The 72,089-nt window shown below is 34.7% G+C and overlaps 1 protein-coding gene across 1 annotated transcript; it reads right to left on the bottom strand.

Moving 5' to 3' along the window:
- Nucleotides 1-52,499: 52,499 nt before the first annotated feature.
- Nucleotides 52,500-61,722, bottom strand: LOC131168290 (probable envelope ADP,ATP carrier protein, chloroplastic). Its single transcript, XM_058127614.1, has 10 exons — nucleotides 61,306-61,722; nucleotides 58,415-58,468; nucleotides 55,518-55,580; nucleotides 55,335-55,391; nucleotides 55,172-55,255; nucleotides 54,853-54,921; nucleotides 54,615-54,727; nucleotides 54,340-54,509; nucleotides 53,494-53,572; nucleotides 52,500-52,864 (listed from the first exon to the last, which is right to left on the bottom strand). Exons 1-10 carry the CDS (start codon nucleotides 61,648-61,650, stop codon nucleotides 52,756-52,758), a joined length of 1,143 nt encoding a protein of 380 aa, XP_057983597.1. The 5' UTR covers nucleotides 61,651-61,722; the 3' UTR covers nucleotides 52,500-52,755.
- Nucleotides 61,723-72,089: the final 10,367 nt, after the last annotated feature.

Here is a 72,089-nt window from a genome sequence, read left to right as displayed (position 1 = left end):
ATTCGTCGCCCAAGTAAAAAATGTTCGTGAATGAGGCGTTTAAAATCTCGAATTTTCCCTACTCTCGGTAATTCCTCATTGACGAAACGCGTGTGCTTGTCGACGAAACCCAGAAGAATGTTTGTCAACGAGGAGAACTAATTCGTCGACGAGTCCCTGCCTTCTTCCCCCTTTTCTTATAAAAAAAAAAAAATCTCTTTTCTCTTTTTTTATTTTATTTTCCCTATTCCATTTACTATCTTCCTTATTATTATTATTTTAATAGTTATAATTTTTTGGATCGTTAGAGTTTTAATCTAAAAGAAGGTTAAAATGTTTAAGAAACCTATGCACAAGTAGTCTAGATGGAAGGCCATTCGCACTAGTGCCCTTCACATGCTGCAAAAATGTGAAAATAGGCTTAATTCTCTAAATGAATATCGATTGTGACCTTTTGGTTCCTTAAGCCTATACATTTAAGGTTAAATATAAAATTATTGAAAATTGAGGGCATAGGATAATAAAGAGTTGGTTGCATTATTGAGGGGGAGTAGCAGCAATTTTGAAATTCATCGGATAAACACTATAAGACATTGTGCTTATTTTGGGAATATCTTTATGCTTTATGCTTTTGTGAGATGAATTATTATTGAGATATTTTGAATTGCATATTGTAGAGATAATTAGGGTACTTGCATGCTTGAGCAGAATGCCATCTGCATGGCTAATGTAGATGCTTGTGAATTGCATGCTGGTAGTTAACTAGGATCTTACATGTGGTCTTGAATGATCATATGCAGTCATACATGCCAACTAGTTGACCGAGGATGTAACTCCATAAGACTGATTTAAAATACAAAATTATTTTACAAGTCTTATATAGTATCATATAGTGACCATGTTGAACTTAGCATTTTTAAACTTAAGAGGTCACTTAGTCTATTACATGCATTGTGTCATTATTAAATAATTACAACTGATGCATAATAAAAAGATTATTTGCATGCTGACTTAATGGTCATTGTAAGCCTTTGCATATAGAATGATCATGATTTAAAATTTAGTGCATGCTGATTGGATTTTAGAAATATCTTCAATAGCATGCTAATTAATCTAATTGAATGGTACATGTTAACACTTGTATGCTATGTGCTAAATTGAAAGACATGTACACTTTTCATGAATTCTCTTAGGATGCTCTAAATTACGCATATTCTATGTTCCTAGGATAGTCTAAGATCACAAACACCATTTTGTCCAAATCTTTGGGTTATGAATTTCATGTAAGACCCAAATGGTTAATCAGGTTGTTTTAAATTCAAAATCATATGCCTTGATTAAAGTCTATAAACTTGGAGAAATTGCATGACATTGGGGTAGCTTTTATTTGTCACATGCTCATTGGGTTTTTTGAGTTGCGTCACCTTCTTGAACCCCAACTGCACAATTATTGCATAATATTTGTGTATAGCCTTGATTGTCTATTAAGTGCTGATTGAAATGCAATACGTCATGCATATGTGCTGAATGATTAATATTTGCTGCATGTTGAAATCTTTTTATATGATGAATGCGTGAAAAATAAACATCATCCTTGAACTAAAAATGCAAGCATGCATGTATATAGGTATACGGGTGAATTAAGCCCCATCATTAGAAAAAAAATAGAGCTTTATTGAGCATTCTTGTGGATTCATATGCATTATTTTTTTTTTTTTTTTGAGTCCTAACCTTTTATGGAAACCATGAACATCATATCCTGCTTTTATGGGTCTATAATTTGATATGGATTGTTCTTGGGTTATATGAACACCATTATAGGACTTAATTTCAATTTTTTGATGCATGTGTATTCTATAGGGATTTTACTGATTGGATGAAATGCCAAAACAATATTGTGATACCCCATGGATGAAAAGACTTAAAAAGACTAGATGTTACTACCCATATCAACAAGGTGCACCTTTCTTTTCGGGAGCTTTCCCATAAAAACTCCATAGTTAAGCGTGCTTGGTTTGGAGCGATCTTGGGATGGGTGACCACTTGGGAAGTTTTCTCAGAAAGTGTGTGAGCGAGGACAAAACACACTGAAAAGAACACGTATTGGTTTGTGGGGCCAGTCATTAGTCTGATAAAGTCCGCCCCCCTGTTGTCTGGTCCAGGTGGAGGAGGAGAGATGTAGTGCTCCTTGGCAGACCCAGGTTAGGGCATTACAAATATCTAGTAAATTTTTAAAACTGGTTGCTTATACTGTTGAAATGAAGTTCTCACAATCAGTATCAGTATAAATAGTTGAAAACATCTAAGCACATACTCAAATTGAAAGGGGAAGCTCTTAATATTAAATTTCTATCTTGTTATGCTCACCAACATTATACCTCAGATTAGAAATCTTTTGTGGCATGTGCATTAGAGTATGATGATTTTATTGAAAATCTTACATTAAAATATGTTGTTTTGCCACAGCCTTCCTTTCTAGCCATATGATCTAGGATTAAATTGTCTGAATTACCTTTTTGGATCTATATGGTTGAAGTTCTTTGGTTAATTTATGAAATGTCCATGCTTAAACGACTACCAGAAAAATTTTGCTTGCTTGAACTTTAGTGATTAAAATTATTATATTGCAAGCATTGTCCCTATTACTTATTGTTAATATGAAGGGGGAATTTTTTATGAAAAGAACCGGTTTTATAAAATATATATCTTATCTCTTGCCCTGAGCTTAAAAGCGTTCATGACATATATTTTGTAATCTTCTTCAATTCGTTTTGTCATGATATTTCTAAAATTCAAAGGCAAAGGGGGAGTAAGTTTACATGTTTCTTTTTCAAAATAATATTTTTTACCCTTTTGCTGATGACAAAAGGGGGAGAAGATCTATGAGCAAAATTAAAATTCATTTATTCTCCTGTTTTTGTTAATTACAAAATGGAAAATGATAAATGTGCTTAATTGAATATTTTTTAAATCAACTTCAACATAAACTGCACATTAAACTAAACTAATATGAAATGCTCAACTTAGAAATTTCTAAAGTCTTCATGTGTGAATATGAACTTTATTGAATATCATTTTAAACTATGCATTTTGTAAGGGGGAGCCTTGTCAGACAATCCCAATTTTGCTCCTGTGTTTGTCATCATCAAAAAGGAGGAGATTGTTGATTTTTTGAATCCGATTCCTATTTTTATTATGACAAGCCATAGCATCTCATTTGTGTGTTTAGTCTTTGAACAGATTTGTGATGCAGAAGGCACAAATAAGAGATGCAAAATGGAAGTCAAGGAGTACCTAATCGAGCACAAATTTTTGCGTATTCCATGGAGTATTAAGAAGCAGAAGCATGAAGATTTAATTTATTCTTTAAGTTGTAATAGTAATTAGGTTTCAATTTGTGCATGCATAATCATATTATTTGAATTGGAGCTTTCAAAAAATGACCATGACCTTAGATTGACCTTAGGGGCATAAACTTCTCATGAGAACATTTTTCCAAAACAAGTTTTTTTTCAAAAAAAAAACCCCTTCATGTTTCTTCCGTTGTATTGATGGGCATATTTCTCTATCCATAACTCCTTATCTTGAAAAGTGTTCAACATAAAAGATATGGGATTTTCTCTCTATTGATACCAAGCACGTTCAATTTTGAGTTGTATGGAAAATGTTATGTTCAAAATACTGAAGAGTGTTCGTAGCAGAAAAATTCCTTTCATGTTTCTTTCGTTTCATTGATGAATAATTTTCTCTATTGAAAACTCCTTATCTAAAAAAGTGTTCAACATGAAAGTTGTGATATTTTCTCTTATATTTCTGTTAATGCCAATAACGTCTAATTTGGAGTTGTATAAAAAAAGTTATGTCTAAAAAATAGAAGGGTGTTCATGTAGAAAGTGCCCTAACAATCGAAAAATGGCTAGTTTTCAAATTAAATTATATTTTAATACTCCAATGGCCATAAAACAGCTAGTAATGGGTTTTCCCTATAAATACAAGTCTAAACCACTTGAAAAATGTTATAAAAACCATTTGGGAGCATTCTTGCATATTCTCTCTTTCCCAAACATATTTTATACTTTATTTTTGAAGATCAAAGCTTGTTTCTCCTAGTCCTCTTCCTGAAAATCTTTTTGGGGAAATTATTTTTAGGGTTTACAAGTATGGTTTGAGCTTGAGCATATATTTATACCAATATATATTGCTTGAAAGCCTTCTTGCCATTTGATACTTTTCAAAGGTCAATCTTGAAAAATTTACTCTCCTACTCTTTCTTTGAAGTATCATTTTTGGAGAAAATTCTTGTTGAGTACTACAAAAAGCCTTGAGCATATTTTAACTCATATATTAATTTCTTGAGAGGCTTCTTAATTTATTAAATGTCATTTGAACAGAAAATCATTTTCCATTCTCTCAATTAATTGTAAAATATTTTTGAGAGATTTTATCATACTCTACCGAGCTTCATTTGAAAATCATTTGAGAGTGTACTAAGAAATTATTTGTACAAATTAGCTTATTTGAGAAGCATTTTACTTATGCGCAAAATTTCATATCATTTGTATTTACGGTTCTGGATGTGAACCGGGAAGAGGTAGCTACGCCTCGTGTAAGCAGCAAATTGTAAAGAGATAGCTACGCCTTGTGTAAGCAACAGATTGTAAAGGGAAGCTTTGCCTTGGTAAGAAGCGGATTATAACGGGAAGCTTCGTCCTAGTTTTAAGGAGCGGATAGTGGAATCCTTGGGTGGTTTTCCCAAGGCGAGGATGTAGGCGAGAGTTGCCGAACCTCGTTAAAAACTTTGTGTTTGTGCTCCCTCTTCCCTACTCTATTTAATTTCCGCACTTTACTTTCTACACTTGTATGCTTATGTTCAATTTGTGCTGAATGTTATAGTTATTTTAAATATTTGCATGCATTATTATTTGTGGGATTCATGCTTGTTTAGAAAGACCTTAGGTTGTGTTATACTGATTGCGGAATTAAAATAGGGATAAATTGACTTAGGAAGAATTTTTTAAATACCCAATTCATCCCCCTCTTGGGAATACACCATAACTCTCAATTGGTATCAGAGCCTTATTACAAAAAGCTTAAACGCATTTGTTAAAGATCGCGATGGCTCACGTTGGTGTATCCCTATTTTGTGAGGGAGAATCTTGTTATAGGCCTCCAATTTTTTGTGGTGAAAATTTTACTATTTGGAAATTAAAAATGAGTGTTTTTATCAAATCTATGGATTGGAGGGCTTGGAGAATAATAACTCAAGGGAATTTAGTGCCTATGAAAATATTTGATAATATTGAAATTCCCAAATTAGTGAATGAGTTAAATGAGCATGATATGAATTTGTTGCACATTAATTCAAGTGCTTTGAACATGATTTATTATGCTTTAGATGCTAACATCTTTAAGGAAATCATGACATGCTCAAGTGCAAAGGAGATATGGGATGAACTCAATAGGAGATATAGAGAGACCAAGGAGAATGTAACTACCACTCCGGATGCTTTAAACTCAAAAGATCAAGAAGGAGAAAATGCTTGTTTTATTGCTCTAACCGACAAAGAGGTACATTCCTCTCTTTCTATTTCTTTAAATAATTCATGCACTGATTTTTGCGATTTATCTTGTGAAAATTCTAGTGAATCATGTGATGAATCTGGTAGTGATGATAGCATGTCATCTTATAAGGAATTACAAAAGGGATTTATTAAAGCTCATAAGATTCTAATAAAGTTGTCTAAAAATAAAACATATTTGAAAAAATGAAAATAAAATTTTAGCAAAACAAATGGTCGATTTAAAAGAATCTTATACTATCCTAGAGAAGGAATGATTGATTAAGCACTATTAATCATAAATTCTTTATTCTACTAGTGCTTATCATATGACATCATTCCGTAATCAAAATTAGAAGACATCCACCAAGGGATTCAAGTTTTATTATTAAAAAAAAAAATATTCCCTTTGAGCTTTAAAATATAAAAAAAATCCTTTATTTTGGTTCACCTTCTCCTTCAAAGGAATTCTTCACCAACCACGATCACATTCGATAAAGTTTCATCCTATTCCTTGGTTCGTATCCCTGCTCTAAATTTTAATCATACCTAAAGGATACCCTCCAACTGTGATAGATCTAAAGTCACCAAAGGGCAGTATTCTAAGAAGTTTACATTCTCCTAAACGCTCTTTGCCCAGGCCTGGACATGATTACTAGCACGAAAATATCTTAAATAATTACCTGCCTCTCTTGAATACTCTTCTGAACTTAATAGTGTTTTAACCTTTAAGAGTACTTATCTTTTCTCCTCTCATAAGCTCTCATTTTCAAATCAACTCATTTAGAGCTTTATATCCTTAAGTTGAAGTTAAATGGAAAAAATGATTGCACTAGGTTTCAATTTAGAAGAAGACATAAAGTTTAGAGAAACCTATGCAGCACTTGAAGTTAAATGGAAAGCCATTCTAACTTGAGTCTCTTACACGCATTGAGATTTATATGGAAAAGAGGCAAAGTAGGCTTAGTACATCTAAAGAAAAATTCATTATAACTTTTTGGTCCTCTAAGTCTAAGCATTCAAAACCAAGTTTAAATCATTGAGAATCTTAGGGCACATGGCTAAGGAACTTGAAAATTGAAAAGAAAAATAAGGCATAAGATGGTAGAGTGCATAACTGAGGGGGAGCATGTCTCTTTATGTTTTCATGGTTCTAAATTGATTGCTCTCATGATTATATTTTTATGCTCGTATGCCTTGATGAGAACAACATTGTAGCATACTATTCATAAATTGCTGATTGTTTAAATTCATTTGATGGATAGTTAGTTTTAATCACCTTACTGAACTTTTACTATCCACTCTTGCTTAGTGCTTATACTGTTTGATGGATAGTTAATTTTGTTTAAATGCTTTTGTTTACTGGACTGCATGCTTAAACTGGAACTCTAACTGCATGGCCGATGCAGTATTGTGAATTGCATGCTAGTAGTGAATTTAGATTGTTGCATGTTTAAAATAACTTATTTGTTGAAAACAACCAAATTTTAGAACATGTCTATTTGGGAAATGTTCTATTTACAGACGACATGCTACCAAAATTTTGTTAGATCTTTTCCAAAATTATCAAAATTCATAGACCATGTGCTTAAACAATTATGATTTGGTGCATGCGTGAGTAAACTACATGATTATTGCATAATTATTTGAGCATAGCCTTGTTAGCTATCTAGTGCTAAATAGAATGCAATATACAGTAACCATGTGCCGAACGGGCATAATATATTGCATGCTGAACTTTATTATGAAGGGTGATTGTATATTAAATGGATATCTGATCTTCATCCTTATCTGAAAATGCATGCATATTTACGGAGTTGAGCTTCATTCTTAGAGCACAAAGGACTCATATGCATCACTTTTGCTTTTTGAATAATGAGGCTCTTCTAAAAACCCTGAACATCATATCCAGTTCTTAAAAGCTCTATGAATATATATGGATTGTTCTTGGTTTATGAGCATTATATCATGCCTTAATATCTTTCTCTTGATGCATTTTTGCTTCATAGGGACAACTATACTAATCAGATAACAAACATAGTTGATAAATATTTAGTATAGTTGGTTTAAGGAATTCAAAAATGATGGCTTATACTACTTGGAAAAATTACCTCTGATTAGTATAAGCAATTCATTGCATCTAAGCTTGAATTCAAATTAAAAGGGAGGGCATCTAAAATTAAGTTTCCATCTTGTTATACTCATCAATATTTCTTTAGCTTAAATCTGCTATGAATTCACTGTGGCATGTGCTAAAATGTATTGAGTTCATTAAAAATCCTAAGTTGAAATATGTCGTTTAGCCATAGTCATCTGTGTAGTCATATGATCTTGATTTAAATTACTACATTCTTAGTGTAACAATACCAAGTGGTATCGAGGATACCTGTTCACAAAACATACCACCTATGCAACGGGAAAACTTAAAAATATATTAACCTTACTTACAATACCAGAGTTTCAGTATTTCCTAAAATATACATATACCTCTCCCAGAAGAAACACAATGTCCTAGGGGCATACCCAAAAATACAATTCCCAACTCAAAAACTTACCCTATAGTTAGGGCAGTACTAAAGTCCGCTCAATCTCAGAGCTCACTCCGTAAGTCTATCTAGATCACCTGAAATGTTTGGAATTTTGGGGTGAAACACCTCTCAGTAAGATGGAATAAGTTACAACCAGTGTGTGGCAAATGAGTTTTACTTGAATAACATAATTATTAAATCATTTATAATTCTAATAGCATTTTAATGTAAAACATATCATAACTCACACCTATGCCTTTTAAAATAAGCTTTCTATTTGAACATACTTTTAGCTATAATAGGTAGTTCCTGTTCTCTGTAGAACTATATATATTTATCTATATAACTGTGCAAGCTTCCCTGGATGGATAACTGTATGCATGAATTAACCCCACATGCTCGGGTTGTGCGGCCTGTGGGCGGAACTTAACTCTGGTTGGCCTACTAGGTTAAGTCAAACTATAACCTCTGTAATACGATTGGCCACCTCAATCTAGATCCGACTGTCAGAGAGCCTTTATCTCTCTTTTAGGCACAATTGATTGTCAATTCCACACTCTATTTGGGAAGTGTGGTTGCACTATCTATATTGTATAGCAACGGTACCGTGCTTTGTAATTTGTTCTGGTCCATCAGGATTTGATACTATATAATGTTATGTATGCATATTACCGTTTTACCATGATTCTGTATAAACTGAAATAACCATGATTCTGTATAATAACTGTAAATCATAGCTATGTAATAACTGTAAATCATAGCTCTGTAATAATTGTATATCATGGTTCTATAATAACTATAAATCATGGTTCTGTAAAAGCTGTATATAATCATGGTTCTGTAAAAGCTGTATAAAACTCTGTATTAAATCTCTGTACTATATATGATATTTCTTTTAATGAAATTCTTATACTATTATCGGTACAGGAAAATCTGTATTTTTCTGCTATATATAAAAATAATATATATCATTTGTAAAACTTTCCTATAACCCAAATTTCTGAATTTTCACAAATATATAACAGATGTAAAATTCAAATTTCATACTCTAAATTTAGATTCTATAATATTCAATAAATCATAGGCTAAAATCCCATAAACACATGTTGTACTTTAATTAATTTACTTGAAAAATGTTAGATTGTTGGAATGAGACGACGCTCAGTAAATGGAAATATGCTATTACTAGTGTGTGGCGACCGAGTTGCATAAATACTATAATGACAATATCTGAAACAGTATAAGCTGGCAAATCAATATAAGATATAACTTACATTCATCATAGTTTAAACATAACTGTAGTATTTTAGTTTTCTACTTTTCATACTTCTAATATCATACTATATTTGCTGAAAATTCTATAAATCTGTATACATATACATAGCTGAGATTTTTCCCTAAAAAACTATATGTCATGATTTAACCTGTAGAGACCCGAAGAAATTATAATGATTAAATAGTATAGAGGGAGGAGTTAAAATAAATTATGATTGAAATTCAACAGGGGTCTCGTCGACGAACGCGCAAGTCACTTAGTGGGGTCGTCGACGGGGGTGCGTCTCATCGATGAGAAGATACCGAGAGACTATTTTTTCAACTCTGAATTTCATCGATGAGGAGTAGCCATTCGTTGACGAACTTCCTTTTTGACCTTGTCGACGAGTGTAGGTGTATAAATAGCCTAAACTCGATTTTTCTATCGCAAATCTCACGAAATCTCTCTCTCTCTCTCTCTCTCTCTCTCTCTCTCTCTCTCTCTCTCTCTCTCTCTCTCTCTCTCTCTCTCTCTCTCTCTCTCTCTCTCTTTCTCCTGTTCATCCCTTCCTCCTTCTTTCTAAGATTTCAGGTCGGATTCTTGCCGATTCGACGATTTGAGGCCACCATGACGACGCTCCTGGCAAAGTTCTCTTCAAGTCTACTGAAGTGGATTGTTGGTGGGACTGGCTAGAACTCCATCCCAAATTCAAGGTAAGGTCTTTTATTTAATATTTGGCTTTCCTCTAATTGTAGAAAAATGTAGTACTTGAAGAAATACTGAAGTTTTGTTCATGGAAATATTGCTTTTAGGGAATTGAGCGGGGAACCCTGCAGATGTAGGACTAGTGGTTTTTGGGGCTTTCCAGTAGTCAAGTAAGAGAATAAACTTAAGCAGTAATTTTCCATGAAAATTGTCATTATTTACTAAGTAGATTTATGTTCAGAAAATATGTATTATATATAAGCATATTTATAGAAATGTATATTAGGGAAAATACTACTGTTATACAAGAATAAGTATTTTTAGTATGAAACGTCAGAAAATGTGATTTCGAAACAGAATTCATGATTTTATTCAATATTGTGTGGCATGAATATTATTTTACTCATATTGTATTATGTTAAGCCAATTTTACAGAATAAACATGTTTTAGCCATTTTCAGGAATAACATGATAATACAGTAAACTATGATTTCAGAATATATGATAAACAATACATTTATTCAGATCAGTATGTATGATATGTTCGGCGCAAGGCCGTGAATTATGCATGTTTTCAGTGCAAGGCCGCATTTATGAATATATATATATATATATATATATTCGGCGCAAGGTCGTAATTATTTATGTTATTACAGAAATCAGAAAATGCTATCAATCTATTTATGTTAAACAATATATTATCATGTATTATGTGTTATCAGAACTCAAATGATGGTTCATATCAGTTTTAGGAGCACGGTACCGTAGCTATACAGCTCAGTTTAGTTCAGACTTGTGCTAACTGCCCCTGCTAGTAGAGGGAGTGGGAGATGGATAGTCGATGTGGCTTTCAGTGTAGAGTTGTAGACGTCCACCTGGCAGCTCAGACCATGGTGTGGTGGGCCTATCATACTTACATACATTTTTGACTCAGCAGTGGTCGGCCAGCCATTTTTGGGTCCTTCCTTCGGGCTACACAACTCGTCATGGGGGGTAATACATGACATCAGCTAGTTATACATCTTGGGTAAATTTCAAAATTACTAGTTATATCAGATGATTTTATGAACAGTGATATGTAGTATGAATTAGTATATTTATGAAATGATATGTTTAATCAGTTATGATATTATCAGTTTCCAAATATGTGAAATGTACTATATGTTTATAATAGTACCTAAATTTTCTTGTTGTCACATAACTGTATTTAGTTTATTTCCCTTATTGAGAGGTGTCTCACCCCAACTTAAACTATTTCAGGGAACCCACAAAGACAGGCAGACCGAGCCGCCGTTGAGGCAGTACTACTACCCCGCTAGGATTGTGAGTTTTTGAACTAGGGTCAGGAGGTTTTTGATGTAAGACCCTAGATATAATTTTTGATGTTTTGGGGATTGTATAATTAAATAGTATATGGTGGAATATAGGTAACTCTGGTATATTGTATCTTATGGTTTGGTAAATGAAATTTATATTTACTACTGCTTAGGTTTCCGCTGTGTATGACAGGTGTGTCCCTGTTACTCATGGGTTTCAAGTTGACTCTGTTATGTTTTAAGTTAATAATGTTTAATATGGTTGATTATGTGGTAAGTTGAGCAGGTCGTTACAGTTGGGTACTAGAGCCTAGGATATTAGGTTCTGTAGACTCTAGAATGTAGCAATAATAATACCAGAGTATAGGATAAGGGAATTTGAAGTCTGGTTTTGTAGTCTAGATGCAGGACTTCCATGATGGTTTGTGTCTCTTCTTGGGGTGACGATTTAAAAAAAGTCATGGTAAACTATTGTTAGGTTGGGTATCTAGGTTGCAGGATTGAACCTTAAAGTAAGATTAGGGGTGAGGAATTAGTTTAAGATATAATATACTAATTAGATGATATGTTACAATAATAGGGTCCTAAGCTAAGTTTGTTGTCTTTTCAGGATGGACCCTGGATGTAGTAGCGCACATGCCAATGATAATGAGGGTGTTGGGCCCTCAGGCGCTGCGAGTGGGGATTCAGATACAGTCCTACACAGCGTGGCTCAGCAAGTCATGGCTGAAATTGCTAGGAACTCTAGAGAGCTGGGTGGTTCGTCTACAGGCCACGACAGCTCGATTGAGAAGTTTATTAGGATGAATCCTCTGGCTTTCTCAAAAGGAATTGATCATGCGGTCGCTGAAAACTGGGCGCAAGAGATTGAAAAAGTATTTGCAGTGCTACAATGTACTGAGGAGCAGAGGGTGCTTTTTGCTACATATAAACTGACTGGAGAAGCCGATAGATGGTGGACGACAGTGAAACTCCTAGAGCACCAGAGGATAGAGTCTATAGAGATGATATGAGAGCGATTTAAGGAGATATTTTTCAAAAGATATTTTCCACCCTTGTCCAGGGAAGCCAAGATTGATGAGTTCCTAAATTTGAAGCAGGGACAACAGACAGTACAGAAGTATGTGGTGAGGTTCATTGAGCTATCTAGCTTCACCAAATACATTATTCCAGATGAAACGAAGAAAGTACGAAATTTTGAAAGGGGTTGGAAGAGAGAATTATATAAGCAAATGTTGATACTGAAATTGCAAGATTTTGCCAAGCTGGTAGACAGGGCAACTATGGAAGAGGCCGGAGAGCGGTTGGAGGCTGAGGAGTAGAGACAGAGGAAGAGATCCACACCGTCTGGTTCCCAGTAGGGGTCTAGTCGGGGTTTGTGGAAAAGAGGTGGCTACTGCAAGGATCGGAGGGAGGAGTCAGGGACTCGTGGTTTTTAGGGTATGCAGCCTTTTCTAGCTTTCCTGACTTGTGGAAAGAGATATCCGGGCGAGTTTCGTGCCGGGCGAGCGAGGAAATCCGTGAAGATTTCACACTTCCCACTATACAGATAATGCCTTTAGATCTTAAGAGCGTACACCATTGCAACTAACTCCAAATCATGCACAGGATAATTCTTTTCATATTCTTTAAGCTGTCTAGAAGCATACATAATGATCTTGTCGTGCTGCATCAGTACGCACTCGAGTCCCTTTAGGGACGCATCACTGTATATCACAAATCTGTCCTCCTCTAATGGGATAGCCAAAACTGGGGCAATTACCAACCTCTGTTTTAATTCTTGAAAGCTCTGCTCACAATCATCAATCCGTTCAAACCTTACATTTTTCCTTGTGAGTCATGTCAATGGACCTGATAAATTGGAGAAACTGTCCACAAAGCGCCGATAATAGCCTGTTAAACCCAGAAAACTCCTAACCTCTTGAACATTTCCAGGACTTACCTAATTCACTACTGCCTCTATTTTACTCGAGTCAACTGATACACCTGCCTCAGAGATCATATAACCGAGAAAAGAAACTTGCCTCAACCAGAATTCACATTTCTTGAACTTCGCATATAACTTTCTCTCTTTCAAAGTTTGCAACACCAGGCTCAAATGATGTTCGTGCTCCTCAAAACTCCTCAAGTAGACCAATATATCATCAATAAAGACAACCACAAACTGGTCCAAATACTAATGGAATACTCAGTTCATTAAATCCATGAATACCGCTGGTGCATTAGTCAACCCAAATGGCATCACTAAGAACTCGTAATGCCCATATCTTGTTCGAAGCGCCGTCTTTGAGACATCTTTTGCCCTCATTTTCACCTGATGATAACCTGACTGTAGGTCAATTTTAGAATAGACCTGGGTCCCCTGGAGCTGATCAAACAAGTCGTCTATCCTGGGAAGAGGATATTTATTCTTAACTGTTAGTTTATTTATCTCTTTGTAATCTATACACATCCTCATGGTCCTATCTTTCTTTTTCACAAATAAAACTGGTGCTCCCCAGGGCGACACGCTGGGCCTGATAAATCCTTTATCTAGCAATACCTGCAATTGATCTATCAATTCTTTTAACTCGGTTGGGGCCATTTGGTAAGGTACTTTAGACATTGGTGCTGACCCCGGTAGAAGATTCACAGTAAACTCAACTTCACGGTCTAGTGGCAAGCCAGGTAATTCTTCTGGAAATATGTTTGAAAATTCTCTAACCACAGGGATGTTAGCTTGTTTCAATTCTTCTTTTGGCAATTCTTTAATGTAGGCAACAAATCCCTAGCAGCCTTCTTGAATCAATTTCCTTACCTGAATAGCTGAGGCAAGCTGTGGCGAAGAACGTACCTGCGAACCAAGAAATCTGTATTCTTGCTCACCTGAAGATCTGAAAATCACTTCTTTTAAATGACAGTCAATACTAGTATGATTAACTGCCAACCAATCCATACCCAGAATTATATCAAACCCCTGTATATCTAATATCACCAAATCAGTTGATGATATCTTTCCCTAAATAATTACTGGAAAGCCCCTGAGTACCCTCCTACGTCTCACCACTAATCCAGTCGGCGTAACTACAACCATCCCAATATACCATAACTGTGCCTCATACCCCGTTAATTTAGCATATACCGATGAAATAAAAGAGTGGGTGGCATTTGTATCAAATAAAACAACAGCTGTGTATGAGAAAGTAGTAAGAGCACCCATTACTATATCTCCAGCTGCATCGGCATCACCCGTCGTCAACGCGTACACTCTTGCTAGTGCAGTATTCCTCTGTTGTCCTCCAGAGGGCACCTAATAACCACCCCGAAATGGTCTAGGAGTTGGTGCCTGAGCTGGCAATCCCTGACATGACCAAGATCTATGCTCGAGTCTCTCGCATCGGTAGCAGACGTCCTCTCCCATCCTACATTCACTTGGATGTCTACGTCCACATCTTGGACAGGTAGAAACAACTCGTCCACTCTAAGGACCACTACGACCCGTCATCCATCCCTAACTACCTCCATATCGATCTCCTCTCCATGGCCCTCGGCTAGAACTCACCTGTAGATCTTGAGTCGTGGACCTCTTCCTCTGACTTTAAGCTACAGCACCTCTTTGCATACCATTCTTAATAATAGCAGCTTTATACACCACCTCCACAAACGTTTGAGCCCGAAAGCTAATGACTTGCTCAAATAAATTCTGCCTTAGGCCTTCTTCAAACTTCCTTACTTTCTTTTCTTCATCTGGTGCTAGATGTGGGGCGAAACGGGACAACTCAATAAATCATGCAGCGTACTGAGACACCGTCATCTGCCCCTAAGCGAAATGCAGGAATTCTGCTGCCTTCACACTCCGAACGATAACAGGGAAATATCGCTTGAAGAATAATTCCTTGAACCAACTCCTTGATACTGGAACTGGAACTGGCCTCTCCTCATCAAGCAACCGTGTTGATCTCCACCAGCACTTTGCCTCTCCTATGAGTTTAAACGACGCAAATGCCACTTTCTACTCATCTGTATATGCCAGCACTACCAAAATCTCCTGTACATCCTGAACCCAGTTTTTAGCTACAATCGGGTTAGGTGCTCCAACAAAAGAGGGAGGCTTCATTTGTGTAAACTGCTCGATCGTGCAGCCACACTCTCCTCCAGTCCGAGCCATCTCAACCATCACCTGTTGGGTGACGCTGCATAATGTTGTATCCGCATCTCCACCCTCCATACTAGAGGGTCCTAGTCTATCACCTCCCACATCTGTACCACTACTCCTCGGATCCATCTTGAAAATACACAAAACACCGTTTCAAAATCCTTTCTCCTGCACAAATCTAATCTATTCACTCAACTAAAACTTCAGTTTCTCTATTAACAACTCCTCTGTTCCTAACCCAAAATCCAATCTTGCAACCCAAACACATGACTCGTCGATAGTTTATTATGGTTTTCTTGAAATCGTCACCCTAGGAAAAATACAGAAACCACCACGAAAATCCTGTATCTAAATCACAGAAAAAAACCTCAAATTCTTTTTCCTATATTATGGTATTGTATTCACTGCATTTAAAGTCTATAGAACCTAGCAATCTAGACTCTACTACCAAACTATAATGACCTGCTACTTCTTTAACATATATTTTTTTTCCATCTATATGCATATAACATAAATATCATCTATCTGAAATACTACTGATAATACCCTAGGCTCAAAGGAGCACTGAGGAAACTCTGTACATTGTACATATCTAAACAGCGGTATACAAAAAATGGGAACTGCAATGTACAATACTAGAAAACTATAATATTCTGATGTAGATTTACAACACAAAATACCCAGTGACAACATCAAAAACCTGGGATCTACCCTAACTCACTGGCACCAAAATACACCTACCCTCTTAGCAAGGGCAACACCAACGCAACCTCTACCCGCGAGCTTGATCTGTTTGCCTAGCTGGATTTCCTAAAAAATAATAAGTCACTGGGAAGAGACGACGCTCAGTAAGAGGAAATATGCTATCACTAGTGTGTGGCGGCTGAGTTGTACATATAATAACTGAAATAACATTGATATTGTAAAATGAATAAGCTGATATACTGTACAAAACACATGTAATATAACTTAAAATTTAACTGTGTATTTGAGCTTGCTATTTGTACATGCTGCTAATATAATAATATAATTGCTTCTGTGTGATATGTCTGTACATAGGAACTTATGCTATACCCTGGGATCTATATATCATGATATAACCCCTCATAATAGGCTTGTACGGCCTGTAGACTAGACTTACTCTGGTTGGCCTATCAGGCAACTCAATCTATATCTGTAACATCCGCCAATCTAGCCCACTGCAATCTCTCCAGGCAATCTCCAAACTCTAACATCGTCTAACTGGCCACCTCAACACAGCTTGCTGGGGAGACTGCAATCTTTTCTGGCATAGTTAGACGGAATCCACATACTATCTGAGTTATGTGGTTGCACTCTATTATGTAAATAGCAACGGAACTGTGCTCTACTGTATATATTTGTTTGTAATTTCCATAGGGATCTAATATCATGTAATACTATATACATATATAAATATATATTTATCTTGCTACTTTTAACATGATTTCAAAGTAACCATAATACTATAAATCAGAGTTGTAATATCTGAAATATCTATCTGAAATATCTGTAATATATGTAATATCTTTCTGAAATATATGTCTGTAATATCTGTAACATCTGTCAATATCCATAATTTCTTTCTGTCTGTCTGTAATTTTTGTCTAAGTGTTATGGTTTAAGAATCATGTTATTCTGAAAAATGCTATAAATCTTACTTTCTTCTAATAAACTTGTATAACTGAATATTTGTAAAATTTCATAATCAACATATTAAACTATAATAAACTTAGGCCACACAATTGTGTAATCAAAACCTCATGCTTCATTTCTATAATTCTACTGTAAAAATATTATTCATGATATTCTGGAAAAATAATCTGATCTGCATGCTTGTAAATACACATTCAAAATATTCTGATATACATATTAAAAATCTCTAGCATATTTCCCTTACCTAAATTCTGAAAAGTCCCTACTATATCTTGGCTTTATACCCACAAGGTTCTCTGCTCAACACCCTGGAAACAACATCCCCCCAAAACAACATATCAATATTTCTTTGTATACAAAATTTTTTATAACTATGGGAAAGACAAATACTGACTAAAATACCTAACCCCGAGATTGGGATGAAATTCAAATCAGCCCCACCAACGATTCGCTCCGGCAGACTTGTAGAGAACTTTCCCAAGAGCGTCCTGGTGGCTTCATATCATCGATCCGGCAAGAAACGGAGTTGGGATCGAAGAGCGAAGGGGAGGGGAATGTTTTAGAGATAGAGAGTGAGAGAGAGAGAGAGAGAGAGAGAGAGAGAGAGAGAGAGAGAGAGAGAGAGAGAGAGAGAGAGAGAGAGATACTTTTGCGCTGAATTTCAGTCAAAAATTTGGGTTTCAGTTACTTATAGCCCTAAATTCGTCGACGAGACATGTCATCTCATCGACTAGTCCTGAAGAAAGTTCGTCGACAAACTTGCACCCTTCGTCGACGAGTTTCAAACTGCCACAAGCCCCCTTTCAATATCTTCTTGTCGACGAGGTCCTTATGAACCTTCGTCGATGAAACCCCTGATTAATTTCTTGGATTATTACAATTATAAATTTTTTTTATATGCCCAAATTTTATATCAGAAAGGGGGAGTTCTCTTAAGTTAAGTCTATTTTAAATGATGAAAATAGTTTTTTATACTTAGCCTAATCCTTTTGCTAATGCCAAAAGGGGGAGAAGTTTATGAGAAAAATGATAAAAATAATAAAAAGGGAAAATTTTTAAATAGAGCAAATTATTTTAATGGGGTAAATTTATGAGGGTAAATTTCTGAGCTTTAATGTGCTTCATTGCAAAATCTAAATGCATGATTAATTTAAAATGTCTTATGTCTTTTGATATGCCTGAGCTATACTGCTTATTTTTAGTTATGCATATTGTTAGGTGCCTTTTCAGGCTAAACCCATTTTGCTCATGTGTATTTGTCATCATCAAAAAGGGAGATATTGTTGACTTTTTGAGTCCGATCCCATTTTGACTATGACAAACTACTCGTATCGTATGTGTGCATTTAGTATATGAATAGGTTTACATTTCAACATAGACAAAAGATACTGGAAATTGGAAGCTATAAAGCGTAGAAAGCTCATATCATACATCTGGTGTGTTGACTTTGGTGTATTCCCAAGAGGGGGGTGAATTGAAAATTTAAAAATTTATCTCCTAGGTTAAACTATCCACTAACAGTATATACAAAACTTAGGGTTTGTCTATGCAATTTCAAATGCCCAGATAAATATAATGTGTGGAAAATAAATCATGCGCAGCATTCATAGACAATTGAGAATAACATACATATGCAGTAAATATAAAGTGCTGAAATGTAAAGTGCACACATGATATGTTATCGAGGTTCAGCCAATATTGCCCACGTCCTTGCCTCGAGCTCACAAGCAAGAGGGTTTCCACTACGATTCACTTAACGGGTGGAGCAGCACTGTTTATAACCAAGGCAATTAACAGGGCTGACTTGAACCAAAAACTACACCTTATCAAGATGGTGCACCTAACTTTCCTAACCAGGTCAAAGCCTATCTGGGACTTTTATCAGGGCAAGTCTTGCTCTTTAAGCCCATGCCTGGAATACAATCAATTACAATACAAGATGTGTACCAAATATATGCTTCTCAACCAAGCATATTTGTACCAGTATTAATCAACGCACACCAATAATGTAAGAACTATAAGCTCAATGGTGTATATGTGCACTCAACACTTAAAGTAATGACTATCTCAATTCAAGCACAAGAGTGTATCAACATGCTAATCTTTGAAACCATGTATAAATGTAAATCTCAATCACAGTTTAGGATTTTGAATATTTCTACAAAGAGTATTCATAATATCTCAAAAATGTTTTTTCAATATTCAAGCACAAAGAGATATTCAAAAACAAAGCTTGTGAAAATATTTTTGCACACTCAAAAATACAAGCTCAATGAGTCTTGCAATGATAATGCAAAGACTCACTAGCCACTATATTTTCCCACACACTGATTTATCAAATAAAATTGAGGAAAAAATCCTATGCTCAACTCTCAATTCAAAAATCAAAAACACAATACAATGAGAGTTTTCTAGCAAATGAGGATAATGTATAACTACTCAAATAACTCTTACAAGGTTTGGTTTAGCAAAAGAATGAGTGTATGAGAAGGTATAGGCTTTGTATGAAAAATAGGTTTTGAAAAATTTTTAGAGGATTTTCACTTAATCAAAATGCTAATCCCTCATTAATTCGAGCAAATGAATCCCTGTATATAGAGGAGGCCTAAATTATAACCTTTTAGGGATACATCAGGAATTATTAAAATTATTTTAAATGAGCTTAAGAAAATTAACCCTGTTTAACCTCAATTAACTACGGTAAAATTTAAGCCAACCCGAGAGTTTCGGTAGATCGAGCCAAGGTTCGGTCGCCCGAATAGACACAACAAAAAAAGTCAAATTTGAACTTCGGGTGCCTTAATAAGGGTTCGATTTGCTGACCAAAGCGATTTTCCATTCTGTCTGAGGTTCGGTCGCCTAGTCTCAAGTTCAGTCTGCCGAACTTGAATATTCGGTCACCCTAGGTTATTTTGAACATAAAGTTCGGGCGCCCGAGTTGGTGGAAAAGGTAAGGATATACGTTCGGTTGACTGAGGATGGTGAAGTCCTTTTTGGTTCGGTCGTCTGAAGTCAGGTCAACTATTTGACCTTTCAATGGTTTGGTCAATCGAGGTGTTTTGAACACCAAGGTTCGGTTGCCCGAAACCCTATTCATTTAGCACTTTAAGTCCTGATTCAATTCAATTGATTCCCGAGATAGTATATGTGATTTTGGGAACTATCTTATGTGTAAGTGCAAGGACCAAGGGTCATTCCAAGGTCTTTGAAAGTATGCTTAAAAACCAGGCATCGGTTGACTGAAGGGTGATCCCTAAGGTCACTCTATGGTTTTGAGCTTATAGGTTCCTACATGCATGATATGCAGTAAATATTACAGACTTTTCCTATATTACTATTACAAACTCGAATTAAACTTAATATAAAATACAATAAATGACTAGTTTGGGTCTTTATTCTTCAAGTCACCTCGTGCCATCATAAGATCTTGCTAATGTGAACCTGCACACAAACTTGATTGACATTAAATACCAGAGTATTTGTCATAATCAAAAACCGGGTATGACCTATAAGGTCAACATGGTGTACTCCATGGAATAGTGAAGAGTGAAAAGAAGAAGAAGATGTTTGTTTTCAATTATAATTGCATTTAGATTGATTTGTAATAATGCATGTCATGCATGATATGAATGTCAAGCTCAAACACAGGACCATAGACTGACCATAAGGAACCAACACCATCATGAAAAACCTTTTTCTAAAATTTCTAATCATACAAAGGTTTTTAAAACATTTTCAAATCAAAATTTGGGCTAAATCTTGAATTTTCAAAGGGCTCAGTCGACCGACCATTGTTAAGCTTAAAAGATTCAGTTGACCAACCTATCTTATATGGTCAACCGACCTATAGAGAACTGAAGGAATTATATTAATTAAATAATAGAAGGAGGAGAGAAAAGGAGATTGAGTTTGAAATATAATAGGGGTGGTCTCGTCGACGAACACAACACGTTCGTCGACGAACAAGCTTGAAGGGATCGTCGACGGGGACACGTGTCTCGTCAACAAGAAGATACCGAGAGGCTATTTTTTTAGTTCATAATTTCATCGACGAGGAATAGGCATTTGTCGACAAACTTCCTTTGTTGCCTCGTTGACGAAGTGATGTGGCTCGTCGACGAGTGCAGGTGTATAAATAGCCTAAACTTGATTTTTTTTGTAGAAATCACATGAAAACTCTCTTCTCTCTCTCTCTCTCTCTCTCTCTCTCTCTCTCTCTCTCTCTCTCTCTCTCCTGTTCGTCCCTTCCCCCTTCTCTCTAAGATTTCAGGCTGGATTCTTGCCAGTTCAATGATCTGAGGCCACCACGACACTCTTGGGAAAGTTCTCTTCAAATATGCTAGAGTGGATCGTTGGTGGGGTTAACTTGGATTTCATCCCAAATTCAAGATAAGACTTTTTATTCAATATTTGGCTTTTCCACAGTTGTAGGAAATGTAGTACTTGAAGAAATACTAAAGTTTTGTTCAGGGAGATGTTGTTTTCAGGGTGTTGAATGGGGAACCCTGTGGGTGTAGGACTAGACATTGTAGGGGCTTTTCAGTAGTCAGGTAAGGGAGTAAACTAAAGTAGTAATTGTTCATTAAATTATTATTATTTAATAGCGGGGTTATGTTCAGAAAGCATGTATTATATATAAGCATATTTGTGAAAATATATATATTTGGGAAAATACTATTGTTACACAGGAATATGTATTTTTAGTATGAAATGTCAGGAAATGTGATTTCAGAATAGAATTCATGATTTTATTCAGTTTGTGTGGCATGAATATTATTTTTTGCAAATTGTATTATGTTGAGTCAATTTTATGGGAAAAGCATATTTGCAGTTATTTCAAAAATAACATGATAATTTAGTAAACCATGATTTCATAATACATGATAAATAGTACATTTATTCAGATCAGTATGTATGTTATGTTTTGTGCAAAACCGTGATTGATAGTCGGCGCAAGGCCGTAGTTATGCATGTTTTCGGCGCAAGGCCGCAGTTATGAATGTGTTCGACGCAATGCCGTAATTATTTATGTTATTACAGAATTCAGAAAAATGCTATCAATCTATTTACGTTAAATAGTATATTATCATGTACTATATGTTATCAGAACCTGGATGATAGTTCAGATCAGCTTAAGGAGAACGGTACCGTAGCTATACAGTTCAGTTTAGTTCATACTTGTGCTAACTGCCCCTACTAGTAGAGGGGGTGGGAGATGGATAGTTGATGTGGCTTTCAGTGTAGAGTTGTAGATGTCCACCTGGCAGTTCGGACTAGGGTGCGGCTGATCCATCGTACTTACAAACATTTTTAACTCGACAGTGGTCGGCCAGTCATTGTCGGGTCCCGCCTTCGGACTGCACAACCCATCATTGGGGGGGGGGGGTAATACATGACATCAGCTAGTTATTCATCCTGGGTAAATTTTAAATTGCTAGTTATATCAGATGATTTTATAAATAGTGAAATGCAGTATGATTTAGTATATCTACGAAATGATATGTTTATTTAGTTATGATATTGTCAGTTTTTCAAGCATGTGATATGTACTATGTATTTATTATAGCACGCAAATATTCATGTTGCCACATAGCTGTATTTAGTTTATTTCCCTTACTGAGAGGTGTCTCACCCCAGCTTAAACCATTTCAAGGAACCTAGAAAGACCGGCGGATCGAGGACGCTATTGAGACAGTTTTTTACTACCCCGCTAGGAGGGTAAGTTTTGAGTTAGGATCAGCTAGTTTTTGGTATTAGATCCTAGTTTTATCTTTTGGTGACTTTGAGGATTTATGTTCAAATAGTATATGGTGGAATGTAGGTACTCTAGTATATTGTATTTTATGGTTGAGTGTATGAAATTTATATTTACTACTGCTTAGGTTTCCGCTGTGTATGACAGGATTGTCCCTGTTACCCATGGGTTCAGGTTGACTTTATTATATGAATAGTTAGCGGTATCAGGGTGTTTAAAGTGATTAATTATGTCGTAATTTAAGCAGGTCGTTACAGTTTTGGTATCAGAGCCTAGGATGCTAGGTTTTGTAGACTCTAGAATGCAACAGTAACAATACCAGAGTATAGGATAAGGGAATTTAAGGTTTGGTTTGTAGTCTAGATGCAGGACTTCAGTGATGGTTTGTGTGCCTTTCCTGGGGTGACGATTTCAGGAAAGCCATGGTAAACTATTGTCGGGTTGGTTATCTAGGTTGCAGGATTGAACCTTGAATTAAAATCAAGGGTGATGGATTAGTTAAGGATAATTAGATGATATGTTATAGTAGTAGGGTCCTAATCTAAGTTTATTGTCTTTTCAGGATGGACCCTCGAGGTAGTAGCACCCATGCTAGTGGTAACGAGGGTGCTGGGCCCTCAGGCGCTGCAGGTGGTGATGTAGATGCAGTACTACATAGCGTGGCTCAACAAGTCATGGCTAAAATTGCTAAAAACTCTAGAGAGCAGGGTGGTCCGTATGCAGGCCATGGTAGTTCGATTAAGAAGTTCACTAATATGAATCCTCTAACTTTCTAAGAAGGAACTGATCCTGCAGTCACTGAAAACTGGGTGCAGGAGATTGAAAAAGTATTTGTAGTACTACAGTGTATTAAGGAGCAGAGGGTGTTGTTTGCTGTATATAAATTGACTGGGGAAGCCGAGAGATGGTGGACGACAATGAAACTCCTAGAGCAGCATATGAGAGTGCCTATAGAGATGACATGTGAGCGATTTAAGAAGATATTTTTTGATAGATATTTTCCAGCCTCGTCCAAGGAAGCCAAAATTAAGGAGTTCTTGAATCTAAAGCAGGAACAGCAGATAGTACAGCAGTACGCGGCAAGGTTCATTGAGTTATCTCGCTTCGCCCCGTACATTATTCCAGATGAAGCGAAGAAGGTACGACAGTTTGAAAGGGGTATGAGGAGAGAATTATATAAGCAAGTGTCAATACTAAAATTACAAGATTTTGCCGAGTTGGTAGATAGGGCAACTATGGCAGAAGTTGGAGAGCTATTGGAGGCTGAGAAGTAGAGACAGAAGAAGAGATCCACGCCTTCTAGTTCCCAGCAGGGGTCTAGTCGAGGTTCATGGAAGAGAGGTGGCTACTACAGGGATCAGAGGTAGGAGAGGGGAGTCGTGGGTTTCAGGGTATGCGGCCTTTTCCAGTTTGCCCGACTTGTGGGAAGAGACATCCAGGTGAATGTCAGCTCGGGGGAGGTATCTACTACCATTGTGGGGAGCCAGGACATATGATGAGAGATTGTTAAGCTCAAATTGGTGTTGCTCTCGCTCCTAGACCTGTTCGGGGAGGCTATCAAGTGCCACATGGAGGTCAACAGAGGAATATGGCTCCAGCCAGAGTTTTTGTTCTGACGTCAGGTGATACTGAGACAGCCGACAACGTGGTGATAGGTATGATTATCATACTTTCATTTAAAGTTATTGTATTATTTGACTCAGGAGCTGCACACTTGTTCATGTCTATGGGATGTATTAAATTGTGTGGGGGATAGAAACACAGTTATTAGACACTGAGTTGGTAGTAACTACACCGACCGGGTCACTAGTGAGGTGTAGTAGGGTGCTCTGAGGCTGTCCAGTTGATATTCAGGCGAAAATTTTTTCTGCTGATTTGATAGTGCTGGACATGCACAGGTTTGATGTAATATTCGGCATGGATTGGTTAGCAACTAATTTTGCCAGTATAGATTGTTGTTCAAGAGAAGTGATATTCAAAACTCCTGGAAGACTAGAATTCATGTTTATAGGGTCGTGAGTGCAATCCCCACCTTAGTTGGTTTCAGCTATTTAGGCGAGGAGACTGCTCCTGAGTGGTTGTCAGGGATTTGTGGCCTTTGTGAAGGAGATGTTAGGGAATAAATTGAAGCTGACTAGTACGCCAATAGTAAAAGAGTTTATAAATGTTTTTCCAAATGAGCTACCAGGTTTGCCACCTGATCGTGAGGTAGATTTTCCCATTGATCTGCTTCCAGGTATAACGCTGATCTCTAAAGCACCTTACCAAATGGCGCCAGCAAAGTTGGTAGAATTAAAGAATCAATTGCAAGATTTGCTTGATAAAGGTTTTATACAGCCCAATGTATCTCTGTGGGGAGCTCCAGTACCATTTGTGAAGAAGAAAAATGGGTCCATGAGGATGTGTATAGATTACAAGGAAATTAATAAGGTGACAATCAATAATAAGTATCATCTACCCCGTATAGATGATTTATTTGATCAGTTCTAGGGTACATGGGTGTATTCTAAGATTGACCTCAGATCAGGTTACCATCAAGTAAAGGTAAGGGCAGAAGATGTATTGAAGATGGCCTTTAGGACCAGGTATGGGCATTATGAGTTTCTTGTTATTCCTTTTGGTCTGACGAATGCTCCTACAATATTCATGGATTTGATGAATAGAATTTTCCACCAATATTTAGACCAGTTTGTTGTTGTTTTTATTGATGATGTACTGGTCTATTTGAGGAGTTATGAGAAGCATGAGACACATTTGAGGCAGGCCTTACAGAAGCTCAGGGGAAAGAAGTTATACGCCAAGTTCAGCAAATGTGAATTCTAACTCGAGAAGGTTGTGTTTTTGGGGCATGTTATCTCAGGGGATGAAATTTCAGTGGATCATAGTAAAATTGACGTGGTAGTGAATTGGGCTAGACCGAGGAACGTCGAGGAGATCAAGAGTTTCTTGAGGTTGGCTGGTTATTACTGTCGTTTTGTTAAGGGATTCTTAACGTTATCTTGGCCGCTGACGCGACTGACTAGGAATGGGTGGCACCTGTGTTAAATAAAACAACAACTTTATATTGTAAGCAGTAAGTATACCTGTAACAACATCTCCAGTAGCCTTGGCGTCTCCTGGTGTCAAAGCATAAACCCTCGCTGGTGCTATGTTCCTCTGTTGGCCTCCACAGAGCGCTTGGTAACCACCCCGAAATAGTCTGGGAGTTGGTGCATAGTTCGATGGTCCTCGACATGATCGAGCCATATGGTCAGGTCTCCCACATCAGTAATAAGCATTCTCACCAAATCGGCACTCACTCGGATATCTCTGACCACACCTAAAGCAAGTTGGATAAGTCTACCCACCCTGATATCCACTATGGCCTGTTGTCTGCCTTTGACCCTCACCAGCTTTGCCTCCTCTCCATAGACCTCAACTAGGCCCAGTCTGAAAATTTGGATATGTGGGTCTCTTTCTTTGTTTCAATACTCCCACACATACCTGCTCACTGTCCTCTGCTACCATGGTCATATCTACTAATTCCAAGAAGTCCTGTATCTTAAGAACTGCCACCTATTTATAAATGTCCCACCTCAAATTCCTCTCGAACGTCCTGGCCTTCTTGGGTTCATCTAGGACGATATAAGGGCAGAAGTGCGACAACTCGATGAATTTTGCTGCGTACTGCTGGATTGCCATCGATCCCTGGGACAAGCTCAAAAATTCCTGTACTTTAGCCTCTCTGACCGAGGCAGGATAGTATCTATCAAAGAATATGTCCCTGAATCGGGGCTAGGTCATCAGCACTAGAATGGATCTCTGCTCCTCCAATAATCTAGTGGCTGTCCCCTGTCAGCTTATATGTGGCATAAAGAACCCTCTGCTCATCGGTGCAATGGAGCACTGTCAAAATCTTCTCTATCTCTTACATCCAATTCTCCGTAACTGCAGGATCATCCGCTCCTGAAAATGCTAGTGGGTTCATCTTTGTAAATTTTTTTACTGTGCATCCTTGAGCTGTAGATGGACCTCCCTGTTCCTTGGAGCTCCGGGCAATCTCAGCCATGACCTACTGAGCCACACTGCGTAACGCAGCATCTAAATCCCTGCCACTTACACCAAAAGGCCCTGCTCCGTCGTCGCCACTAGCGTGAGTGCTACTACCTCCTGGGTCCATCCTGCAATATTACCAAATTGTTCTGAGAATCCGAACCTTACAATGCTATACTACTAAAATACCCCTTACTTCCTATCACTAATTTAAGGTCTGGCCCTACCATATGGAAATAGAATTTGACAATAGTTTACTATAGTTTTCCTGAAATTGTCACCCTAGGAAAATCACAGAAACTACCTCAAAATTCTTGCTTCCAAATCGCAGAACAGAATCCTAAATTCTCATCCTAGTTTTTCCAACATTAATTCACTTATACTCTATTTTATCTTTCTCCAAACTCTATTCTTATATTCTGGTATTGTTTTTCACTACACTCTAGAGTTTATAGAACCTAGCAACCAAGGTTCTGATACCAAACTATAACAACCCAAAAATAACCTCATTTTTATTTTCTATTTTTTTACATATAACACTACTCTGATACCCCTGTAATACCTGCTATAACATCTGAGAACCCAAATAGGAACTGAGGTATCCTTGTACACATATTGACACGCCTATGCAGCTGAAAACATAAAGTCATACACCCATATTTATAATACCAAAATTCAATGTTTCCAAACCATACATACATATTTACACATCATCCCAGTATCATTTACTCAAAAATAAAATCCCCTGAATACACTTACCCTATAAACAGGGCAGTACAAAAGATCTCTCTATCTGCGAACTTGATATGCTCGCCTAGCTGGATCACCTGAAAAATGTTAAATCACTGGGATGAGACAACGCTCAGTAAGAGAAAATATGTTATTACTAGTGTGTGGCAACTGAGTTTCATAAATATTATACTAACAATATTTGAAACTATAAAAGTGGGTAAATCAAAATACAATATAACTTGCATTTATCATAGTTTAAAGTATAACTGTATTATCTGAGTTTTTATACTTGTTCAAACTTCTAGTATCATACTATATCTTCTGATATTTTTTAAATCTATATACATATACATAACTGAGATGTTTACCCTAGAAAACTGTACGTCATGATTTAAACCCTCATGACAGGGTTGTGCGGCCTATAGGCGGAACTTAATCCTGGTTGGCCTACCAAGTAAGTCAACTGTAACTCTACCAATCCTCAGTTCGGCCAAACTGCAACCTCTCCTAGGCACGGAACTGGTAACTACCTCATCAAACTGGCCACCTCAACCTAGTCTTCTGGGGAGTGTGGAATCCCTCCAGGCATGGTTGACAGAAACCATCCACACACTATTTAAGATGTGTGGTTGCACTCTGATCAATACTAGCAACGGTATCGTGCTCTGCTAATTGAACATAACTTGATTCATTAGGGTCTGATATTGTATATATTATGTAACGACCTGAGGAATAATAGTATTTAAATAATATGAAAAGGGTAAATGGAAAACAGTTACAGAAGGAGGTAGCAGGTTTCGTCGACGAACGTGGTCGACGAGGGTGTGCCTCATCGACAAGAAGATACCGAGAGGATGTTCTGGGCGACTTTGAATTTCGTCAATGAAAGGGAGGGCTCATCGACGAATTTCCTCTTGGCCTTTTTGACGAGGTGACATGGCTTGTCGATGAATCCCATAATATAAATAGTGTTAAAATCAGATTTTACGCCGAAATTCAGCGGAAGTCTCTCTCTTTTCTCTCTCTATGGTTCCTCTTCATTCTCTCTTCAATTACAGCCCCTCCATTTGCCGGATTAACGATTTGAGGCCACCACAACGCTCCTGGGAAAGTTCTCCCTAAGTTTACCAGAACTGATCGTCAATGGGACGAAATTGAATTTCATCCCAAATTTAGGGTAAGCTTTTTTTGTCAAAATTTGGCTTTCCAGCAGTTGTAGGAAATGTAGTAGGCGAAGAAATAGTAATATTCTATTCTGGAAAATATTGTTTTCAGGATACTGAGTGGGGAGTCCTGCGGGTGTAAGGCCCATTACAGTAGGGGATTTTAGAAGGAATCAAGTAAGGGAAATATGCTATGCTAGGCAACTCTAGTATGTTTTCAGTATAAATTATACATTTTTACCAAATTATCATTCACAGTAGAAATTTATACAGTTTATCAATTATGTCTAATATGTTTTAAATTACTGTGTGACTTATGAATATAGATATAGTCCAGAAACATGTTTTACAATAATTTTTAGGATTATATTTATAGAATATACAGACAGGAAATATGTTTTACATCAATTTCAAAATACCATGATTATAAAGTTTACAATACCATGACATACAGAATTACAGTTAATTTCAGAAATACAGTTGTTATAGAAACAGTTTATTTTAGCGTCATGGTTAATACAACTATTACATAATCATGGTAAAACGGATAGTTATATACAGAAACGTACTATATGGTATCAGACCCTGATGGACTACTATAGATGCAGTTTACAAAGCACGGTACCGTAGCTATATACAGTTCAGAGTGCAACCACATATTCAGATAATATGTGGTAGATAAATCGATCGTGCCTATGTTGTGGACAGACTCCCCATTAGATATAGGTTAAGGAGGGCCAATCTGACTGACGGAGTATAGTGGTTTATCCTGGTAGGCCAGCCAGTGATAGATCCCGCCAATAGGCTGTACAACCTTGTCATGAGGGGTTAAATCATGACATACAACTATCCATCCAGGGAAGTTTTTCAATTATTATTATGTATATATAGTTTTACAAAAACAGAGAATATACTTATGTACATTAGAAGTATTATGAGTAGAAACCTAAAATATAGATATGTTAAGCAACATGGATATAGGTGGTGGTTTATATTATTTGTACAGTATTTACAGATTCAGTTATACATGATTATATAGAATCAAACAATTATATTGTAACTTATTTGCCACACACTAGTAATAGCATATTTCATCTTACTGAGCGTCATCTCATCCCATTAAATTGACATTTTTCAGGTGATCCAGTTAGGCGAGCTAATCAAGCTTGCAGGTAAAGGGCTTCAGTGCTACCCTGTCAGTAGGGTGAGTATCTTTTGGGGTAGAAAATATTTTTGTATAGCCCTATTCAGTTATATACATGTAACTTGAGGATAATCTAGCTCTCTGGTATTGTAAAATTTTGTGTATGGTTGAGAATATATGACTACAGCTTCTCGCTGCTTAGATGGATAATTAGACCTGAAATAGAAAGTATCAGAGCAGTGTAATTTCAGCTTATATGTGAATAACAGTATATATAGAAAAAAATAATATAAATTTAAATTATAACAAGTCGTTACATACTATTTCTATAGATATCCTACTGTTTTCATCATGATTCCAAAATAACCATAATACTATAAATCTTATTTGAAAATACTATAATATCTGACTAAAAAACTGTAATGTCTGAGTGTAATATCTGACTGAAATAATCTGTAATGTCTAAGTGTTATGGTTTTTGGAAATCATGCCATTCTGTAAATATTGTAAAATATTTGTCTATATAATATTTGTAAAATATTTGTTTGGTAAATATTGGTCTGTAAGATATATCTATCTATATATACACTATAATTCACAATTCTGTAAAATCTAGTAAAACATGCTGCTATGCAAAAACACTATAAATTATAATATTCTGAAAAACTATATAAACTCTGTACTAAACAAATATCTACTCAGGCCACACAATTAATAAAACTCATGTTCTAAAATCTGAAAAACTATATAATTTATACCATGTACCTTAACAAACAAATACTATAATTTACTAATAATATTTCTGAATTTACTAGCATAGCATATTTCCCTTACCTAACTGGTTGGGAGGCTCTCCTCCAACTCTATCCTCATTCTCACGGCGTACTATCCCTTAAATCCTGAAATAATACATATATACATATTTCTAATAAATCAACTATATTTCTCCAAACCTACATACTTGTAATTTTCTGAACTATAATTTACCTGGGCTCCAAGAAATATTCATTGGGGTCCTCAACCCATGTCTGTAGGGTCCCAAAAACACCCTAATCTTGAAATCATAACATCTTAATTTATTACATAGAACACTAGTATATTTCCATACAACACAAAATCTAAACTTAGGTAAGCCTGGTAATACTGAAAATATCATAATAATCTACTTACCCTAGTTTTCGGATGGTGCCCAAGTTGGCCAAACCAATAATTTATTCCAACAAACTTGTGGAGAATCTCCCTAGGATCAACGTGGTGGCTTGTGATCAGCGAAACGGGGAGAAACAAGGCAAGAAATCTAGAGAGAAGGGGAGAGAAACCGAGCAGGAGAGAAAAAATAGAGAAAAATAAATTTCTCTTGCTGAATCTCGATTTTTTGCTATTTATAGACCTTTGGCCACGTGGCCTCGTCGACGATTCATGTCATCTTGTCGAAGAAGACAAGAAGGGAGTTTGTTGACGAACTTGTACCCTCGTCGATGAATTTTAGGCCCTAAAATCACCCTTCTCGGTTTCTTTTCATCGACGAGACACGCGTCCTCATTGACGTGCCTAAGTAGGCAATTCGTCGACGAGACCCTGCTGCATCCTTTTGAAATTTTATTTTTCTCTACTTCCTTTTTATTTAATTTCTATAATTATCCGGTTTAGTATACTTTCTCTCTTTTACTCTTTCATCTTACTCTCTATCTTTGCTCCACCTTTCTCTCTCTCTGACTTTCTCATCTCATTGTCTCTTTCTGCTCCACCTCTATCTCTCTCTGTATCTTTTATCTCACACACACTCTATCTGACTCTCTCTTGATCCCTTTTTTACTCCCTTATATCTCTATTTTTTCTCTCTTTATCTCTCTCTTCATAATTTCTTCAGGAAAATCCTCAGGTGCTTGAGGCTAATCTTCAGTCGCCTGAACAGTTATAATTTCTGTTTTTCAGGTTATTTTTCAAAAACACTTAGCCATCTTGCTTTGTTACTTATAAAAACATTTTTTGGGGATTTTAAAACAAGGTCTCTAAGTCCATGATAACCCCTAATGAGCTTCAAAACATTTCCACATGATATTTAGTATGAAAGTACTTACATAGGTTATCTTAAAGCGTTGAACATTCTAAGCTTGAAGCCTTCATATGAGTCTTTGCTTTGAATCCTCTTAAACTTGAGCTTGAGTCAACTTTAGGTTTCCACATGCTTTTGAACATTTTGATCTACTTAGGTTTTCTTTGATCATATTGGTAATGGACTATGGCTCTTGAACTTGCATTTCTTTTGATCTTTTGAACTTTGTCATTCAAGCATTCCTGAAATATCATCATTTAACAAAATATATTAAATCAACTTTTATCTGTTGTCATCAAAACGAGATTCAAAAGTCACGTTAGGCCAACAATCTCCCCCTTTTTGATGATGTTAAATAAGGAGCAAAGATGAAAGAACCTTGATAAGATTCCACCTTATAATAAACATGCCTTTTAAAAAATATGAAAAAAAATGATTAAATCAAGTATATTGCATTATAGAACATGTCAACATATATGCTTATAGTCTTGTTCTTCTTATGTTCTTATTTTCATTTTTGCTTTTACTCTCCCATGCTATATGCCAAGATTTATATGTTTGACATATTTGTTATATGCTCATTTTTCATATTTGCTTTCTCATGTTTGCTCAATATCTCTCCCCCTTTGACATCAATAAAGAAGAAAAGAGTTGCATAGGCACAAAGAGTCTTAGCATAAAAAGCAGTCATATTACACAAAGTCATAAGTAATGGAATTACAATTCAAACTAAAAAACAAAAACAAACAAAGCAATAGAAGACAAAGCTAATACATAGAGAGTTATTAGTACAACACAAAGTGACAAATAATTCAGTTACCATCAACATCATCATCATCATCTTCTTCTTCTTCTTCTTCTTCAGCTTCCTCTTCATCACCTTCCTCACTGCCTTCCTCAAATTCTTCATCATCACTCCAAGGGGTAGAACTAGTGTCCATAGGATCTGTTAACTTTTTGGTCAGATCCTTGTTTTGATTATGACAAACCACAGTATCTCATCTATGTGCTTTGAGTATTTGAGTAGGTTTATGTTTTAGTTAGCTTAGATGATGATGCAATTTGGAAGCCGAGAAGCACTTAAATGAGCACATCATTCGGCGCATTCCATGGAAATGTAGAGGAGCAGAGCATGAAGTCCTTGTTTATTTTAAGTTGTATTATATGTTTCATATTTATCATTCGGTTCTGTAATTATAATCCAAAGTTTGTAATAATTAATGCATGACATGCATGGTAGGGACTATAAGCTCAAAGACCATAAAATGACCTTAGGGATCACCCTTCGGTAGAGCGACGCCAAATTTTTGGGCTTAATTTAAAATCCTAGGCTATAGACTGACCTTAGGTCCCCAAGCACCTCATAACAAGTCCCCTATAACTTAGAATTAATTATTATGTGAATAGGGGTGACTTCAAATGAGATTAGGACTTGAATGCACAAAGTTAGTGTGTTCGATCGATCGAACCCTAACATCAGAGCAACTTCGGTCGACCGAACCTCCCCAGGGTCAAACAGTTGACCATCTGGTCAACCAATCTTAAAATGAACATCAATGCTCTGGTTGACCGAACTGGCACGTGGGGATTTCCCAACGCTCTGGTCGGCCGAACCTATAGTTGTAATATGACTCAATCGACCGAACCTCTAAATTTGGTTAATTGAACTTGGCCCGGTCGACCGAACCTTGGAGGCTCAAAATCGCCTCAAATATGGTCAACCAAAACCTTAGTTCAAAAATGCCTTGATCGACCGAACTTATTGATATGGTCGACCGAACGTCAAATCTGGTTGGTCGAACCTCGAACCTCTCAGGTTGGCCTATTTTTACCACAGGTTATTAAGGGTAAAACTGAGTTATTTTGGGTTAAACTTCTTTAAAACATTTTTAATTATTCCCTCTATATCCTAACGGTCATATTTTTAGTGAAGGCTATATATATGCCTTCATTTGCAAAAATTCGAGAGTGATTAGAGATTAGATTAAAAATTTTTCTCTCTAAAATTCCTTTCCCCATTCAAGCCTAAATACCTTATATATACTCATTTCCTTACAAAATCTTATTGAGCGAGAGTATCTTTGAGATCACCCACACTTCCTATACTAGCTTATACTCTCATTGTTGTGATTGATTATTGATTTTTATTGAGAGTTAAGCCCAATGTTTTTCCACATAGATTTAGTTCATAAATTTATTTTGTGGGGAAACTTTTTATTAGCTTGTGACTCTTTACACTTTTATTGCAAGATTCTTAAGCTTGTTTTGTGTTTTTTTGAAGAAAAATATTTTTGACAATCTTTGTTTTCAAAATATCTCGTGTGCTTGGTTTTTGAAAATCATTTTTGAGAATTTTGACTATGTGGTTTTGATCTTTGATACACATTGTGATAGAAATTGTTATTTGATTCAAAGATCACTAACACATACACTCTCACACTTTGATTGCATATTGACATAATATTGAGAGTAGATTTACTTATCTTCACCTAGCTTATATATCTATCATTTGGAAGTGCATTAGCTATTACTTGTGCGTATTGGTACATTATTAGAAGCACCTTTATTTGTATGCAAATTTAAATTTTCTATTGTATTCCAGGCGTGGTCTGAGGGGGTTTGATCTAGCCCATAAGGATTAGTTGTTAGGGTCTTCTCCGCCCCGTAAGGAGAACTTGTAAAGGTTAAAGTTAGCCCTGGTAATTTGACCTTGTTGTAAATGGTGCCGCTCCACCTGTTAAGTGAGCAATAGTGGTAATCCTCGGACTTGCAAGTTAAGGTAGGGACATAGGCAGTATGGGCAGAACCCCGATAACATATCGTGCGTGTAGTTTATATTTTCGCAATTTATTTTCTGCACTTTCATTTTTGACACATGTATGTTGTATGTCTGATTCATTATATGTTGTACATGTGTTGATTGAGTTATGACTATATAGACAGACCCTAGGTTGTATTTTATTGTTGTTGATTTGGATAAACCTAGGAAGAAGTTTAAAATTCCAATTCACCCCCCTCTTGGGAATACACTAATTTCAAAAATCGGTATCAGAGCCTCGTTGCAATAGACTTAAACGTTTTTTGCTAAAGATCGCAATGGCTCACATTGGTGTATCCCCATTCGGAGAGGGACGATCACCTTCTAGTCCTCCATTATTTTGTGGTGTTGATTACACCGCCTAAAAAATTAGAATGAGCATATTAATAAAATCAATGGACTGGAGGGCCTGGTAGGTGATTTTCAAAGGAATTTGTATGCCTATAAACGAAGATGATGTTACTATGATGCATGCAAATTCACATGTTATGGACTTACTGTATTGCGCTTTAGATTCTAACATTTTGCTTGAGATTATGGCATGTACAAATGCAAGGGAAATATGGGTTGAGTTGGAAAGGAGATATGGAGAGACCTCGAAGAGGGAGATCGCCACTCTAGAAGCACCAAGTTTAAATGATCAGGTAGTGGCGAATCATGAGCTAGTAATCAATGAGGAGGTATATGATTCACCTCCTTCAGTTTGTTATGCAGTTGATGATTCTTATGTTGATTGTTGCAAAATATTATATGGTGAATCATCTATCAAACTTTGTGAAAATACTATTGTTGTTGCATGCAATCATTCATGTGAAAATTATTATGTTAATTCTTTTGATGAATCATGTGCTAAATTGAATAATGAAAGCATGTTGTTGTATGAAAACTAGAAAAGACTTTAGTGAAAATGAATAAATTTTTAGTTAAGTTATCTAAGCAGAAATCATTTTTGAAACTTGAGAATAAGGGGATATCTATACAATTAAAAGAATTAAAAGATTATCATGCTATCCTTGAGAAGAGAAAAATTAAGAAGATATTGAAAATTATCTCCTTAGAAGAAGAAATAGATGATTATTCTATAGTTGCACCCAAAGTAGAATACGAAAAGAATAATCATAATAAACCCTTAAGAGCCAAAAGAAATAAATTTTTCAAAAAAGGTTCATATTTTAAGTCGCATAGTCATACGTCGTCAAATAAAAATAAAACAAGCATAATCTGTCATATGCATATAAATTTCGCTTATCTTGTAAAATGAAAGGGCATATCCGACTTAGAAATGCCAGAAGTATAGACAAAGAAATGATGTGGGTTATTATGAAGGCAAACTCCTTAGGACCTGAGGAAGACCGGAGTTGAATAGATATAACCTAATTATTTTATGCTTCCTTAGATCTTAGGATTAAGTTTAAGAGTTGTGATGACTATAGGATCGGGAAGTGGTGCATGCTTAAAATTCCAAATCTTAGTATATGCATTCACTATACACTATATTGAATACTAAGATTATTAGAAATACATGTAATATATCCAATCTGAACTTAATGTGAATATATATCATAATGATTGGATAAAATATGAAAACATTGGTTGTAGCATACTTGAATGAAATCCAGTTCCAAATGGACAAGACATTCTTTCTTGGTAAATAATTCTAAATGTTTAACTCATACTTAAAAGATAAAACATCTTAAGTTAAGCAACTGTTATCCATTGCACAAAGATGAGGTTTAGGGATCCATCTATATATCCTTAACCCTAATCTCATTAATCAAAATCTGGTCATCACTTTAGGTATAAGCACTGATAATAATAAATGTCCATTCCACTAAGTGCTTATTAAGAAGACATCCTTCATAACCAAATTAGGGGTATCCACTAAGGGAATCAAGTCCTCATCTAGATATCATAAAATTTTCCCTTTGAGCTTAAATTAAAAATCCTCTAATTTCGGTTTATCTCATCCACAAGAAATCTTTACCAAACCACGATCAAATCAGGTAAAGATACATCCTCTCATTGGTTCGTATCCTTTCTCCAAAAATTGTGATCATATTCGAAGGATACATTCCAATATCCAAAGAGCATTGTTCAAAAATATTCACATTCTCCTATATGCTCTGTGACCAAGCCTAGACATGATTACTATCACGAAAATATTTTGGAAGATGTCCAACATCTCCTAAATACTCTTCTGAACTTATTGATAATTTAATTGTTAAGAGTATTTATTCTATCTCGCTTCAATAGCTTTCAAAATTTTAAATCAAATCCTTAGAGCTTTATATCCCAATGATGAAGTTGAATGGCTGATATGATTGCACTAGGTATTTATCTAGATCAGTGCACAAAATTCAACTAGACCTATGCACATGCAGTTTAAATTGAAAGCCATTCCATCTTGTGCCTCTCATGCATTGAAATTCATAAAAGAAAAGAGGCATGTGTTGGCTTATGACCCTAAAGAGGTATTTTTTATGACTTTTTGGTCCAATAAGCCTAAGAACTCAAAACCAAGATTAAATCAATGAAAATATTATAACTCTTGGTTATTGAACTTGAAGATGAAAGAAATGCATAAAATGAGTTGAGTGCATAACTCAGGGGGAGCATATATTCTTTTTTGGTTATATAAATTAAAATGCTCTCATATTTTTTTTATGCCTAAATGTTCATGTGAATATTGCAATGAATTTATAACTATCCTCTGCTATCTACTGTTTATATTCTTTGATGGATAGATTATATATTTTGATTTTTTTGATTGCTACCTAATTGCATGCTTGTATTGAAAGCCTCCTGCATGGCGGATGCAGTGATGTGTATTGCATGCTGGTAGTGGATATAGGTTCTTGTGTGCCTTGAACTAAATTATAAATAGCTTATTTGAACCTATCAAACACAGGTTTTATGGAGAAATGTCCAATTTACAGACGACGTGTTGCCGAAATTTCGGTCGATTTTTCCCAAAGTAAAACCTTGTACAAAGAAGATTATGTTAAAATAAATGATAAAACATTTTTGAAAGGATGAGTGAAAACTAATTGAATATTAAATTTCATCCTAGCATAATCATCGAATAGTTAGAGGAGCTCAACTTTGTCCCTAGAGAAAGAGCATAAAGAACTCATATGCATCATGCTTTACTTTTTGAATATTGAGGCTCTTCTAAGAATCCTGAACATCATATCTTGTTTTTAAAGCTCTATGTTTTGATATGGATTGTTCTTAGTTATGTGCTTTATTTCATGTCTTAATATATATTTTCTGGTGCATGTGTGACCTATAGGGATGATTATACTGGTTGAATGGTAAAATGAATAAATCTTAATCCAGTATATTTGTTTTAAAAGACTTAAAAAATGATTGCTTATACTTCTTGGCATACTTAATGAAATTAATCTTTATTGTATCTAAGCTAGAATTCAAATCGATAAAGGGAGCATCCAAAAGTTAAAATGCCTATCATATTGTGCTCACAACTGTTTGCTTATATCAATTCTTGAATTCATTGTAGTTTATGTGTAAAAGTGATGTTTTTATTGAAAAACATAATTAGATATATATTGCTTAGCCACAATAGTTCTTCTTTGCCATATGATCTTGCATGTGACTGGTAAATCTTTAGGACCATTATGGTTGTGGTTTTCTGGTTATATTTTAGTATGTGCTTAAATGAAAACCAGAATATTGTTGCTTGCTTGCTTTAAATTAAAGTTTCTTCTTCAGCAAGCACCCCCAGTAGTTTTTGCAAATATTAAAGGAGGATATATATATATATATATATATATATATATATATATATATATTAATACTTTATGAGAAGAACTAATTTCAAAACTAAATTTATATATATATATATATATATATACATATATTTATTTTAATACTTTATGACAAGAACTAATTTCAAAACTAAATTTTTCCTCTTGCCTTATATATGATTTTAAAATTGCATAACTGGTTCGGTAACTTCACATAAAAATGCATGCAAACTAGTTAGACTATGTTTGTGCTCAAACCTTCTATTTGCTTTCATATGATGTGTGCTTTGAACTTAAATCCTTCACGAGTCTTATGAAATATTTGAACTAAAATGGTTTGTGGATAATTCTGGTCTGACTATGTATTTAATATCATTTAAATCTTTTAATGACCAATTATACTATTTTATGTACTCAAATTGCTATATCTTTCAAAATCAGTTGTATTTTTTTCATGCCCTTTTGCCGATGACAAAAGGGGGAGATGTGTTAAGAGCAAAATTTGTCCTTTCTCCCTAAACTTTTGTTATTCAAAATGGCAAATGAAACTGAACTTTAATGCACAACTTGAAATATTCTGAAGTCATCATGCTTATATGTGAACCTTACTGAATATCATTTTGTATTTATGCATATTGATAGGGGTAGCCTTGTCAGGCAAACCCATATTTTGTTCTTGTGTTTGTCATCATAAAAAACGGAGAGATTGTTGACTTTTTGGTCAGATCCCTATTTTGATTATGACAAACCACAATATCTCATTTATGTGCTTTGAGTATTTGAGTAGGTTTATGTTTTTAGTTGGCTCAGATGATGATAAAATTTGGAAGCCAAGAAACACTTTAACGAGCACATCATTCGACACATTCCAGGGAAATGTAGAGGAGCAGAGCATGAAGTCCTTGTTTATTTTAAGTAGTATTATATGTTTCATATTTATCATTCGGGTCAGTAATTATAATCCAAGGTCTGTAATAATTAATGCATGGCATGCATGGTAGGGACTATAAGCGCAAAGACCATAGAATGACCTTAGGGATCACCCTTTGGTCGACCGACGCTAGATTTCTAAGCTTAATTTAAAAGCCTAGGCCATAGACTGACCTTAGGTCCCCAAGCACCTCATAACAAGTCCCCTATAACTTAGAATTAATTATTATGTGAAGAGGGGTGACTTCAAATGAGATTAGGATTTGAATGCACAAAGTTAGTGTGTTCGGTTGACCGAACCCTAACATCGGAGCAACTTCGGTCGACCGAACCTCCCCAGGGTCCAACAGTTGACCATTTGGTCGACCAATCTTAAAATGAACATCAACAATCTGGTTGACTGAACTGGCACGTGGGAATTTCCCAATGCTCTGGTTGACTAAACCTCTAGTTGTAATATGACTCGATCAACCGAACCTCTAAATTTGGTCAACCAAACTTGGCCCGGTCGACCGAACCTCGAAGGCTCAAAATTGCCTCAAATATGGTCGACCAAAACCTTAGTTCAAAAATGCCTTGATCTACCGAACTTAGTGATATGGTCGACCGAACCTCAAATCTGGTCGACCGAACCTCTCGGGTTGGCCTATTTTTACCACGGGTTATTAAGGGTAAAATTGGGTTATTTTGGGCTAAACTTGTTTAAAATATTTTTAATTATTACCTCTATATCCTAACGATCATATTTATAGTGAAGGCTATATATATGCCTTCATTTGCAAAAATTAGAGAATGATTAGAGATTAGATTAAAAAAATTTCTCTATAAAATTCCTTTCCCCATTCAAGCCTATATACCTCATATATACTCATTTCCTTGCAAAATCTTATTGAGTGAGAGTATCTTTGACATCACCCACACTTCCTATACTAGCTTATACTCTCAATGTTGTGAATGATTATTAACTTTTATTTAGAGTTAAGCTCAAAGTTTTTCCCCATAGATTTAGTTCGTAAATTTATTTTGTGGGGAAATTTTTTATTAGCTTGTGAGTCTTTACACTTTTATTGCAAGACTCTTAAGCTTGTCTTGTGTTTTTTTGAAGAAAAATATTTTCGACAAGCTTTGTTTTCAAAATATCTCGTGTGCTTGGTTTTTGAAAATCATTTTTGAGATTTTTTATTGTGTGGTTGTGATCTTTGATATTACACATTGTGATTGAAATTGTTATTTGATTCAAAGATCACTAACACATACACTCTCACACTTTGATTGCATATTGACATAATATTGAGAGTAGATTGACTTATCTTCACCGAGCTTATAGATCTATCATTTGGAAGTGCATTAGTTATTGCTTATGTGTATTGGTATATAATCTGCTTGTATTAGAAACAACTTTATTTGTACGCAAATTTAAATTTTCTGTTGTATTCCAGGCGTGGCCTGAGGGGGTTTGATCTATCCTGTAAGGATCAGTTGCTAGGGCCTTCTCCATCATGTAAGGAGAACTTGTAAAGGTTGAGGTCAGCCCTGGTAATTTGACTTGGTTGTAAATGGTGCCGCTCCACCATTTAAGTGAGCAATAGTGGTAATCCTCGAACTTGCAAGCTGAGGCGGGGACATAAGCAAAATTGGCCGAACCCCAATAACATATCATGCGTGTAGTTTATATTTCCGCAATTTATTTTTTGCACTTTCATTTTTAGCACATTTATGTTGTATGTCTGATTCATCATATGTTGTACATGTTTTGATTGTGTTGCGACTATATAGATAGACCCTACGTTGTATTTTGCTGCTGCTGATTTGGATAAACATAGAAAGAAGTTTAAAATTCCAATTCACCCTCCCCCCCCCCCCCTCTTGGGAATACACTAATTCCAATTGGACCAACGCCACGAGATGAGCGAGCCTGATATTGCTCAATTCAAGGGAGGCGCTAATCAAGTGAGGAGACATTCTCCTAAAGGGTTTGAAGTCCTGATTGCATATCTCTACTGAAAGTAGAGAATTCATGATGGAAAGAAATGAACCAAAAGGGAGTGTCAGCTGTAGGTACTTGGTCCTGTGCAGGAGGAGGAGGAGGAGGAACAACTACTGCTCTTTAAGGTCTTCCTCCTTTCAAGAACCAACTCTGATTATGCTTTTCATAACCCATTTTCTTGAGAGTTATGGAGGTGAAGAGGTCATATCGAGTACGTTTGATGAACAAGTCCGTAGGGGTAATGATATTAAGTTGAGCAAAGATAAGGTTTAATATACCATCATACGGAAGAGTTACTCTAGTAGCTTCCAACTTGGCCCACATCCATTTCAAAATGAGGCTAGAGAGATCAAGCTTATTTACCTTTAGTAAACACAATAAAACAAAGCAATCGACATAGGAAAGATGATCATAAGAGCCATCGTTAGGTAGGATGTTGTTGGAGATGATTTTATGAAGTATTTGGGCCTGGAGATTCAGTTGATTATACATAGGTGGATGGCCAAAATAACGGGTTCGTTTACCATAATTCGAGGCAAAAATTCTTTGAGTGTGAAGCCTTGCTCTAGAATCCAAGTTTGAGCAAAGGTTGGACAATCAAATTCACCCAGTGTGATATGCAAAATGGGAGCCAAGATTTGTGGAGTCAAAACAATTTTCTTTCCTCTAACCTCAGTGGTTAGAACATTTTCTCCATGAATCATGTTGGCATAAAAGATTTTAACTAAGTTAGGATACATTCCTTTAGCTTGATAAACGAAAATTTTTCCAATCGATATTCCTAAACATAGGTAGGATTTCAGGAAATTTAGAATCAAAGAAGGTGGTGTTGATCACCTTATCAAAAATCGGGTCCGTAGAACGGAGATTAAAGCGATATTGAAGCTTCAATTAAGGGGTGACAAGCCATTGTTGTTTTCATCCCATCCATAAGAAGATCCTCGGTTTGCTGTGGTCTTGGTGCGAGGCATTATTGATTTTTGGAGAATGGAAGGATTTAGCCAAGAGAAACCCTAGAATCCGAGGGAAAGGAAGTAGGAGAAGGAGTTTGGGGCTTTGATTCGAGGGATTTTGAGTGAGGAAGCAAGGGAGACCAAAGGTTGGAGCTTCGGGTGAGTGATGGAGTAGGTTTCAGTAGCCTAAAGTTAGGGTTTTCATGCTAAAAATATATAGATCCTACAAGTTCAGGGGCCTGAAGATTAAGTTTAGTCGCCTGAAGATTTACTGAAATTGAATTTCAACAGGCAGTAGCACCTTAGTTGCCTGAAGTCCTTGATCTTTTGAAAATCTCTTTTTACTCAACCTAAAAACTTCCTAAATCACTTCCCTACTATGTAACAACCCAAGTTCTCTTCTAATGGATATAAATCTTTCTTCGGGAAGAGGTTTTGTCAAGATATCCGTCCATTGGTCATTTGTATTTATAAATTCAAGTATAATATCTTCTTTTTGAATGTGATCTCTTAGAAAGTGGTGTCCTATGTCAATGTGTTAAGTTCTTGAGTGTGATATAGGATTTCTAGAGATGTTTATTGCACTGGTGTTATCACACTTAATTGGTATGGTGGAATATTCTAAATTATAGTCCTTTAATTATTGTTTCATGTATAAGGTTTGTGCACAACAACTCCCAGCTGCTACGTACTCAGCTTCAGTAGTGGATAAGGCTACGAAGTTTTGTTTCTTAGAAAACCAAGACACTAGAATCGTCCTAGAAAATGATAAGTCCCACTTGTACTTTTTCTATCAATCTTACAGCCTACATAATCGGCATCCGAATAACTAATTATTTTGAATCCGGTGTCCTTAGTATACCAAAGTCCTAAATCACTTGTACCTATCAAGTACCTTAGGATTCTTTTAACAGCTATTTGATGTGATTCTTTAGGTGCTGATTAAAATTGTGCACACATGCATACACTAAACATTTTATCGGGCCTACTAGTTGTTAGGTATAACAAACTTCCTATCATACCTCTATAATATTTCATATCTACCGGTTTCCCTTTTTCATCTTTATCGAGACTTATGGAAGTACTCATTGGGGTCCCTATGGGCTTACTACTTTCTATATCGAATTTCTTAAGCAAATCTTTTATATATTTGGATTGACTTATAAAACCATTCTTTGCTTGTTTGATTTGTAATCCTAGGAAGTAGTTCAGTTCTCCCATCATATGTCTTGAACACCCGCTATCCAAGTACCATTTTTCCTTTGATGGAGTAGTCATAAAGCATACCTACAAGGAAGGATTCATGGTGTTACTTTTGGACCCCAAACCTTCTTAATTCTTTTTAAGTCATACATAGTTTTAGTGTTTACTTTCCATTCATTCTTGATTTTGACATACTTCTTTTTAAGTGGACAATTAAACTTAATGTGTCCCTTATTTCTACACAAGTAGCAAGTAGTGTTTTCATGTATATTTGTAGAGGATGTACTTGCATAGTATTTTGCTTCTTTTACAAAATATCCCATAAACAAGTTCTTCTTCCTTTTGTTTTTAATTTCATTGTAGCCAATTCCTTCTTTGTTACTGATTATCCTTTGTTGTCCAACCATCTTTTCAAAATTCTTTTTTCCTCTAGTAAAGTTATAAATGATCTTATCTTTATCTTCAATTTTACTTTTAAGTTCACTTATTTCTAAGTCTTTCTTGTTTTCACCATTTACTTGTGTTTTACTAATTCTAGAGACATATTGTTAATTTTATTCATTAGATCATCAATATGATATTCTTTTTCTTTTTCAGCTTTTTTAGAACTTTCTAGTTGATTCTTAAGATTTTCATTTTGTTCTTTCAAGGCTATGTTCGTCTTAGACACTTTAATGAACCTATTATGTAAATTGAATAATTCAGCTTGGATTTCCTTATGGGAAGGCATACTATCACATGAATTTTTACTAGACTCTTCCGATGAACTATAATAAGAGTTTACCTCAACATTGTGTGCCATAAAGCACATGTTGGCAACTTCTTGTTCACTTGATTCATCCTCTGATTCATTTGAGCTTGTGTCGTCCCACGTAGCTTTCATTGCCTTCTTTTTCTTCTTCTTGTCTTTCTTCAGCTGTGGACAATCACGTTTAATGTGTCCAACCTTCTTACAATTATAACATGTAGGTTGATTGTTCTTAGTTTCCTTTGTGTTTGTTTCTCCCTTGTTAGTTTTTTATCCTTTAAACTTTCGAGGGAATTTCCTATTCTTCCTGAAAAATTTTCGAAGTCTTTTGGTGATAAAGGCTAGTTATTCATCCTAATTCGTTGTCTTGATCTTCATCACTAGAACTTTCTTTACTATCCTTAAGGGCTATTGACTTCTTGTTTTTATTACTGTTTTCTGAATTTATTTCATTCATTGTCATCTCAGATGTGAGAAGGGATCCGATTAACTCATCAAGGGAGGTATTTTTCAAATTTCTACCTTCCGTTATTGCTGTGGCTTTTGGTTCCCATATTGAAGGAAGTCCTCTACAGATTTTTCTAATCATTTCATATGTTGAATAATTTTTCCGTAAATCATTTAAAGAATTTATTATGTGAGTGAACCTAGTATACATGCTAGTGATAGTTTCTCCCGGATTCATCTTAAAGGCCTCATACTTGCTGGTGAGCATGTCAATACACTATCTCTAGTATCTATAGTTCCTTCGTAGGTTACTTCTAACTTGTCTCAAATTTCTTTTGCTGACTTACATGCCATGACCTTATTAAACTCATTTACGTCTAAAGCACAATATAGTGCATTCATGGCATTAGAGTTAACTTGCATCATTTTATAGTCATTGTCGGTCAAGTCTTTTTTTTCTTTAGGAACTTCTTTACCATCTACTAATTTAGTAGGAATGTAGTCACCATGTGTGACAACTTTCCATGCTTTCCAATCCATAGTTTGAATGTATATTCTCATTCTTTGTTTCCAAAACGTATAGTTTAAACCACAAAAAATAGGTGGTCTAGTTTAGGATTGGCCTTCAGCAAAAGGAGATACACCTAGGTGTGCCATTTAGACCTTTATATAGCTTCTAATTAAGATTTTCTATAACTTGACTTTGATACCAATTGAGAGTTAAGGTGTAGTCTCAAGAGGGGTGTGAATTGGGTTTATAAAAATCTTTTAAGTCCTTTTTTTATTTTTCTTTTTTACAAATTCACAATTCTTTTATATACTTAGCAAACACACAAGGATGTTTTTAATTTTAAATCAACCACAATCCAAACACAAAATCAATCACAAACCAAACAACAATCAATACACAATACTTAACCAATTTGTGAGAGCTACAACAATTCCTTATTTCAGTGTTTGCACAATTTCAGTTTATAGCCCTATATGAATGAATTTTTTATACGCTTCTTTTAATCAAGATTTCTGCAAACGATTAATCAACGTACTTCCTTAAAGGTTTTTGCAAAAGATTAACCAACGTACTTTCTTAAATTAAAAGGTCTTCTCAATCTCAGTTTTCAGCAATCTGCACTTTGAAACACAATTTGTATATGCTAAAATTTAAAGAGTGAAGGGTAGGAATGAGACTGAGATCTTTTACAAGGTTCGGCTTATCCCTAGCATACGTCCTCACCTTAGGCAAGACCATCTTAAGATTCCACTAACACATTCCTTTGCGAGTGAAACAAACCATTTACAAACCCTCTTTTAGGGTGGAGCCCCCTCTCCAAGCGATACCCAATGCTCGGTTACAACAATTTGAATGACCTGAACTGTCAAAGAAACAAGAAACAAGAAACAATTTATTTTGTACAAAGAATGCTCTCAGATAGAGTTGGTTAGTACAATTGAAAACACTAATATACTTCAAATAAATATAAAAAAAAATTGAGTTGAAGCTCAAGAACTAATTCACCATAATACTTCTCTAGATAAGAATCGGTAATTCAAATGGTAGAGTTCGAAGAAGATTGATCAGTAGCTCATAATTTCTCAGCAATTCTCAGTATGAAAGAGTGAGCAAGAGAGCTTTAAGAGAGCAAGAGAGTTTTTAGCTTGAGAACAGATTTTTAATGCTTAGTTTAAATTTGATTAGAGAAAACATGTATTTATAAGCTCAAAAAGGTTTAATTCGTGTTGCCCAAGTTACATGGAGTGTTTCCCAAGTTTATATGAAATTCAGGGCATAAGAAACATAAATTTGAATTTTAAAACTTTTAAAAAATATAGTCGTTAATAGTGTTCAAGCGCCTGAGCTCTTGGGGTCAGTCACCTAAAGTTCCTTAAAACTGTGAAATTTTTAACTAAAAACAAGATTAGGCGCCCGAGGTTACTAGGGTTAGTTGCCTGAGCCTACACTACCTCTTCAGAATTTCTTCAAGAAATCTTCAGGTGCCTAAGGTCAATCTTCAATCGCCTAAACAATTATAATTTCTATTTTTCAGGTTATTATTCAAAAACACTTAGCCATCTTGCTTTGTTACTTATAAAAACATTTTCTGGGATTTTAAAACAAGGTGTCTAACTCCATGATAACCCCTAATGGGCTTCAAAACATTTTCACATGATATTTAGTATGAAGTACTTACATAGGTTATCCTAAAGCCTTGAACACTCTAAACTTGAAGTCTTCATATGAATCTTTGCTTTGAATCCTCTTAGACTTAAGCTTGAGTCAACTTTAGGTTCCACATGATTTTAAACCTTTTGATCCATTTGAGCTTTCTTTATCACATTGGTAATGGAGTATGGCTCTTGAACTTGCATTTCTTTTGATCTTTTGAACTTTGTCATTCAAGCATTCCTGAAATATTAGCACTTAACAAAACATGTTAAATCAACCTTTATTTGTTATCATCAAAATGAGATTCAAAAACCATGTTAGGCCAACACTACCTTTTTCTGTTCCTCTTGATCTTGATCTCACCCTTTTTTTTTTTTTTCTCATTTTGCAGGTTTTGATGAAGCACGCCATGGTAGAAACCTTCAAGCTCTCTACCTTTTCTTCCAAATCCAAGCTCGAATTGATTAGAGGTAAAGCTTGATCCCTTCTCCTTTTAATTTCTATTTTCTCTTTCTTTTATTTTGTGATTTTCTGAGTTGTTCCTCTGTTTCTTGGTGCTTTTCTTGATTTTATTCTTCCTTTTTATTTTCTTGGTGTTTCTTACACGCCAAACAAGGTTGAGGGTCTGAGTAAACCTGAGATTTAACTCAAGTCGGGTTAGGGTAGGTCTAGGGTTCTAGTTAGGTTGAATATGGGTTAGACTCTAGGTTGAGTTAGGGTTAGGATGGGGCTACAGGTCAAGTGGGCTAGGTTTCGGGTTTGGTTAATTGGGTCTTCGTCGATGGTTTGCATAGTGAATTGACGGTTACATCGACAATTTTAGGCAGAAGTCAAGTTAGGAAGAAAACTATCGACAATTTTGTATAGTCCATCGACGATTACAACGATAGTTTCAGACATAAGCTAATTTAAAAGGAAACCGTCGACAGTTTTATTCGACTCTATTTTTGAATTTTGAATTGGGAAGATAAATAGGTTGGGGATACAAAGGCAAATCCTTTGAGGGATTGATACATGGGTATTTAGGGAACTTTTTAATCCCTTTGTATGTGTAGGGTCAGCATAAATACAATGTTGTAACCTTGGTTTTGACAAATAGTGAATTTTAGCCGCTGCTTGCTTTTGTGGACATAGGCATTTTTCCGAACCACGTTAATTATTGTGTCATTGTTTATTACTTTCCTTATTACATATGTGATTTTGTTTCTGTATAATTTATCATTAGTTGTTGTTAGCTTTGGTGCATTTCCAAGAGGGGTGTGAATTGGGAATTTAAAATTTATTTCTCCTAGGTTAAACCAGATTAGCAGTATTACATGACCTAAGGTCTGTCTATGTAATTATAAACCCAATCATTCATAACAGTAAAATATAAACATTTGTGTGCTGAAATTTAAAATGTAGAGATTAAAAGCATGCACAAAAAATGTTATCGGGGTTTGGCCAACTGTGCCTACGTCCTCGCCTCTAGCTCACAAGCCCGAGGATTCCACTAAAACTCACTTAACGGGTGGAGCGGCACCGATTCCAATCAAATCAATTAAAATAAGGCCAACCTCAACCTTTACAAATTCTCTTTGTGGGGTGGAGAAGGCCCTACCGATCCTTACGGGCTTTATCACCGCCCCCTCGGGCCGCGTCTGGAATACAACAAATTTACAATATCAAGTTCGTGTACAATTTTAGTGCTTCTCCAACAAGCAGATTTATACCAATACGCACACGCAATAACCAATGCACTTCCAAGAGATAAGAACTATAAGTTCAATGAAGTTTAATGTGAATACTCTCTAAACAATGTCAATATATCAAGCAGTATGTGAGAGTATGCGTGTAATGATCTTTGTGCAAGCAAACACTCAGCAATGTATAATCACGTATATGCTCAAGAGTGTTCTAACAAACTATTTCTTTGAAACAAGTTATAACAAATTTTAATAACAAATCAGAGTTTCAAAGATGCTAATCAAATATTCAAACTAACTCAAAATATTTTCCTTCAATGAAATAAGCACAAGAGTAGTTTGAAAATATTATAGCTTGGAAAAATATTTGCACACAAAAAATTATAACTATAGGAGTCTTGCAATGACAATGCAAAGATCCTCAAGCTTATAAGCTTTTTCCGATGCAAGATTTATCAAATTAAATTAGTGGGATAACTCTTTGGTTAACACTCAAAAAATCAACAACAAACTACAAGCACAATATTGAGAGTATTAAGCAAGTTGCAATAAACACAATAGAAACCCTCACAAAGCTTGGTTAATCAAGAAATTCGGAGTATGAGAGTGTATGGAAGTAGTATGTGAAAATTAGGTTTGGAAAATTAAGAGAATATTTTTCTTAATCTTTTTCCTAATCTCTCCCTAATCTGGACAAATGAAGACATATATATAGGAAATGGGTAAATTATAGTCGTTGGGGATACACAGGGTATTATTAAATTTGTTTTAAAAATCATTAATAAAATTAACCTTGTTTAAAAACTTTAACCGCGGTAGAAATAATTTGCCAACCTGAGAGCATCGATCGACTGGACTTGAGGTTCGGTTGACCAAGTGACAAAGTTCGGTCGACCAGGCGAAATTTGAACTAAAAGTTTGGTCAACTAGACTAGGGTTCCCAAAGGCGATTTTTCATTTCCGCACAGTTCGGTCGACTAGGCAATTGTGGCATCTCTCGAGGATCTTCGGTCGACTAGAGCATTGAAGTACTTTTCTGATCGGTCGACCGAAAGGTCAAAGTGTTGACCAGGGGAAGTTCGGTCGACCAACATAATTGACTGGTTTGGTTCGATCGACCGAGCCATGGTAAAACTATTGACCTAAGCTGGTTCAGTCAACCGAGGGATATAGTGCTTTCAAGTACGGTCGATCGAACATGTATTTTTCATACATTTTGGTTCGAGTCCCTTATACATAAACCCTAGTCATGTGAGCATATATATTTAAAACGATAGGGCATATTTTTATAAGTTATTGGGAATCCTAATGGTCAGTCAAGGTCTTCTTTTAGGACACCTAAAAAATCCGGCGTCGGTCGACCGAAGGGTAATCCCTAAGGTCAAACTACGGTCTTGAGCTTATAGTCCTATTATGCATGTCATGCATTAATTATTACAAACTTTTGAATTATTACAAACCTAACATGAATAAAAGAAAATATAATAATACAACTGAAAATAAAGATCAGTTTTCATGCGCTGCTCCTTTGCAATTCCATGGAAAATGTCGAGGTATGCTTCTCGACTTCCATTTCTCATCTGTCATCCGTACTTAAAAAAATAAACCTGTTCAAATACTCAAAGCATACAGATGAGATACCATGGTTTGTCATAATCAAAATAGGAGACGGACCCAAAAAGTCAACAATTGCTGCATTGTACGATCGGTTCCGCAGTTGCACAACTTATATATATATATATATATATATATATATATATATATATATATATATATTTGTAATATATATATAATATGCATTATATGGATGGGTGTGTATATATATATATGATATGTATATGTTCATGAGTATCAATGTGTGTTATTTCTATATGTACAGGCGTAGGTAAGTGTATATGTGTGTATGTGCATATATGTGTTTGTGGGTGTGTATTTTATCTTATTATCATTAAAAAATCCCAAAAAAATATAAAATATGAAAACTCTCAAAAAATATGTAGTTTAGTCCATTGGTTTCCACAATCTATTCTAAATGATGAGGGGATAATAAGGAGAATTTTATTGTATAGTATTTTCCTTCCCTTATCCCTAAGCATGGCAGGAGTTTGAACATTTGAGAATCATATGATTTGAGAATGGTTAGGGTTTTGACCACAGAATTAGACTAAACCATGTTTAGTTCATTTGGTATCAGAGTCATCTTTTTCTCAAATATATTTTTAGAAATCTCAAAAATATATGTTTTTGCAACATTTTTCTCGATTTTCAATAAGGTCAATGATGAAGCCCTAGGATTTTCAAAACTCATGTATTTCACTACACATTTTAACTCAAACTCTCATTTTTAGACTTGCTTTTTTCATTTACCATTTTCAAATACCGACAATACCAGTCCAACATTTTTTAAACCAATACTTTCTTCTTCTTTTTTTCGTTTTTGACCATCACCATTATCATGTTTTCATCAAACTTAGGGTTCTAAGGCTAACCCCTTCTAGAGCAATACTCTATACTCCTCGAAGTCATGTTGGAGTTCTCAATACAATATTTTTACCACGGGATGACCAAAAGAGATCTTTTATCTTTCATTTTTTGTTTCTTTTTTCTTTCAAGACAATATCTATATAATTATGATAACCATTCTGTGAATAGATATTATTAGGGGTGCTAAGGTGCTAAGAGGCAAATCATTATTGAGATGATTGACTAATCACCTTCTCTACACAAATAAACTCTCAAATTCTAAATGTAGTTTTTGAACTCCTTTTGCAGAATTTTTCTTTATTTTTCCTATGTTTTCTAAAAAAAAATGTGGCAATTATATTTTTAACTGTTTTTGCACCTTTTTCATCATAACTTCTTTGTTTTTCGTTAGGATCTTCGTCCACATTCGGAGTTAATAAAAGCCTACACTCGGCTTGAACTACACGATGCTCATATCACTTCCTAGTTCCTACACCTCCCAATATTCCAACCCGACAGAGAATTTTGATACCCTCTAACAAACTCTTCAGGTAGATTATGCAGTCTCAAGACTATTGATTAGTATCTTTGGTGATAATGCTTATTGTCATTTAGAGTCCACTTAATTCGACACATTTCACGCGTATGCTAAAAACACTAGGATTCATGGGTTAATATTTAAGATCTTACTCATTATTGATTTTTGTCATGAAACGAGAATGATTTAAAGTACTAGTTGTGTTGTGAAACTTACAAGTCTACATTTCGAATCAAATCAGAATTTCCCCCATCCTTCTTCTACCTACCTACATCTCTTTTTCCTCCTTTCCCTCCTACTTTCTTTCTCACATTCTCCTTTCCTCGCCCATCACCCTAGCCTCGTACATCACCTAGCTTCCAACAAATCATGAGACAAATCATTTAAAAAACTGAATAATATTTTGCCATTAACCCCAACAATCCATTTTGATCTTAGTTGAAACCTTGTTCTTCTGGGCTTCGACCAGACAGGACTAGAAGCATGTGGCCAAATGCTGATAATCACACATACAAGTCATGCTGCAGCCAGTTGCTTAGCCTGGACCAGGGTTAAAAAGTGTTGCCTACAACTTTAAAAAAGGCCTTGCACAAGCAGAACAAGCCACCGATCATCCTTCAAATGGTCCTACATGGTCAATACAACATTACTTTTTGGCTCTAAATAATACACACGACAAGAGTTTCAGTCGCCAAGATGAACCAAAAGCATCACATAAGTCCTGGGATAACTGCATTGCTGGTATGCATGTGAATAAAGATCGATGGGTGAAAGCCCAAATAAATTTAGATTGACAAGAAGCTAAGTTGGAACATGTACAAATGATTGTCATACAAAAACCATGGCCCCAGGACATGGAAATGACTCCCAGCAGCTCGAGAATTTCAGATTTCATAAAAATTCTTTTTAGCAGTACGACAACCCCCAAAAAATAGACACCAGTGCATCATGATCCCCATAAAAAATGGCAACTGAAAATCATTTTATTACATGGCTACAACAGAAATATAGATTTCAAAATTACTTGGATTCATTTTGTTTACTGTGACTTTCCTCCGCAATTCTCTCGAGCTCCTTCTCACCTACTGCAATTAGACCTTTCACTGTGTCGAAGGCAGTCAGCTTTATGCTGCAATAGAAAAAGGATCAGAGAGATTAACCTGAAGTAATACAAAGAACTAATGTATTTGAGTAGAAATTAAAAATAGAATGTGTTGCTTTGCAAATTCACTCATAGTTTCTGATTTGTTAACACATAATATTTCATATATTGAGACCACTTATAATAGGTTCTTATGTCCCATGAGTTATTCCCCTAGAATCCAACAATGTAAAGGACACATTTAAACTTGTAACCAAGCCTACACTTAGAAAACATAATTTATCTTTAAAAATAATAATAATCTCTGAAATTATAGCATTTAGGAAATTGTAAAAGATGCAATATAAGATCAGAGTTGAACCTCTCAGGAAACTATTAAGGGCAACATGGGCTGCAAGACAAGCCCTCACTCTACAAGACTCACCATTTTCCAAATTTTTTCAACTAGGGTTATTATGCTAAGCATATTTTTCTAAAATAACCTAGTCACTTGAACAATCCTGCAGGATATAAGCAAAGTCAAGGCATTTCCAACTGCAACTAAACACCTGCTTAAAATAGAAGGCTTGAAGGACCTCTAGTTGCAAAGTAGACAAAACTCTATAACGGAATTTTATTGGAAGAAGAGCGATAATGCAAAAGGAATGAATTCAAACCTGCTGTTTGGGAGGCTTTTCAATGCATTGGGCACAAATCCTCTGTATAATCCAATAATACCATCACGTGCCACAATACCTGTACCGATAAAATCAACTATGATAATTGGCAGAGAGTTAATTTCAAGTATGAGTACAAAATTTTAATTCACCCCACAAACAAATGACAAAAATAGGATTTGTTTTACACGATAGAAGATGCTTTAATTAGTTAAGATATTTGGGGAAAATTCAGCACTCAAAACCTCAACCAATAACATAAAAAAAAAAAAGTAATTCTGCATCAAATGACACTCGTAAAAACCCATAATATACTTGGGGAAAAATGTAGAGAACACTTGCAAAATTGCATATTTAATTTATTGATAAAAAAATGAGTATTAGCAGACTAAAATATAGACACATCACAGATGCAATACTTGTACATAAAAACATGCACCAAAGACCCAGATAAAAACAAAATGATAGGGTACAGTAGAAAATCTCCAATTTCTGTAGGTCTAGAGTCTAAACAAATTCCCATGGATAACTTCTTAAATTTCTGCATTTAAAAGAAAAGCATAAATTATATGCTCTAGACTCTAGTAACCAGTATCCATAAAACTAATATGGTGATCATATCAGAACTTTATATCCACTGCCAGCCACTTAAAAGAGATCGTTATCATGGAAAAAGACAAAGGAAAAAAAATGTGCTATTTTAGTTCAATCATGTGACCAAGTTAATTACTGATTTCCAAACACCCACACCCCAAGCCCAAGAATGAGCTCTAGATTGATAAAAATGAATGTCCGAGACGTATATGAAAATGTTGGTTTTACAGATAGGTGTAACCATCAATTTACCTGGAAAAGCATCCAGAACTGTCTTGTAAGGTGTACCCTTCATTTGCATTTGCCTCCTAACAGTGTCTAAAGGATAGCACAAGAGAGTGGCAAGGGTCGCTGAAAGCAAAGCTGTTGCTAGGGATGTTTCAGTTCTCTTCTGAAATTTCTCTGGCAAAGACTTCTTCATCCTGACAAACAGAAAAGAAATCCATGTTTACTTTAAGGATATTTGGATTGTATTACCAAAAAGAAAAAAAATTATGAAAGAAGTTGTCACAGAAGAGTAAACTTACAGGTCAAAAATGCAAAAGTTCATAGCAATATAAGGTGCTATACCAATAAGAGAAGGTCCCAAGCCTTTATAGAAGGAAGCAACTCCTTCATCTCTTAGCATGTTTAGGGCAACCTACAGACAACTCAAGAAATCTGTCTTCATATAAAAGGGTCTCTCTTAGCATGTTCAAGGCAACCGACAGGCAACTCAAGAAATCTGTCTTCATATGAAAAGGTCTCAAGAAATCTGGCCCTCACCTCAGACATGGTCCGGTACCCAGGCTCAACTGCTAATCGTAGTCTTAAGATATCTAGAGGGTACGTTACCTACAAAGAGGAACAGTCAAAAATCAACAGTTCAAAAACACACAAGCAACATAAAATAATAACAATAACTAGTTAAGAACAGGAATAATGGAAAAAAAAAGTGAATCTAAAACCAAGCAAAAAGTGGGGATCGTATGACAATTTTTTTAAAAGAGTGGAAAGAAAATCTACTAAAAGGCACAAGGCATTGGAAGGAACTAAGGAAGCTAATGAAATGAAAATCAACAAACCATTAAACTGTATTACTTACAAAAGTGGATGTCATGGCTGCACAAGCACCTGCTGCAAGTCTTCCTACAATAGAGAGCTCACCATCCTTTCCTCTAAAAAGTTTCTAGAAACAAACATAACGTTGTGAATACTATTTTTAAGTAGACAATAGCATTATTAAAGCTAGACAGTTTCACCAGTACCTTGTAAGTTTCATAAGCAAACAATTGAACAGCACTATATGGTATAATGCGTATCACCTGGAATAATTAAAAAAGAAATTCAAAAAAATATGCAACTAACTCATGCTTAACTACACACTTGTGGAAGAGATGCTTACACACAAAACCAAATCTTTTATGCAAATTAAAAAGTGAAAAATGGACCTGAGGAAGGTTCCCTTTCCAGTAACCTTTAATTCCTTCCTCCTTCCCTATCACCGTTATGGCCTGCAATTCATGTGCACATAGGCACCATTAGTAAACATGAAAAAAGTATTTAATAAAATTCAAAGAGCCAATAATCAAAAAACAGGACAAAAAGCCCTATGCATCCTAACAGGGACATAATCATCTAAATCACACATTTCCAATTTTTTTTTTTTTTAAATAATAAGCAATGAAGTGTTCTTGAAGAGTTTACCAGGCATCCAGTATTTGGAATTTGGTTAAATATTGCCATCTTGCTGATGAATTACCATAATGTTGCTGAACTAGACACACAAGCTTATAAACTCAAAAAATTAAAAAATAAAATAAAATAGCATTTTTCATAATCTGTGAGATCAGAAACATGCATGATGAAGGAAAATCAAATTTATGACTGAAGAAAGAGAAGAGAGATAAAGAAGAATGAAAAGAGGAAGAAAAAAAGAAGAAAAAGAGAACAAGGAGAAGATTAAGATGGACAGAAACTTTATGTGAGTGAAAAGAATAGAAGAGAGAGGAAATTCTAACTCAAAGTTCAAGCTGTATTCTAATAGTTCCACAAGAGATGGACAGGTATTCATACACCATACAGTTAAAATAAAATATGTATTTACAAAACAGCCCCTGAATAATTAAAAAGTGCTAGACAAACATAGTTCCAAAAATTAATGCATAATACCTAACTTCCTAAGCCTACACCTGAAATAATTGTGCCAACTGGACATCCTAAGTGGCAGTCCTTTTTCAATGACTTGATGCAGTTAATGATTTGCCATTATATTGTGCATAGAAGGAAGAAAAGCATTTTTTTAAGTATAAAAGGAAAAAGGGCATGTAAAAGAAAGTTGGAATGTCCATACTACATAGAATGGTATGAATATTGTAAATCACTTTTTTGACAAAAATATTCTAACTTCTAAAAATAGGACAAAACATTCCTAAAAACATTTAAATTTTTACTAAAATTAGATAAAATTGCATTTAAAGTGCATGCTTTGATCTGCTTCCCATACCAATTGAAAATGGCTTTGTTTGTATTGCGTAGCATTGATTAATTTTTAAAAATCACTGATTTATAAGTATTTTTTTTTAATTTCAACAAATATCTAACAACCATTAGGCCATTTTTTTTTTCTTTTTTTGATAACATAATTGCTATTAGTTATTATCACTATCAATCAAAATGTTAGTTACACCATAAGGTCTAAAAAATGATAATGTAACTGAAAATAAAAACTGAAAGCAACAGAATCATGAATGTCATAGAATAATGATTTGTCTTGAGAAAATGTAGGTTAAGTAAAACCTTGTAGCATCTTCTACTGTAAATGTCTACTATCATTAAGATGAGAGATAAATATTTTTAATAAAATCATATATCTAGGAGCACTATAGAAAACAAATGTCAAATTTTTTTGAAATTAAACTAACTAATTGGCCATTAAGTGAATCAAATAAAAAGAAAAAAAAGTGAAATTTTCATTTAATAAATCACAATTTACGCGAATGTTATAAAAAATCCTATTAGACAACAATGCCCTTGATTCTTTCAAAATACCTTACACATGCCTATCACATAATCTATTATATATACAAATCTATTGCTAATGGCACACTATATTATGCATGCCTAGCAGATAATATCTCGACACTAATTTGACTCAAATTTTTTTTTTTTTAAATGTTGATAATGGCCACCTCTAATAATTATGCTAAATAAATTTTTCTTTTTAAAAGTTCAATTTTAAGAGCAATGGAATCTATTATTATGTTAAAACTTGATATACATCGTTGGCCCATAATGTGAGAACTTATGCTTTTGGGTAAAGAAGTGATCTAACACAAAACCAAAGCCACAATTTCCAGGAGGTCCTAGGCTCTATTCTTGTTGCTCACATATATTGTGTTGTTGTCAAAATTTATCTTATTTACCATATTGGTGTCATTTATACTTCATTTATGCTTCCATGTATAATCAAATTACATGTGTGGAGGAGTGCTAAGAATTGATATGCATTGTTGGCCCATGCAACTTAAGGTTTTAGGCAAGTGATAATCTAACACAGTAATTATGCTATAATTAAATTAAATCAAAACATGCACAATCACAAAGGTGTTATCAATTTGTTTAAAACATCATTCATTGCATCATGAATAAAACTTGTGTTCTAAATTTTGGAAACAAGAGTTTGATCTTTCTAAGATTGCAATTTTAAAAATATATATGTAATTGGTTAGCATTATGTGTTCTAAAGTGTCATATTTTAATTGTTGCAAATATAAATTCTTATATATAACTTGAATTTACAAACTTAATTATGACAATGCATAATCGATTTTTTTTTTAATAAGCAAAGCTATATTTGAAATTATCTTAATATAATTTTAGTTCTTACTCTTGAGAAATTCAATAGTTTGAATATATTTACTTAAGATTATTCACCAACATTCATGTGCAATGCATGTGACAAATCTACTAGAAATTCAAGAATGGAAGCAACATTCTAGGTAGGAAATTCTCTTAACAGGGTTTAAGCCAAGGAGATCAATAATCTTTTGTTCCAATAAAGAGAGAACGGCTATATCGTAATTTCATTCACGATAATGTTCAATTTATAGCATTGTCTCAATGCATCAATGATATTCTTAACACAGAAAAATAGACATATCTCAAATTGGAAATTAGTTGTGGTAAAGATGAAAACAACTGAGACAAATTGTACAGTTTAAGACAAATTGTACAGTTTAAGAAATAAAATAAAAAACATATTTAAGTTGGAAAATAATGAAGGGAAAAAAAAATTAAATTTTGTGGTATGTGAAACACTGAGAACAACTAAGAATCAGTAAAATACCTCAATCAGACCAACTGCCTTCTTACCACTTTCTTGCACACGCAATCCATGAATCTGCAATCATAAGACTTTCATTAAAAAACTAGTCTGGAAGCAACATTTCCCAATCAAACTAGCAAATACCTTGCTTGCATAAAATCCTTGTTCCAATAAAAATTCAAAGAAAAATGAGAGGGACTTATCAATATGAAAGATGCACGCTCATAAAGTAGGTTTATTTCTTCTGAAAAATGAAACTAGCTTAGAATCTTAGAAGTCTACTTCCATAAACATTTTTTTCACCAGAGTATAAAGAGATAAAAACCAAAATAAACGGAAGGCTAAGGGTTGCAAAAGAGGCTTATTTCCTACCAAAAGCAGTAGGTCTGACAAGTGAACTGTGGTCCAGTGGTCACTTGAAAAGAAATTTCCAAATTTTCCACCGAGAGGAACTATAATATGATGACATTGGCTAAAAGGTTCTTTACCTCTTCAAGTTCTCAAACAATTTGCACATCATTATTTGTTTAGTAGCCTGTTGCAATTTCCTCTTGTATATTAATACCTTACTGAATATAAGCAATAAGCGCACCCTTTGGCAAGAAAATGAATAAGAAATTGACTGAAATTACAAATGAAATCTTCTAACAGGAAAGAATGCACAAAAAGGTGTTAAAAAAGAAAGGTAATGGAGGGATAGCAAAAACAAGAAGCTGGCCCGTGCAAAAATTAGAATCAAAAAACGAATACAGATTAATCATTTATAAGACCAGCACTGTTAATCAATCCATTTTAAGTCTAGAAATTTCCAATTCATAATAGCTCCTATTAACAGGAAAAAATAAAAGACCATACTTGACCTTTCTATTTTGGAATAAAAACCAAGGCAGCATTTGTTGATGCTCTGAAAATTACATATAGTGACTCAGCAAAAAAAAAAATTATGGAATGTAATTTCAGTCATAGGAGGAGGAATATTGGAGAAAAGATCAAACCTGGTGGTCAAGAAATTAATAGCACTACAAGATTCCAATACCTTGGATCTATTATGGAAGTTGAAGGAGAAATTGAAGAATATGTAATACATAGAGTTAAAGAAAGTTGGGTAAAATGAATAAGTCCTTTGGGCGTGCTGTGTAATAGTAGAATGCTCCTAAAATAAAAAGAAAAGTTTATAAGGCGGTTGTAAGACCAACTATGCTATACGGATTAGAATGTTGGGCATCTAAGAAACAACACATCCAAAGAGTAAAAGTTGCCAAAATGAGAATGCTAACGTACATGAGTGGCATAACGTCAAAAGATAAATTAAGGAATGAATATACTCGCAGTAAATTAGGCGTGGCTCTTGTAAAAGATAAGATAAGGAAGGGGCGAGTTAGATGGTTTGGGCATCATAGGCCAAAGCCAAATAGTCCACCAATAAGGAGGAGTGAGCTACTTACTATGAGGAGCAGCAGGAGGGGCAGGGGTAGACCTAAAAACTTGAAATGAGAGTACATAAGAATTTAGTAGCCCCAAATTTGCCAAAGGAAATTGCCCACAATTGTGTAAATTGGCAGAAAAGGCTCTATGTAGCCGAGACCACCTAGTGGGACTCAAGGCTTGGTTTGTTGTTGTTGTTTGACTAATCAAAAAAATTTCTTGTGGCATAAAATCAAATTTATTTGTTGCTTTTCTTTTGCTGCAAGGAAGTAAAACAGCCTTGCAATAATTTGATTTTTCTTATGCATATACTGGAAAGTGTAATATAGGTGTGGGCACTAATTGTGATGCCAATATGATGGTAGTGCAGACAGTAGCACCAACATCCATGGTAAAAATAGCAGTGAAGGTGTCATTAGCAGAGGGCAGCAGAGATGGTGTCCATAGCTTTGCATTAACAAATGTGGTGAGAATGCTACAAATTAGGAAGAAACTTATTGTTTCGTAATGATCAAGTACCATTTTCTTTTCTCCTTTCTATACATTCCATTCTATTCTTCTTTCTATACATTAGCAATGCAGAATACTTTCTCAACATTTTTTTCTTTCTTATTTGCATAGCTTTCCTTCCAAAAAGCACATAAGTACTGCAGGAATTTTGTACAGAAGTGTTTGCAGAGAGAGAGAGAGAGAGAAACAAATTATTCTTAACATTAATAATAAATTAAATGTTGCGTTTGGGAGCATGAATTTTAGATCTTGGATTTGAATTTGAGTGGATTTGGACAATTTCAATACAAATTTATATCACATCTAACCCAAATCCAATATAAATCCAAATTCATGGCCTCTCCAAACGTAGAGAAAGCGTATTTACCAAATCCTTCATATTTACAAAAATTCCTCATCAGAGGATCGTCTTAACAAGATGGTCCAGAGTATACAATATTACGAAAAAGAAATTCCAAATGCAGAACACGAACAGTATTAACTCATAAATTGCAAGAACATCCAAACATAAGTACAACCGGAATGATACTGAAAGAGAAGACATAAATGCACCCCATTAATAGCTTCAAGCACTCCGCCTTCTCTCACATGATTGGAATGCAAGCAGCCATTCTTGTTGTGCATTTAGGGTTTTCCTACTGAAACATTTTTTAAAAAGGGCCTTCAGTCTTAATTTTGGAACCTCCTGTACGACTGTATCAGTTTGAGATTTTAATCAAGGGTCGCTGCCATGGGAACATTAAAGAGGAACGAAAACAAAGCAATATCAGCTCGTGTTGAACTCGAAGGGGAAAATACCAACACCACCCCCCCCCCCCCCCCCCGGGGGGCGCCAAAAAAATGACGCCATTGAAACTACCGAACCAGGAAAGCGACCAAAACGAAGAATTTATTTTTTACAGCCACATTTTCCATTGGCTAGGGGAAGAAGGGAAGGAAAATGTAACGAAATTAAGGGGACTTAGATCAAAAGCTACCTGCATAAGAAGCTTGATACGGTCTAGAGGGGCGGTGATGGTCTTGGCGGCCGCTCCGGCAATGGCACCGGCGGCGAAGAGCGCCGCATCTCTGGGGACGAGGGCGGCTAGTGCCAGCGGATGCTTCAAAAGCTGCGCCGGTGTCGGCACGAACTCGCTCTGTCCTTTCTTATCTGCCACCGAAACACACGCAAAACTCCCAGGGCGGCGACCCCCATCACTGCTATCGCTTAGCCATCTGCTCCTCCATTGTTCTTCCTCTCGCATGCCTCCAGTGCATCCATTCCGAGTAATTTCGAGGCCTGCAATGTTTCGCCATACCAACTCGGCCTTCTCTTCTTCCATGACTGATCTCCTCCAATGCAGAGAAGAGATAAGGCAGTGACGCAGCACAACGTGCAGAATAGAAGGGGCAAGTGCAACGGGAAATCTTATAAATACACATCTAGGTAGTTTTTAATTATTTTTATTATTATATTTTTATTAACACCCAACTAACATTTTGAATTTTATAATATTAGGAATTAGAAGTAGTCTATCAATAATGATTTCATCTTAAATATTTTCGTGATTTGTCTGTATAAATAAAGTCTTATTGTCTAAGATAAAGGAAAACGTGAAAAGAAATATTTTCACATTTTTTAACATATAAAAAACACGTAGTATCAGAATAGAATTCTCAATTCTTATCTCTTTGGTCATTTCCAAAATTTGTGTATAATTAGAAGGAAAAAAATTATTTTAAAAATAATTTAATATAATAAACATGGAATGCTAAAAAAATAAAATAAAATAAATAGATACAAAAATTGAATAAATTTAAATCAATTGTTTAGAATGAGAGAGAGAAAAGAAGAAGCACTTAATTTTGTGTGGATAAATTTATGTGCCCTTGAATGCCGAATTTTTATTTTAAAATTTTTCAAAATTCCTTTAAATATCTACATGTTGACCTATTTAACCTAACTTTTCTAAAAGCCAAAAAGAATTGATTTGATTCCTATCTCTTGATTTAAAGTCTTCGTTATTAAAAACATTTCTAAAATTAATTTCAACTAGTAGAGACTATGCAATGCATGGAATCTTTGGCCATTAAATTCGTTCAACACTACAAACTATATATGTTTTTTCATATTATTATGAAATATATAATTATAATTTAAAGCATACCCAAAAATAAATTATAAATGTATGTAATTTTACTATTTTTTATTTGACTTGCTCATTCAATTTGATTAATTAATTTCTTGATAAATAATTAAAAATGAGCCTTTCTAAAAACTTCACAAACATATAATTTATTTTTTATTGAATAAAAAACTTTATAAAAATTGTATCATGGATCAAATGTTTTAATTGAATTCCATGCAATCATCTCTTAAGGTGAATATAGAAGATTACCACGTGAAATTAAGATACATGTTTATAAGCTTGTTACCAAAAATATGTTGATAACAAGTTGTCAAATAATATTATATACTTTAAAATGACACTACTTTGAATGAAGAATTCAATATTAAATAGACTTATTTAGGATATATTTTAAACAGTGTATACAATTAATCTATATATCTATCCATGCATTTAATAAATATACTTTTTTATTTAAACCCAATAAGTACATATCTTAAGTTATGTAAGTCATTATAATAAAAATGAGTTTAAGATGTACGAGAAATAAGTGTACCTAATAAATGATTGTTTTGAATTGTGTGGCATTACACTAAATATATTATCTATGGCTTATTTATTTAATTGTTCAAAAAAGTCTTCATTGGTTCTTTTACTTTTATTTTATTTTAAAAAAATCACAAAAAATTAGGATTGAGAGTTTTGGAGACCATAGGGAAACCCTTATTTATTTATATTTTTTATTACATAGGAACTCCAACCACCAACGAGCCCTTCAGACCCTTTGGTGCGGCACCAAACCTACGGATCAGCGTCCTCCGCCCCCAGGTCTCGTTGATCAGGATAAAGTCCGGAATGCGAACACGACTTTCGTGCATCAGTTGGACATTCAACCAACCCGATCCCCAGAACACATCTCCATTACCATTCACAGTCTCTGCTGACTCACAGAAAACTCTTACCATTCACGGTCCCTACTGGCTCACAGAGCGAACTCTCACCATCTACGGTCTCCTCTGACTCAGAGAGTAAACTCTCACCATCCGCAGGTGAGAGACCCTTATTTTGCTTATATATGTACGTGTACGACCACAAACTCGTGTTATGTGCACTAAAAGGACTTTGAAAAAAATAAAATAAAAATAACTAAAATAAAAGATAATGTTATGTTAAGTCATGTAATTAAGTATAAGTTGTCAAAATCTTTACAATGAACATTCCATAATTTTTTAACCCATTAAAAATTGGCAGTAACAACATAATTTAAAAACAATGTGAACTATTAAAAAACGCATAAAATTCAATAATGAAGTTAGTTAAAATAGACCACAAAATTTTGACTTTGAAATTAAGCATCGATAAATTTAACTGTAATGTAGAAATAATATAAAGTCAATATTTACATGGAGTTTATTTAGCAATTTACAAAATATCCTTATAATGATTATTCTTAATTTAAAAACACACACACACACACTGAATTCAACAATGAAGTTGGCTAAGTATATAAAGGCTACAAAATTTTGACACCATCTCTTTTATATTTCAAACATTTAATAAATTTATTTGTAATATAAGGATGTTATAAAATCGAGTTTTTCATGGAGTTCATTCCCCAATTTAGCATACAGTCATTATCCTTATAATTTTGTTATTTATTTTTTAAATCAACAATATAACAATTGAATGAATACTTTTCATAATCTCTATTAATAATTGAATTAATAATTTTGATAGCCCCTAACATGTGAATTAACTTTTCTATCATTTAAATTTTTAATTACTATTAATAATGTACTAATAATTTAATAGTGATTTAAATAATAGTTTCTATAACGGGTGTTAGTAAATTAATTAATTTATGAGACAATAAATAAAATTATTAATATTGAGAAAATTCGACATAAATAAAATGATCTGTATTTTTAAACTTCTCCATAAATTTATAATTTAATTTTTGTATCTGGTAATAGTAATTGAGTTAATATTTTTATAAAAAATGAAAATAATTGAATTAAAAATTTTGTAGCTCCTAATAGTTATTTAATGACTTGAAGTAACTAATATAACAACTAATATTTTAAAATTGTAACATAAGTTAACAAATTACTATTTAGAACCTCCTTATAATAATGTTGTAATTTAATTCTAACCAATAATTTGAGGTAATATTTTTTGTAATTACTATTAAATTTATATAATAATAAGTATACTAATTATTAAAATATTTTTTATTAATATAATCCATAAAAATATTATCAATGTCATTTTGTAGCTATTTTTAAATATTCAATTTTAAAAACTACATTCAAGTTTATACTTTTTTTCTTTTTTTTTTCTTTTATTTATTATTTATTATTTTATTTTATTTTTTTACTAAAAGTGGGCGGCACCTCTATTTATTTATTAATAAACCCTCACTTTTAGTGGAGGAATACTATGGTTACAAGATAAGCAAAAGGGAGATTACAGAAAAATAAAATAAAACCCTCCAAGAAACAACACCAACAACCAACCAAATAAGGACAACAAAATTAAACAAAACTAACAAAGAAAACAGAGACACAAAAACAATCATAAAAAAAAAAATCAAAATTCACCAAACAAAACTCGATGGTTGAACTAACGACGAACGGAAGTGAGACCCTACCTATTCATTCAAAGAATACCTTTCAGATAACGTGGTAGAAGGTGTTGTTTTTCGTAAATTATATTGTTTCCCATTTCTCCTTCTTTGGTAAGAAAATCAATTGCACTAATGTTTTCCCTATATTGATGTGTCGCCATGACCTTTACTCCTTCTAGCTCCACAATGAGCTCCTCCCAAAAATCTCAAAGATACCACAAAGTACATCTACCTTTCAGAAGCCAATAAACTACAATTCGCGAGTCACTTTCAACAATCACATTAAAATAATGCAATCGTTTGCACAAACGAATTCTTTCCCTAATTGCTTTTAATTCCGCACTATTATTCGTACCATTGCCAAAATATTTTGAAAAAACCGTTTTTGCCATGCCATGACAATCTCGAATAATTCCTCCACCTCCTAAATACCCGAATTGCCCCTATTGCTTCCATCACAATTAAATTTTATCCACCCTCTTGGAAGTTGAACCCACGAAATAATTTTTTCAGACCTATCGCAAACTCCCCGATGCTTAATTTGAAACTCATTCAAAATCACAATGTTCAACTTCTTCAATTTTTGAAAAGAATTGGTGCTCTCAGCTATAAAACTAACCCAGAATCAAACACTTCTCAATATCTTATCTACACTTTGATAAACTCCTTCCATTCTCACTTTACATCTTCGATTCCAAAGGCACCACGTACTCAAACACAGAATCAGCCCGATTAAAATACCTTTAATAGATGATTTTCGAGCATAGTGGAGCCAATTTGCCATTCTGTTTTTCTAAGGAAGGGATTGTTGGAAAGGAATCTTCAACACCACACTAGCCCGACGCCAAACCTCTAAAGCCACCTCACCTAAAGAAAGAATATGATCAATGTTTTCCTACCTAAAAACTAAGGTGTAGTCCCAAGAGGGGGGTGGATTGGGTTTAAAAATTTTCTTTTAATTCCTTTTAAGAATCCTCAATTTATTTTACTTCTTTTAATGAATTCTTGATTTCTTGTTAATTTATACGATACATAACAAATACTTAAGTCTTTATACAATTCACAACCACACAATTTATTTAACCAATCAAGTAACCAACCAATCAACCAAACCAAACAATTTTCCAATCAACCACAATATCCTTGCTAAGATATAAGATTCAACTTTTGTTTGTTTGTAACCCTGTATATATGAAAGTTTGATTCAACCTCTTAAAGTTAAGATTGATAATGCAAGTTTGCTAATATAAGGCCTTGTATTAATGATTTAGCTTTTTCAAAATGAAGTGCAATATAAAATCCAATACTCTTTCCAAAAGCTTAGACGTTAAATAAACTTTCAGTTTAAAGAGTCTTTGGGTGTTTTCACCAGTCAATGAACTCCCTTACTATTTCTGTAAAGTATGGATCAACCAACATACTCCTTTTCGGTTTCCGCAATCCCAAAAACAAATTAAGCTTAAGTTTATTTAATATCAAATCCACGTAGTGTGTAGCGACCTGCTTAATAAACTGGTTATATTTTTTTTTTTATATTATAACATTCCACATGCTCTGATACCCTACTGTGTTAAGCTCATCCATAAACCTAAATAACAAGAAGTAGAAACTGAATAAACATAACCATAAACCATTATATACAATACAAAACCAATACCAAAGTACTACCGTGTTCTCCAAAATATACACATATCACTTTTTTCCAAAAATACCCTCAGCTAGTTAAGGCAATACAAAAATCCTCCACTATACTCACTTTGCTGACAGGGCACTACAGACGCCCCTCTATTTACGAGCCTGATCTGCTCGCCTACTTGGATCACCTGAAAAATGTTTTAATACTGGGATGAGTCAACGCTCAATAAGAAGAAATATGCTATTACTAGTATGTGGCAAATGAGCTACTATATATATATATATATATATATATATATATATATATATATATCATGAAATCTGTTTTCATATAAACATGAATAACTGAATACAAAGTACAGTACCAATAATAAAATACACCACCCCTTTTCCATGCTGCTTAACATCGTAGTATTATAGATTATAATTCAAAGTACTTCTAGTGTACATAAGTATGGTTCCTGTTTCTGTAAATCCGTACATATGTAATAGTAATTGAAACTGTTCCCTGTGGCTATCTGTGTCATGACATGCCCCTTTATGACAAGGTTGTGCAGCCTGTAGGCTGGATTTACCCTGATTGACCAACTAGGAATAAATCATTGAACTCCGTCAGTCGATCTGCCCACCTCAACCCATATCTGGATGGGGAGCCTGACCTCTTCAAGGGTCTAGGTGATCGACCTTACCACGTATTATTTAAATAAGTGGTTGCACTCATAAAGTAACATAGTATCTGTAGCAACAGTACTGTACTCTATAGCTGCAAGTCCAACAGGGTCTGATATCATATAATACTTTTCTATACATATCTATCTGATTTACCATGATTCTGAAGTATTCGTTATAACCATGATGCTGCATAACTGTACTGTAATTCATATGTTGTAATACTGAAAACTGAATAATCATAACACTGAAACTGCATAATTATAATGCTGATATTCATGTAATCATGGTACTGAGATCCATATAATCATGGTACTAAAATCCATAAAATTATGGTACTGAAATTCGCATAATCAAAATACTGAAATTCGTAAAATCATGAAACTAGCATTCGTAAAACATAAATACCATATTCATATTCACAAGTCACACCATACATAAATACATAATTTTTATAATTAAATAAGCTGTATAGTATTTTAAGAAATACTTAGCATAGCATATTTCCTTTACCTGACTACTAGAAAGCCCCTACGGAATACCAGCTTAACACTCGTAAGCCCTCCTACAAAACACCTTGAAAATAATATATACCATAACATAATATCAGTATTTCTCCGCCTACATCATTTCCTATAACTATCATAAGGCCAAAAGGGGACTAGAAGGCCTTACCCTGAATTTGGGATGAAATCCAACTTTGTTTTCTCCGCTCCGGCAGATTTGTAGAGAACTCCGCCAGGAGTGTCGTGGTAGCTTCGAATCGTCGATCCGGCGACTGGTGGGGCTGGAATCGAAGAGAGAAGGGAAAGGGAGACGTAGAGAGAGAGGAGAGAGAGAGAGAGTGAGAGCGGTACGAGAAATGACAAATATCCCGGTTGTGATGACCCAACAAAGGGAGAGGGAGACATAGAGAGAGAGGAGAGAGAGAGAGAGAGCGGTGCGAGAAATGACAAATATCCCAGTTGTGATGACCCAAAAAAATATATATATAATTAAAGTACAATAATAATAAAATAATAAAAATGGTCATTAAGTTAATATCAATACAGAAGTGTTTTTCTGTAGGATCCTTGATTCCATATTTGATGCCTAAGAAAGACCTTGTCTTAGCGAGTGCTCAGAGACCATTGCGGCTCAGTCGCTCCCTAGAGGTCGGCCTAGTCAAAATGGAATTTCATAGGATAAACAAGATAGACACTGTTTGTACACGTAAATAAGTATATATACAAAAAATAGTGTTTTGATAGATATAATTTGTAGAAATATATAATAAAATGATAATAATATAGGTATCATATGTGAGGCCTACTAGACTATGTGGGGTCCACATGAGTTCCGGAGCCACAAGACACTGTTTATATACGTAAATAAGTACATAAAATAATGTTTTGACTGATATAATTTGTAAAAATATATGATAAAATAATAATAATATAGGTATCCTATGCGGGGTCAACAAGACTGTGTGAGGCCCACATGAGTCCCGAAATCGTATGGAGGTTTACACGAATCTCAAAGCTATGTAGGATGCATAAAATTGTATAAGAGTTATTCAACTTACGTAGGATCCATTAAGGTCTCGAAGTTGTGTGGGGCCCACATGAGTTTTCAAAATTTAAATTTAATTCTTGTTCAAAAATAAATAATAAAATAAATAAATACTAAAAATAGTTTAAAAGTAATAACAATGATAATAATCATTAAGAAAAATAATAAAATAATAAAATAATTAATTAACTAATTGATTAATTAATTAGGTAAGTAGTTAATTAAAAATTTATTTAATGGGAATGGTAACAAGCACTCCCACATGACCTCCATCCCCATCCCATACTCAACCCATACCTTGCCCATTCTTTAATTTTTAAAAATTATAATTTCACCAATCTCCCCACACTTTTATAAATTTCATTTCTTCCCCAAAATTTTCCTATAAATAGAGAGCTCTCAACCTTCATTTTTCACAACAATTCTCCAAGGAAGAGAAGGATTAATGAGTGAAAGAATTTGCAGTGGAGAGATAATTTTTGAGTAAGTTCTCAATCACCCACTCTTTCCGATCTCATTTCTTAGAAATAGTTACAGTATTCGTAAGGAAGAAGGTAAGTAAATTTTGATTATGTTAGTTTTTTTTTTTTATTTAAAATTTATACCCGAATTTATTTTATAAGTAAATTTCAATTATGTTAATTAGTTCCACAAAATTTTCATAAGTTTATTTTTTTGCATATTTAATTATACAAGTTCTATCTTTAATATACTTGCATCTATTTTTGGGTTAAGAAATGTTCTAATCCCCTCGGGTAAATTTTCAACATTTCTTTCTATTCAAAAATAAAATTATATATATTTTTAACACAAAAATTGTGTGGCATGAGTTTATTTCTACATTACATTTTTTATGAAAATATGAGTAAAGATAAGATTTTTACGATATTATTTTAAATTGCATAAATTATAATAAGATGATTTTAAAACCCCTTATGGCAACGAAAGTTCAAAGTTACAGATGTTCGGTACCGCAACTTAAAGTTTATACGGATCAGAGTGCACCCACACTGTTTACAGAGTGGTTATTTATGTTAGTGGATTTCTCCTGAGTACACACCTAATTCCGGACCAGAACTTAATAAGGAAAATCTCACTTAAAGTTTACGTACGTTGATTTAGTTTGATCGACTAGCCAGCTAAGTCCAGTCTTCGGACCGCACAGCCCAGTCATGGGGGTAAACATGACTTACGGCAAACAGGCTTATGGGTGATTTTTATAATATATGTTTATACATATTTAATTACGTGTACAAAGTTACTGATGATTTGAAGGAAAAGTGTAAGTTTACATGAAAAGAATTATTTTGGTGCTTAAATGACAATCTAAGGAAAACGTATAATGAAAAGTATATGTATGTTTATCATTAAATGTTTATACAATTTTAAAGTTAAAAGTTTAATTTAACAGTTATAGTATATAATTATAAAATTTTACTGTTGTAATTGATGACAAAGGTTTTGTGTAGAAATTTTTAAATTTATATTTATTCTAAAAGAAATTTTGAAGTTATAGTATTAAATATTGTTTTACGAAATTTTTAAAAAGCTCATTTTGGTCACATACTAATAATAATCTCATTTACTTACTGAACGTCGTCTCACTCCAATCATATTTTTATTTTAGATAACTCTGAAGAACATGTTGGAAATCAGGCTTAGCAAGCATGCGGGTAGGGATTAGAAAAATAAAGATTGATTAGAAATTTTAGTATGATTTCAGATATTTATGTTTGTGTAATTTTCTTCTTTTAAAATAAGTGATTGTAATATGGATAATTAGTGCTCTGGTTTAATAATAATTGAGTTTAATTGCTTCCGCTGTAAATTAATTGTAAAAAGTTAATATCCCAGGCCCCTCGGGGTCGGGGTGTTACACTGATTTCCCTCCTTTTATACTACCAGATTCGTCGACGAGACACGTCACCTCGTCGATTAGTCTTTCATAAAATTCGTCGACGAAGCCCTGTATTTGTCGACAAAATTTAAAGCAGCCGGAAACCTCTCTCGGTATTTTCTCGTCGACGAAGCCTTGTATTTGTCTACGAAATTTCTTAACCACTCGTCGACGAAGCCCTGTATTTGTCGACGAGTCCTTACAATTTCTTGAATTTATTTTATTCTCCAAAATGCAATGTCGTCTACGACCTCCTTCTGTTTCTGTATCTATTTCTCTCTCCCTTATTATTTAAATACTATTATTTTTTTTGGGTCACTACATAGTGTAACATTCACGCAGTTTATATATGCTGAACGTAAAGAGAGTAAGAGAAATAGAGTGACACCGAATTTTAACAAGGTTCGGCTTATCCCCAGCCTACGTTCTTGTCTTTGGCAAACCACCAAAGGATTCACTAAACCAGTTCTTTTTCCGGGTAAAACAACACCGTTACACACTCTTTCAGTAGGTTAGAGCCCGCCTCTCCAAGTGATACCCCTCACTTGGTCACTCCTTCAATTAGGCTAGAGCTCGCCTCTCTAAGCGATACCCCATGCTTAACCAATGATCCAAATACCTTGGAATCATAAAAAAAATACTGCAAGAATACAACAAAGTAGTTGCATACATGAACACTCTCAAATAGAGTAGATTAGTACAAATTCAGCACTGTATACTTAAAAAATTTAAATATCAATATGAAATATAATTGAAGTTCAAGTATAAAATTCACCAATATTTTTCTTAGATGAGGATTAGCAGTAGGAATAGATTAGGAAGATTAGCTCTTTCAGAAATTTAGTAATATCAGCTGGGCAAGGATTTGAGCAAGAGAGAACAGCCGGTTTGTAAGATAGCTTTCAGCAGATTTTTCAATTCCTTGGCTCTTGATATTATTTGATTTGCAAAACCATGTATTTATAGAGGTTTTAGGAAGAATTTCCTTGTTCCCCACGTTGCTTAGAGTGTTCACCAAGTTTTTATAACATTCACATTTGAAAACTAATTTTTAAAATTTTCTCGTTGAAGTTTAAAAATTTGAAATCCCGTGGAGTCAGTCGACTGAACAGGTAACTGGGTAGTATATTTCACAGGATCATTCGGCCAGATAGGCGGTTGAGGCCTTTCTGTCTGCTAGAAATAAATTCTATTAATTTGTCAATCAACTAACATTTTGAATTTTATAATATTAGGAATTAGAAGTAGTTTATCAATAATGATTTTAGGGCAAAA

Source organism: Malania oleifera, chromosome 11, assembly GCF_029873635.1.
Source record: "Malania oleifera isolate guangnan ecotype guangnan chromosome 11, ASM2987363v1, whole genome shotgun sequence".
In the NCBI taxonomy this organism is placed as follows: Eukaryota; Viridiplantae; Streptophyta; class Magnoliopsida; order Santalales; family Ximeniaceae; genus Malania; species Malania oleifera.
This window is presented reverse-complemented; position numbering and strand designations above follow the sequence as displayed.

What these genes read in the sequence shown, in the direction of transcription:
- LOC131168290 (XM_058127614.1), bottom strand. Translation starts at nt 61,650, where the DNA reads ATGGAAGAAGAGAAGGCCGAGTTGGTATGGCGAAACATTGCAGGCCTC. An exon ending in GTATCAAGCTTCTTATGCAG is followed by an intron (nt 58,469 to 61,305) that starts GTAGCTTTTGAT and finishes TTATGATTGCAG; the next exon opens with ATTCATGGATTGCGTGTGCA. An exon ending in TTGCTTATGAAACTTACAAG is followed by an intron (nt 55,256 to 55,334) that starts GTACTGGTGAAA and finishes GTTTGTTTCTAG; the next exon opens with AAACTTTTTAGAGGAAAGGA.